The sequence below is a fragment of the Eulemur rufifrons genome, chromosome 9 (assembly GCF_041146395.1).
Source record: "Eulemur rufifrons isolate Redbay chromosome 9, OSU_ERuf_1, whole genome shotgun sequence".
Taxonomy (NCBI): domain Eukaryota; kingdom Metazoa; phylum Chordata; class Mammalia; order Primates; family Lemuridae; genus Eulemur; species Eulemur rufifrons.
Window position 1 is genome coordinate 3804850 of NC_090991.1, and position 72089 is coordinate 3876938.

General features: G+C 42.2%; 1 protein-coding gene across 1 annotated transcript; it reads right to left on the bottom strand.

The window, feature by feature from the left end:
- Positions 1–6880: 6880 nt before the first annotated feature.
- Positions 6881–33600, bottom strand: TEKT3 (tektin 3). Its single transcript, XM_069483202.1, has 7 exons — positions 33022–33600; positions 30747–30830; positions 24555–24625; positions 20674–20817; positions 18501–18723; positions 15226–15380; positions 6881–7097 (listed from the first exon to the last, which is right to left on the bottom strand). The coding sequence occupies exons 1-7, from the start codon at positions 33598–33600 to the stop codon at positions 6881–6883; spliced, it is 1473 nt and encodes a 490-aa protein (XP_069339303.1).
- Between the last annotated feature and the right edge of the window lie 38489 nt (positions 33601–72089).

The following is a 72089-nucleotide window of genomic DNA, read 5'->3' on the forward strand; positions in this document are numbered from 1 at the left end:
TTTGGGCTTTCTGTTGACTCTTCACTTCTGTGTTTCATCATTAGCCTCTTTTCTGCACATCCTAACATGGCCACTCCATGGTGCTCGGGACTCATTCTGTTCATGTGTTGCTGTGTTTCCTGGTCTCAGTACGAGCCAAGACATATGCTGGGAGCTGAGGATTTTTAAATCCACATGATGAGATGAAGAAAATCCAAACCAAGGTAAGAAAGGGAAAGACCTGGTTCTGAATTATCCTTTCTCTCTAGAGGGAGTTAGCTATTAATATTTCTGTAGCTCTTACCCCAGCTCAGATGACAACTCAAGAGGCACACATACAGGAAAGAACCTATTTTAGTTAACTAGAGTCAAAATGCTGGTGTAAGTGGTTCCTACACACAATCACTTCCCATTTGAGACTGCCTGCTCTTTAGGAGAAATGTGCTGCCAAGAACTCGGGCACGGGGAGGGCAACCCTGCAGTCGCCTGCGTCAACCGGCATTGCCAGCAAGATGGTAGAAGTTGGGTGAGGTGCAATTATTTGACTTGCAGAATTGACAACCTTTTGTAAAATTGTCAGGGATTTTTTTGTTGTTGTTGTTCTATGTGAAAAAAAAAGAGAGTACATATATAATCAGCTATTATCCTCAAATTCTACTTAAAGATAGAATCAAATAAGTTTAGAGCTAAGACTTTGCAATACTATAATAAATTATACTGATGATATTATTTAACATATTACACCATCATGAATATCTGCTGGGAGAAATAATGCACATGTTTTAAAATAATTTTCTTTCAAAAAATGTAACTTTTGAGGATGTCTAACTCATTCTAAACAGCTGCGAAGGAGGCAATGTGGTAATGTAGCAATGACTTTTAGAAACAAGCCTATCTGAGTTCAACTCCTGACTCTGAAACCGGCTAGTGGTTTGACTTCGGTTATTTTCCTTCTTTTTAGGGTTTTTTTCCTTCTTTAAGTATCAATTTTCTTATTTTTAGAATATAAATAATTACGTTTATGTATCTTAACTGTGTTGATGAAATAATATAAGTACAGTTCTGCTCAGGAAAAGTTGGCTATCATTGTCATTTTATATATATATATATATATATATATATATATATCTCGATCTCAAGATAAAATCAATGACCCATTCATATTTTAATTTTATACACATTTGCCAAAATTAAAAGTTTCTTAAATGCCTCTGTCCTCAGTTCTAACTCTAGCAATACAGTTGTTTTGCACATTTTTTGTCATGGTTGCTGAGAAGGAAAACCCCTGTCTGAGCATACCCTCCTCTTGGAGACCCACTAACAGTACAGGATAGTAGCTGAGAGCTCGCATCCTAGTATCAGCCAGGGGGACTGAAATCCCCACCCACCATCATTCTACCTTAGTAGTTCTATGCTCATTGCTTAACCTCTCTGGGATTCCTTTACCTCTCTGAGCCAAAGTTTCCCCATTTGCAGAGTGGCAATAATTATCTCGTGAGATTGTTATGTTATATGATGGGAACATGATAACACTCAATAACCTTCCTCTCTGGGTATTTGATGTCTGAGATGCAGTGAAAATTGGTTTTGGTTTTCTATTGTTGCATAACAAATTGCCCCAAAACTTAGTAGTTCAAAATAATAATCTATTATTTCTAGTGACTCTGTGGGTTGATTGGGCAGTTCTTCTGCTCACAAGGCATCAGCTGAGGCACCAAGAAAGTGGGAAGATCCCAAGTGGTCTTACTCACATGGCTGCCAGTGGGTGCTGGCCCAGCCTGAGAGCTCATCTAGGGCTGTTGGCTGGGAACTCAGTTCTGCTCCACATGAGTCTCTCCATGTGGCTGCCTGGGCTTCCTCCCAGCATGGTGGTCTCAGTGCAGTCAAACTTCATCTATGGCTCCTACCTTCCAAACCAGAAGCTGCCAGGCCTTCTTACGGCTTAGGCCTAGAATTGGCACAGTGTTGTTTCCACTGCGTTTTGTTGGTGCAAATGACCACAGAGTCAGCCTATATTCAAGGAGGGGAGACTTCAAAAGGACCTGAGTATTTGGAGGCATGGTTATTTTCACTCAAGTTCTTGACCACCATCTGTAATATCTACCTTAGGGAACTGGGAAAGTTAGTCACCCCATCCAGCACGATTATAAAACGTCAATGCTTTGATCTCTCAGACTGTGGTATGTGTGGTGTTCTTGGGTCTTTGCTGGGACCCTGGCCCATCACTGTCCTCTCAGGTTGCCTCGTCTCTCTTAAGGAGCCTCTGTCTTTGCTACACACATGGAGTGGGCTGGGCTTGGAGGATGAAGACACCCAGCTTGCTGCAAATAAGCGGATAGCCCCCAACATATATAGAGATTTGTATTATCAGAAAATGTGCAGGTTTCCCTACAGAGCAGGTTATCTGGCAAGAAGGGCACCATTTTTGTAGAAGTAATGTCCTTATGTCTGAGTGACTGCTGGGCTAAAATGCCAAAGATGAGACTTTGGAAACTTAGTCCAAAGATATTATGTCACCTTAAAGTTAACCTTGACCTTACAGGGAGGAAAGAAATGAATTGAGCAATAACAGCTATTTTTATGGTCCCACAGCCCTGCCCATACACAAGGGGACGTCATTTAGAATAGCAGTGAAAGACTCCCTGTCCCAGCAAGCCCCCTCATCACTCCACCACGATGCTCTCTGAGTTGCTTTGGGGTCATGGTGATGTCTTTAGAGGTCTTTCCTTGCTAAAAGGAAAACATGGGCCAAAGAAATGGTCTCCTCTTAGTTCTCAGCGAAAGTAGCAAATGCGAGGTCCTACAGAGAAGAGCTATGGATCACACAACAGAATCCCTGTGATGCTGAAAGCTAAGGCTCTACCTGAGCTGAACAAGAGTTCAGAAATGTGTAAAGTGCAGGATGACAATACGTGTGCAGACCCTTCTCCATCCTGGACTGCCCCCCTACCTGCCACCCGCCCTGTAGACGGCACTATTGAGCCTCTCAGGATCCTTCTCAGCTCATAGTTCAAACCAATAATAAGCACACCCAGTGGTCCAGTGCTGGCCCCCAAGGAGAAACTGATTTTCCATCCCAGATGATGAGATCAAGGATGGTCTCTTTTCCCCATGAATGCGTGAATACTTACGTAGGGCCCAGACACACCACCAGAGCACTCTGTGTAGAAGGCTGGTCTTAGCAGTCAGTGCCAATCATGAATCCAGCCCTGCTGGGGACAGTCCGGGCCAGGACTAGAAGGGGGAGACTGACAGGGAAGACCTGGGGCACAATGATGAGTGGCAGCACCACCTTCTCCTATGTGTTCGGGTCAGCCCTGAAAACAAAGGCAAGGAATCCGTCCCTGCTTTGGGTGCAAAACAAAAATTATAACCCAAAACCAGATCCCACGCTTCAGCTATTTACAGCATGCACTCAGGACTCGAAAGTGCCAGGGGAGGTGTTTATGACAACACTCTCCAGAGACATAAATGAAATTACTAAAATTATAGGCGACTCGGCTATTTAGGGGCAATTACACACATTTCTAAATCTGAATGATGCTTGGGTAAGAGGAAGCCTTGGACATTCCAGCAGCCCTTCTTAAAGCCACATGATATTAAAGATAGTTTGGGCCTAAGTAAATACAGCCAGGTCATGTGCCGGTATTTGCAGTCTTGAGATCCTCAAGCAGGATCCACTCTCCGAGGCTGCTCGCCGGGCCTCAGGATATTTGCCCTCTGGGAGTAGCGGCAACGTTTTAGACGAGAAACCAAATGTTTATTTGTGGAATTTAGCCTTGCCCACAGTTTACCAAAATAACAAGAAAACTAGCCTTTTTCTATATCTGAACTACATTTTCTTCCCATCACAGTCTCATAATGCCAGGAATACATGTGTAAGTAAAAGGAACACATAGCATATATTCCTAAAAAAAAATTGAAACTCATGGAAAAAGTCAGAAAGATTTTCCCCCAAACACATCATAAATAAGAGATAAGTAAAACTTATGTTTATTCTTAATATTGTTTAAAAATTATCACTACCAACATTTGATTACTCTAATTGCTAAATATTTTAGCAGCATTTATATATCTTTTTCTTTATTAGAAGCAAAGGGAAGATGACAAACCTACAATTTGATTTCTAAATTGATATACGGAGACCACAGAAATAACCCTAGTACAAGCGTATTGTCTGTACATCCACCCTTCTGGCATGTGAGATGATTTGTGAAACTGACTAACCAAGGTCTTAAAATACTTTTAAGAAAGAGAGAGAGAGAGAGAGAGAGATAAGTGGAGCTTGGGGTTAATAGACTGGTTAAGGCAGAGCAAGCAGTGAGGAGTGTGAGAGAAAAGACAGAAAATCTTTCCCTGAGAACTCTCATCTTCCCATTTCAGAGCTTCCAGACCAAAAGGATTCAAAGCTAGCATACTGTCTACACCATCTCGCAATAATTCCAGATGGTTCAATGTAGTTTAATAAATTATGAAAGACTTAAAAGAAATTACAGATAAATAATCTTGGGGTGAGGAAGTACTTAACAAGCATAACTCCAAAGGCATAAATCACACAGAAAACTTCTACACGTTGCTGCTTCTGTACTTTAAAACAACATAGCCAAAATGTAAAGGCAAGAATGATATGTAAAGAATGATATGTTCAGTATATATGGCCAAAGCATCATATGATTAATATACAGGGAACGCTTAAAAAATGAATTTTTTAAAGAAGTGAATAGTCAGGGTGGTGGGAAAGGCATGTAACAGGAACAGGCAATTCACAGAAGAAGAAATACAAATGCCTAACGGAAATTGTTCTCCATCACTAGTCACCAAAGAAGCAATAAGATGTTAAAACAGTAACACATACGTTTTATATTATCAGTGGTAAAAAAGATAACACAGGTTATCAAGGATGCAGACAGGCCCTCTCAGACGCCGATGGTGGGAGCAGAGAGTGACGCAGCCTCTCGAGAGGGTGGCTCGACAGCACATTGCAAAAGCCTTTGTAAAAATGTGCGTAACTTTAATCTGACAATTTCATATCGAGGAATTTATCCTAAGGAAAGTATTAAAGGTGTTTGCCAACATTCGGCTAGTAAGATTCAACCATGGCTACATTGTTTATGACAGAGAAGAGTCAGGTACAATGTAAATATCCAATAATGGGAAATCGGTTATAGAAAATTCTGAAACCTCAATATCATGAAATATTAAAAGGCCATTAAAATGAAGTTGTGACGTTTCATGACATGGAAAGACTATATAATCATCAGGTGGAAAGAGCAACATTGAGTTGAAGCACTGAGACCTTTATCTGACACATAGTAAGTACCTTAGAAGCACTGGCTACTATATTCAGTGTGATTCCATTTTTTGAGAGGAAAACGTGTATAAATACAGAAATAAAAATCTATGATATCAAAATATCTAATTTAGAAATATGGAAGATTTTAATTTTCTTCTTTTGCTTGTCTATATTGTCAACCACAAGCAACATTGATTTGTCTTTGGAGATAGAAAAGGAGAGTTTTAAAAAATGATGCTGTAGATAAATAATGACATGGAGATCCATGTATAATATTTGAATAGGAGAAAGAAGGTTATAAATCAGCAGTATGATCTCAAATATGTTATTAATTATGTATTTAAATATAAACACTATTTGTTTATCTTTGTAATATAAACATTACATGTTACCTATCTATGTAAATAAATATTATATATAGTCATGGCAAAAAGGACTAGAATATATGAGGAAATGTTGACAAACTTCAGTGATTATTTCTGGGTGTTGTGCTAATGAATGATTTTGAGATTTTTTTCGGGAGTTTGTGTGTATGTTTTCTCTATTTCCCAAAATTTATGTCGTGCAAATGTTTTTCATTTGTAATACAAAAAAAAACAGTTCTTTAAAAAAAATACTGATCTTTGAGATGCCATAGGACCCCCTGGAATTTGAGCAGTGCCCTGCTTTTCAGCACATCCAGCATCCACGCCTCTGTCCGCTGGGACCCTTGCGCCACATGTAAAGAGCTCCCCAGTCCTGCTGACTTGTCATAAGTTCTCACATCTCCTTTCTTTGTCTCCACTGCCATGTCTCCAGCTCAGACTGTCATTGCTCAAGCATTGCTTTCATCAAGCCACTTCCCTGCTCAGTGACCCCAGTGCCCCTGCCCCACCTCTTCAGGCAGCTCACCCGCTACATTTCCTCAGACACACCTGCCTTATGAGTTGCAGTCAAACGGATCGGCCTACTATTGCTTCAAGTGCACTCTGTATTTCTCTACCTCTGTTTTTTCTCAAACTACCCCAACCACCTCAAACCCAAGGGCTTTTCCCCATCCCACTGTGGATCCTTTAAGGCAGGGGTCCCTAACTTATGGTGAGTTGTATAATTATTTCATTGTGTATTACAATGCAATAATAATAGAAAGGAAGTGCACAATAAATGTAATGCGCTTGAATCATCCCGAAACCATCCCCCCTCCTTCCGTGGAAAAATTGTCTTCCATGGAAACAGTCCTTGGTACCAAAAAGGTTGGGGACCACTGCTAAGGCATAGCCGGGAAACTACCTTGTTTGTGATTCCCCACCGTCTAAGAGAAAATGCAGTCCCCCTGTCCAGCCCATTCATACCCACACAAAATACCAAGAATCACACCCACCATCTTGTTTGCTTTCTCTATTAGACTGATTACATTTCTTTATATCCTTCCCATAACCCCGATGCCTAGTAAATAGCAAAAAACTAAGGTTCAGGCACAAACAAATGGCAAACAAAGACAGGAATTTGGTACATTCCTATCAAGACAATCCTTTAATAAGTGAAAATACCAGCATTCAGTTCCAATGCTCAGACGTCGCCCTGGTTCAACTCTGACAGGAGTGTCAAAGTCACTCTCAGCGGGGTCCCTTAGCAGAAGCCCACCAGCCGGAGAGTGGTGGGGAAGCTCTTGCGCATGCTCATGCACTTCTCCTGGTCGATGTACAGGGTGTTGGCTTTGACGGCCAGGTCATGCTCCAGGGTGGCCTTGGTGTGAACCAGCGACTGCAAAGTGTCCTCTGCATCCCTCAGGCGCTGCTGCAGAGTCTGGATGGTGTCATCGACCTCATAGACCTCGTTAACAAGGCTGTGTGAAGGCATAAGCAAGAACAGTTAGCAGAGGTCACACTCCTGCAGCGTGGGACTAGCTGAAGCAAGGGCACATGTGGCTGCTGAGCTCCCACTGGAGATGTGGCTGCCGTGCTTGGTGGCACGTGGAGCCCCGGCAGCAGACGGGTTACATACACCTTTATATAGCAAAGGGAGCGATACTTGTGTATGATTCTAGTGTCATGCCAGGGCCACGTCCCTTAGCTACACCTCATAATCCAAAGGGCAAACGAAGCATATTCTTGGGACACCAGCAAATTTTCATACACACACGTATATTTATGTGTATGCCCATGTATATTAAATATAATATCTTAAGAGAAGGAGGAAAAACATTCAAACGTTTGCTATTTTTTAAATAGTAAAAATGAAAAAAAAATCAAAACAAAACTTAGCTGGATATTTTTTCATGTATATATCATTGAAAATTATTTTTACAGTTGGGAAGAGAGGGACACCAACTTTTTTCCAGCAGCTAGAATTCAGCCCAACCTGTTAACACATCCTGGTGGGGGCTCTCCCCAAAGTCCAGTGTCCTTCCTCCCAGCAGTGCCCCAGGGTAGTGCCTCCAGGTCCCAGAGTCAACATATTTGTTGTTGTCAAAAACTTAATACAACTTTAAAATGATAACATGAGAAATCAGCTACGTAAACCATGAAAGAAGTCGCCGTTCTAATTGTGTTGTGATGATGAAAAACATGACGCATATTTTTCGTTAAGACAGAAAGGAATAAAAGGTATCATTTCATGGCAAAATCCGGCATCTCCTTTTCAAATCATTTTAATGGATGTTGTTTTAATTTTCATGTCTTTCACTATTAGTGGGCCTTTCCTAAATGTCTGTTGGCCATTTGGCATTTCTTCCGTGAGCTGCTGCTCCCTGTCCTTGCTCATTTTTCTGCTGGGGTATTACCAATTATTTTCATTTTCTGCCTAGTGCTCTTTCAATGTTGGGCATATTGATTTTTTTTTTTTTTTTTTTTTTTGGTCTGTTATGCTTGTGGCAAACGTTTTCCCTAATTTGTTGTTTGCCTTTTAATTTTGTTTATGATATAAGATTTCAATGTTTATTAAAGTAAATCTTTCTTTTCCTTTGCAATTTCTTCCATTGTGTTTATATTTAGAACGTCTTTCTCTTCCCAAAGAGCACTTAAGCGAGGGCTCCTTTTACCCACTGATTTGGCCAGTAACATCCAATGGATGTGACCATGTGGCACTCAAGAGAAACAATAGGAAGCAGGTTATGAAAAGATAATAGTGATGATAATAATAATAGCATCTCATTTATTGACTACTTTACCATACATATATGTGTACGTACTATTCTAAGTGCCTCACATTATCAATTTCAAAACAACACTATGAAGTAGATATATGATTATCCCCATGCAACAGAAGAGGCACCAGGAGCTTAAGTAACTCTCCTTACAGTTCACGGGGAGCTCCCCACCAGCTGCTTTGAACTACCCTGCTGCGCCCCTGACTCTGCTCGCTGGAAAACACAACTCCAAGCACGTCAGGTTTTAACCAGTGATGCGAAGCTAAAGTTTTCTTTACTTTGGGGTTCATTTATCAGCAGATAGTGGGTACATGAAATTAATTAAAATATACAGACATACAAAGAGAGCAGTAACAATGAACAAATGGGGACACAGATATTCTTGGAGATAAAAAGGATTTCGTGATTATAGGAAAATATCCAGACCATGTTAAAATCATTATACCACAGCACTGTCATCGCTTCACAGAACTGTGCAACTGGAAGATGGATGCGGGAGAGGGCGCCACGCCCAGCTTCCCTGCTTACAGACCAGGAAACCGAGCCCTGCGGGTTGATGAGCTGCCCTGTCCACCGGCACAGGCCCGCATGTGCTTGTGAGCCCTGCCTGGTTGTCCAGGAAGCTCAGAAGGAAGTTCGGAGCCTCCGTGCCCATAGTGAGGAGCTGGGTCCCATTTCCTGCCCCCATCCTCTCAGGTCCTTGTGACAAAAGGACAGAAGCACAGACGCGGGAGTCAGCATCAGCACACGGGACTCCCCATCTCATCAGCTCATTTCTGTCTGTCATCCCCGACGATGCACAGGACGCTCAATACAATCTGAATTTCAGATGAACAAGTAATTTTTAGTGTAGGCATTTTTTAATGGTGGTAATAGACACTATCATAAAATGTAGCATGTTAACCACTTATGTGGACAGTCCAGGGGCGTTAAGTGCATTCCCATGGCTGTGCAACCACCACCAGCCGCCCCCCACAAAACTCCTTTCATGTTGCAAAACTGAAACTCCGAACCCATTAAACAATATCGCCCCATTTCCCCCACACCTGGCCCCTGGCAACCATCGCTCTGCTCTCTGTCCCTATGAACTTAACTACTCTAGGAACCTCATGTAAGTGGAACCCTATAGCTTTTGTCCTTTGTGACTGGCTTCTGTCACTTAGCCTAATGTCCTCAAGGTTCATCCCTGTTGTGGCACATGTCAGAATTTCCTTCCGTTTTGATCACTGAATGATATTCAGTATGCGTATTTTTACTCAGTCAGCATAGGTATTTTTAGTGTAAGTATTCCATGCAATACTTGGGATATACTTATGCAAAAACATTATTCATCGATTATCTGAAATTCAGATTTAGCTGCTGTCCGGTGTTTTAATTTGCCAAATCTGGCAGCCCTACTGCAGACGCCAGCGTTGTGTCAGGCACAAAGTGGGCTCTTGCAGAATGTCAGGATGGCGTATGTTGTAAGAATTCTACTCAAAACCCCTCGTGCTCTCCATTCCCCAAAGGACAAAGCGTAAGTGTTTTTAAGGAGAGGCACCAAACGTCGCTGTTGTTTGGTTGCGTGGGGGGAGGAGACAGCAGGAAAACAGACTCTCTTTTTGTACTCCATATAGATCTGTATTATTGGAATATATTTTATAATCAGAATGTATCCCTATCTTCTTATGAAATTAAACAAACAAAAAAAAACTTTCAGGAAAAAAAATAAACAAGATGAAAAATATGACCTAAAGATAAAAAGGAATGTTCTTACTGAGTAGTGTTATGGGAGAACAAAAGGAAAAATTACTAATGTCTAATGATAATGTATACTATGCAAGCAATAGTTTTTAAAAAGAATTTATAACTGGCCATGGGAAAAGAAATTCACAATATAAAGTTGGTTGAAAAAGTCAGGATCTAAAACTCTCTATGCAGCACGATCACAATTTTGTTAATGTGCCTTGTGGCAAATATAATACAATGCTACCATCGGTTATTCCTGGATGGCAGAGAGAATCCAAGTCTTTAATTTTTGTTTCATTTTCTAGATTTTCTAAATTTTCTACCATGAACAGATACTACTCTTAAGGCCAAAAAGAAAATAAATAAATATTTATCAAAAAGTAGACACAATTTTGACAGACTTAACTCTTTTTGACCTTTTACAGGGGTTACGTGAACAGTCCAACTGCTCAACACCATCACCACCAGGGCAAACGTCTCCACGTCTCGCTCGGAGAGCTCAGCGCTCAAATGGAGCCAGCTTGGAAACTCCTCAGGGCCCGTCCGCTGTGCCCGCCTCCTTGCTCACCCTTGCAAGTGGACACACTGGCCGGTGGCTGGCGCCGGGCTCTGAGGCTGGCAAGCACTGCCACCCCAGGCCACCTGCGCGTCCCATCTCAGGCGATGATGACATCACCCTGCAGATGTTGGATCAGAAACCTTCTGATCATCGTTGAGCCCGCCTCCTTCCTCTTGTCCCTACATCCCTAAATCATAAAATCCTGTCTTCCAAAGGGCTGCACCACACACCATTGAGTCCTCCCCTCTCTGCTCTGCAGACACATCCTTAGATGAGCTTGCACCTTCTCTGACCTCAAGGCTGTCACTCTTGTTGTCCCCTCAGCTCAGAATGTTCTTAGCCTGCATTTCATCCCTCTGATTTATGCCATCCTCAAATCCCAGGTGAACTGACACTTCTGTGGGAGTCCCTCCCTTAACTCTGGGCTGGCTGCTGCCCGATGTTGTGTGTTCAAAGAGGACCGAGCCCTCTGTAGCACTCAGGTGCTTACGACTGCCTGCTCACGGCGTCTGCCCTGCAGACTGCCAACCCCACGGAAGCAGCGTCCACCGGAGGCGGCCTTGCTCAGGGTTGTGTCCGCAGTCCTTCCTACAAAAAATACAGGTGTGAAAACAAGCTTATTGCGTGAAGACCAACTTCCATGCCCTGGGTGAAGGAGGTGGTCTTGGGAGGCGGGGAGCTGCCAAGGTCTGAGTCCACAGGACCCACCCGGAGTAAGAATCAGACCCAAGCGGGTATAAAGGAAGCAAAGGCGGGAAGGAGCCCAGCGCAATCCTCTCCTAAGCCACCTGCAGACGGCCTGAGAGGAGGAAAGTGCCAGCAAAGGCCCCACGCAGGCTCAGTGGAGCAACCCCAGGCAGCCGGAACACATCCCACCGTGCTCTCCTTTCATCTTACAAACTGTACGGCTTTCTCCCTTCCAGTGGGGAGGGAAGGAATTAAAACTTAGGTGCTGAAGTTTCACTTGGTCTGGGGGTAGCAAACACAAAATCTGAGAACTCACCTGAAAGCATATTTTTTGGTTGTTGTTTAGATCAAGTTGGATTATAACGAAAGCCCTTTTTAAAGATCCCAGGGTATAAAATATCCCTAGCCGAGAAACAGATCTCCGGCGAGGCTGCTGCAGATGTCTGGTAATGGGTTTTCTGACAGCAGGTTGTTTATAATCACGCCGGGCCTGCCTCTCGTCTCCCGCCCTCCCTGGCTTTAGAAGAAACCCTGAACCCCAACGTAGGAAACAGAGCAGGATGATGTATGAGTCTTTTTGCCTTGCAGCCAAATACTAGTCTGGTGGAAAAGTGATCTGGGAAGGAGTGCTTGAAAATATACACGTTAAAATATCAATGTTTGAAAATAAGAATTCAAGGTACACAGAATGCAGGCGGTGAGATTTAGGGATTTCAATGTTTGAAAATAAGAATTCAAGGTACACAGAATGCAGGGCTAAGGAACACTACGCTCCCTCGGCTTTAGCTGCTGGAGATAGATTTCCACCACCCCCAAGGCCACATTTCACTCCTAGTTTCCCTGCTCTCGGCTGACTGCAGAGAGCTATTCTGCTGAAGCTGCTCATTTCTTTTTGGAATTACAGAACTGAAAACCATTTTACATTCAAATACAAATAAAGCTACCACAGTTATTTCTTTTTTTTTAAGTATCAAGATTATTTAAGTAAAGCAGAGGCTGGTCTGGCCTGCCACCAAAGATGCCAAGAACGTTTAGAATCACTTTTGAAAGAACCCATTTAGAACATTTTAAATGAAAATAAAAGTCTTGAAAGGAAAACAGCAATTTTTCTCAGTTCTCACTCCCCTGAGTTTATGATCTTTATTTTTTCTTAATCTAGGCATCCAAAGGGTTGCACTCAGAATGATCCATTTAAGAAGGAAAATAATCCCCTCCCCCAATAATAATCCTAAATATTTTTGGCCAGGATATTTTAATAAGAAATCTTGACAGTAACAAAAGTAGGTTTTGTCCTAAAGTCAATAAAGGAGCAGAGGAAATAGACATAGTATGAAGTCGACAGGAAGTACAAGAAAAGCAAACTGTGTTTAGCCAGGAAAGGGGAAAAAAAGAGTAAAAGTCATTCAGCTTCTCAGAAGCGGCTGTGAATGCCTCATTGTTTGATAACTCCAAAGTCATGTCAGACCACTACTCAAAACCCTTTTAAAAAGCAACATTGTGTTTGTTTAATGGCAGTCTGAACGATGTATGTGTTTCTCTCTCTACTTTCGATGACGCTGCAGAAATTTTTGGAGAATGAAAATGTCAACTCAGCTTCTCCTAATAATATTTGCATAAAATCACAATTCATCATCTAATCCTAAGGGGCCAAATTGCTGTGCTCCCACTGCTGGCTGCTTCTGAAGCAGAGCGGCACCCCGGGCTGGCTGCCCAGGGGGCTGTCTGGCCTCAGGAGTAGAGCACAGCCCAACCCTGAACAGTGAGCTGTTCTCCAGAGGGGTTCTATGGATCCCACTTTGAGAAACGTGCAGCCTGGATGACCTCCTACATAACTAAGGCCTAGACGACAGCTGCACTAGGAGAAGTGCAGCTAACCCAGGAAAGGAAGGCCACTTTTAAACATTCTAAAGCAGGCTTCCCAGCACCCAACACAGACATGCAGGGTGTTTTGCAATGATGATCTCCTCTGTGAACCTCGGTTTCATGCTCCATGTGAGAGAGATGAGAGTGCAGCCCTTGCTCTGCCAACTCACCTCACAGGGGCCCCGAGGAGCCAAGTGGGATCGGGAACATGGCGGGCAGTGGTAAAGCGTCATGCGACATAAGACGGGCAGAAGTGGATAGCTGGCTCAGTGGAAGAGAGCTCTGCGGTGACACAGCTAGGATGCAAACCGTGGTTCTCTTACCACCAGGTGCGACCCGGGCCGAGCCACTCAACCCACTCCTGCCTCAGTTTCCTCATTTATATTTATGAGATACTATAAAGTGCTTAGGATAGAGCCCAGCACAGAGTAACATCAAGAAATGGCCAGGTGCAGTGGCTTATGCCTGTTATTTCAGCACTTTGGGAGGCCAAGGTAGGAGGACTGCTTATATGGCCAAGACTTTTGAGATCAGCCTGGGAAACATAGAAAGACCCCATCTCTACAGAAAAAATAATTTTTTAAAAATTAGCCAGTCACAATGGTGGTATGCACCTGTAGTCCCAGCTACTAGGGAGGCTGAGGCAGGAAGATCGCTTGAGCCCAGGACTTTGAGGCTGTAGTGAGCTATCATCACACCACTGCACTCCAGTCTGGGCAACAGAGCGAGACCCTGTGTCTCAGGGAAAAAAAAAAAAAAAAAAAATAAGACATGGTAGCAGCTATTATTGCCCCTGCTTTTATTATCAACATCACTGTCATTGTCTTTATTATTATCATAATTGTTGGCCTCACAAGGAACCCCCTCCTTCTGCTCCAGGAAATCCACAGTTTCAAACCCCCACTTGTTTCTTTGATGGAACCCAAAGAAGTCTTATCCTTAGGATAAATCCTTCCAGATGCTCAGGGAATTCTACCACGAAGCCAGGTAGAAGACAAGGCGAGCAGTGTCTCCCCTGCCACAGGAGAAAGGACGCGGAGTTCACACACTGCCCCTTGGTTCCTCCAGCTGCTGTCAGCTGGATTCGCTTCTGCACGGAGCATTTCATGACCTAAGAATAGCACTGATGAAAGCCAGAAAGAAAAGGCAGACCGGCAGGTATTGGGAAATTGGAAATGAGGCCAGAATGTGCCAGGGGTTGGCGGGGGAGATCTTGGCCAGTTCCTTAGGAGCCCATCCTAAAAGAAATCTTCAAAGTTATAATAGCAATATCATGTAGTGCTTAGTAGATAAACTGTGGCGTTGATTCCCCCTGTGAGTGTATGTGGGAGCTGTACTTGATGAAAACCATCTGGTTTTGATTTCTACTGAGAACAAAACATGCTGAAATGAGCTTAAATGAGGCCCTCGGGGGTCTCAGGGGGTCATGGGGATGGCCTCAATGACAAGAGCAGATAACCAACTGCCAGGAGAGGCCACAGAGAGCAAACGAGCGTGGGGGGCAGTGGAGTTGGGCGGAAAGGCCCTTTCCCATCGAATGCCCCACCCGGAGAAACACACGGACGCCACAAACTGCCGCTTACAGAGAGGTGGTCTGGAAACCAGAGGCGCCAAGGAAGGGCGCGGGAACCCGAACACCACCTTGGCCTCACCGAAGGAGCCAAATGTTTAGTAACGCTGTTATTGTATGGTGTCGATATCCTTTCCTTTCTTCAAGATTTATGGTAAAATATATGTAACATAAAGTTCACACTTGAACCTCTGCTAAGTGTGCAGGTCAGTGGCGTTAACTACTAACACGTTCACGCCGCTGTGCAGCCATCGCCACCATCCCTTCCCAGGACCTTTCCGTCATCCCAAACCGAATCCCATACCCATCGCTAGCACTTTCAAAGAAGGCTCCCACACGACGTGCGCTGGCACAAAGCATCTCTAGGGGAGCCCGGAGCCACAGTCGGGCACGCGCGTCCCCCAGCCGCCCCGCCTCACCGCAGCTGAGCCGTGTCCCGGCAGAGCTCTATGTTCGGCCTCCTCGTACGCTCGTCCAGTCTGGTCTGAGCCACCTTCAGGAAGGCAGTCTTGTCCCTGATGGCCTTCTTGATGGACTCTATGGTCATTTCAGTCTGGAAAATCTCCTGCAGGGTCTGTGACAAAGAGAAGCAATTGCCTGAGGCTTTGGTGCTGTCCCTTTGGTAACTCGCATCCCGCCTCTTGCCTGCCCATCGGGTGCCAGCACAGGCCTCGCCCTCCCGGATGAGGACGGCACTCACTGAGAGCCTTGCTCCTTGCCAGCCCTGCCCCAGGGCACCTGCAGTGTCGCGAGGCAGCTGGCACAGCCCCGCTCTGGAGAGATGACGGCAGCCTCTCTCCCCAGCTCTAGGTTCGGTGGCCTCGGTAGCTTGAAATCGGCCAGGGTGGGAGAATTTACACCACAGAAATTGGCAGATGCTACAAATCAGGGCTCCCCCACCGCACCCCAGATCACTCGTTGTTAATTATGTACCAGCACACATCGCTGTGTGACTCTGACAGAAGCGGCCACGAGGTCTGAGCGCGCCGACCTCTCTCCTCACCTCGGCGTGTCCTTGTGTCTCGGTCTCGGGCTCTCTCCCTACCAGCTTAAGAGAGTCGTCTTCCCCTGGGGGGGATCTTCCCTGAAGCTCAGCAGGTTCCAGCTTCAGGGGGCCTCACTTACAAGGGAGGAGCACCAGCAGTTTTGTGTTCCTGGGTTTGTATTCTTTTTTTGTAAAAGAGGCTCCCCCCAAATTGCATAAATGTGGATCCCACCCTGGTTCCTCCTCCTCTTCCTCCTCTGCAGAGAGAGTCCCTGTCCCATGCTGTGAAACCCTCCTTCTCCCAGGGCCTTGTTCTCTGCACTCCCATTGCCACGTCCTCCCGTTACTGCCCCTCTTCCTCAGTTCCTGTCCCGGGGCCTGGAGACACACCCAAGGATCACCACATTTTTTAAAAACCTCATGCTTTTACTACCACTCACTCACCCAGTCCCAGCTGGGTCCTCTCCAATCCCTCTCCCACGTCAACTGCCAGATGTACTTGCCATGGCTGTGCCCCTCCGTCCACTCCCGGTGGCCCCGTATTCTGTCTCGGGCCCTAGTTGTTCTCATGCAACTGCACTCTCAAAGCCCAGGCAGAGGCCTCTCTGACACCTCTCTCTCCTTGAAACCCTCAACTTGCTTGTTTCCTCTGGCCACCTGCCGTCCTGGCTCCTTGCCTTCCTAACTACTCCTCATTCACCTCCAGTGTAAGGTTTTGTCCTCGGGCAACTTCTCTGCCACATCCTTTCTCCGCTCCAGAGACCTCACGTAACCACACAGACTTAGCACCCACTTGTGTAATCCAGGCACTCTTAAATCTGTCACGTAGGCTTTGACCTCTCTCTCAAGCTTTCAACAACCCACTGAAAATTATTACACTGATCCTACCCCCAAGGCCTTCTTCAGATGCTAGCCAACCCGGGACTGCATCCCTGTCTCTTGCTCATGGAAACAACTGCTCCTTCTATGGGAGGATGTTAACGTTATATCTGTGCTTCCAAAGGGTTCTTTCTGCACCTTTCTGATTGCAACTTGCCTTTTCCTATGTGCAAGTCCTGTCTCATTTTAAGACACGTGAAGGCAGGATCAGTGTGACATTCACGTGTTTACACCCCCAAGTGCCTAGCACAGAGCCCAGAATGTACTTGTTATGGGCTAAATCATGCTCCCTCCTCCAATAATTCATATGTTGAAGTTCTAACCCCTACTACCTCAGAATGTGACCACATTTGGAGCTAGGGTCTCTGCAGACATGATTAAGTTAAAATGAGGTCATTAGGGTGGGTCCTGACCCAATATAACTGGTGTCTTTACGAGCTGAGGAAATTTGGACAGACGTACACAAGGGAAGACAATACGAAAACACAGGGAGGAGAGGAGGCGGCAGAGGAAACCAACCCTGCCAACGCCTTGATCCCAGACTTTCGGCCTCCAGAACTGTGAATTAATTTTGTGGCACTTTGTGTTCTGACAGCCCTAGAAAACTAACACAGTAGTAAATAAAAAATTGTTGAGAAAGGAACTTTATCACATCAGCCTCCTAAAAGGCCTTTAGAATGGCTTCCTGCTGCCCAAAGGATGACATCTAACCCCAGTAACCTGCCCATCAATGGCTTCTACACCTGTGTCCAACCCACCTGTCCAAATTTCTCTCCCAGGACATAAACCATCCACACCAGCCCCACGTCCTTCTGTGTGCAGACCTGAACACAGCCTCTGGTTTGCTACCTTCAAGGCTTTGTGTTCAAGATGCGGCCCCACCTGGAATGTTCATTTCTCCCACCAAACCCTAAAAACACTTCCAGTATTTGTTATTTGGCGATCATGATTTGCAGTTTTCTATTGGTATGAATTGTTCGTGAGCTTTTCACATGCAAGCAACGCTTCTCCACAAATACAAGCTTCCTGGGAACAAAAACTACATTTTACATTTCTCTCGGCCCTTTACAGCATGTAGTGCACTGTCTGGCTTAACTAATATTTGCTGCCTAAAGAAGACACCATGAAAAGGAAAGGTGCATCCCTGCGCCCTGGGAAACACAGGGCCCTCGACAGGGCACCAGCACCTTAGAGCAGACGGCTGATGGCGTGAGGTTCTCCAGAATAAGAAACAACACACTACAGGCAGCAGAATCCACAGAAATAGTAAGAGCTACGAGACCGATACTACGTAAAGGCAGAGTCCCTCATTTATCTTGAAACATATAGTTTCTGCCTGAATCCTTCATTTCGCTGTCATTGTAAAACTCTTATGTGTAGAGCACTCAAAAAATTTCAATATCAGAAACACTTTGAACTACCTAATAGTTTCCTGTATTTGGTTTTGTATTCCAGGAAAAGGGTCTGAAATAATTTAACAGAAAACATTCCTACCATATGTTCTAATAATAAATTTACTTCCTAGTTATATACAGTGATTCATTAAACTTTAATAATGATATTTTTGTTTCTATTAAAGACTAAGAACCTTTCATTACATAGTGCCTTCTTTGTGTTCCAAACACTAGTGGATTCCAATTTCATTTTGACACCTGGCTACCTGGCTGAAATAAATGGCATGCTTTGTACTGTTTTTAATTTTTCTTGCTCTGTGTGGCCAGGAGGTCACGTGCCTTACGGTGTCTCTCCAGGAGTGGTGAGAGATTTGTGGTCCCAGAGCTGCCTGCTCTGTCCAGGTCAGCTAAGAGGTACCACCCGTGGTTGATTTACCTTGGCTAAGTGAATCTGAATCTTATTCTTAGCATCTGCAGTCTCAGCAATGCGATTGGTGAAAGCCAAGTTCACTTTGTTGAACTGATTCCACATCTCATTGGCAGTCACAACCAAGAGGTTTTCAGTGTCGTCTCTTAACTTTGCAGAGGCAGCCCGCTCACTCTGGGAGCGGAGAATATTATCATCTGTAAACTTGGCCCACGACTCGGGCACTGAGATCCTGAAAAAGAGAAGTAGAGCCAGACAGCGGTGACAATGATGAATCACCCTGAACAGTCACTAGGCAACAGTTTATCCTGGGAAAGAGAAACCCCCAAGTCACTGATCCTAGTTTCAGTGCATAAAATGTAAATATCAGAGCAAAGCTTATTTTAAGCTTAATTGTTTCTTATTTTACTGCTAATCAATTTCCTATAAATCCACAGCATAAACTAAGTCTTCTGCCAGTTTGGGGGGCGGGTACGTGGGAAGGACTAATGAAAAGTATGGTTGTGTTCATTGCAAATGTGTCACACCAGCGCAGACAATAAGCATATGAAGAAATATTCAACCTTAGGAGTAATCAAAGAAGTACTAACGAAAACAACAACATACTAAGAACCTTTTATCAGAACAGCAAAGAGCAAAGAGAATGATAATTTGCAGTGCAGACAAGCATGTTCAGGAAAAGATTCTCTCATACCCCACAGGTGAGAACGTGGAATTGGTACAACCTTGCTGGAGGGTAAAAAGGCAACAGAACCCAGAAATGCCACTTCTAGAAGTTTATTCTAAAGAAATAATGTTCCCAAAGATGTATTACATATGTAAGGATATTGACTTCAGCAATATTTATGCCAGTCTCTGAAAAATTAGAAACAAATGTTCAAAAGTAAAAAGTTAATTATGCTACATTCAAAAAAAATCCATGTAATGCATGCAAACTTATAGAAGAATATTTCACAGTGTTAGTGAAAACTAGACAGGCTATACAAACAATGTGTGTATAATACTATTATTTAAAAGTACAAGTCTGTATCTGTGTTGTAGAAAAATGCTGGAAGGAGTAGTGGCAAACTGCTAATTAACTTTGGGTGTTTCTAGGTGGTAGGCTTACAAGGGAGAGCTGCTTGCTTGTTGGTAGACGATATTAACTAAGACTCTTACTGTTGACTACAGGTGTTAACTGATGACCAAAACACCATCGTAGATGCTCTGTACCCTGACAGTCCATAGGAGACGGTTAAGAATTCACACTGGAAACAGACGAGGCCTTTTAAAGGGCTAAGTGGTCCGAGTATGTGGTTTGATCCCAGCCCACCTCCTATCCTCCAAGGAGGAGAAGAAAACGCTTCCAGTTCACCTCAAGCCAAGTAATAGGCATTTCATGGGAACCACCTAGGACAGAGGGCCTGAATGAGATTCACACCTAAAGAATCTAACAGTCCAAGCTGGTGGCCGGCACTGTGCTTCTCACAGGAGAGCCACGGGAGGGGGCTGCCTTGCGGGTAAGCAGCCCTGCAGGAGAGAATCCACTTGGAAGTCGCCTTAAAAGTAGGCGGGGACATGAGTGTCAGAAGGAGGACAGAGAACTTTTCGATAAAAATACTCTATATCTCAACTGTGCTTGTGATTACATAGGCATACGCATTTGTCAAACCCCGAAGAAATGTACATTTAAACTGGGCCCATTTTATTGTATGTGAATTCCACCTCAATCAAGTTGTCTTTTTTAAAGGGATTGGCTGGAAAAGACCGTGGACCCTGCCAAGACTGTATCCAGGGGGCTGGCAAAGAAACCACTGATGGGTTTCTTCGAGCAAGTAGAGGTGACAATGGCATTAGGCTGCTTCCGCCTGCCTCTCACAGAGCGCACGGCATCCTGTACAATGGCAACATGTGATTTTCTTTGTGCTTGTCTGTGTCTCTCTACATTTACTGCATCAACTAGGGTCATTTTCATAGTTAGCAAAATAAACAGCAAATATTGTTTTACAAAAGACTGTAGGATGCAATTGTCAAGGCCTGACCACAGAACTTATTTATTGAAGCTGTGTCCAAACCTGGGTGCCCCTCACCTTGTGACGTCATACCACACTTCCTGTTTTAACCTGTAAGCTGTGTCCTTTTGAAAGGAGAGAGAAAGAATTAGATACCATCAAAATCACAGACGTCGCGGGTGCTGACTTACGTGGCATCAACCCTCTCCACTCCGCGGAAGAAGCTGACGCCTTCCGAGGTGTTGCGCAGGTGCTGGCATTTGTCGTCGATCCGGTAAGCCGTCTGTTTATCACTCAGGTCTTTCTCCAGCTCGTGCTGGGCAGCTCTGTCAGATCTGCAACAACACAGAGTGGGGACGGGGAGCTTCACACGCTGGTAACAATTTCCTACAAGGATGTGCGATCCCCCTTTTATGGCGGGACCCTTTCTCATCGCTCTCGGAACCTCTAAGCCTTCACACAACGCTCAACTTCTCAGTCAAAAGGAGCAACATCTGCAGGTGTCCACACATTTGAGTCCTCAGAGCCCTGCTGCTGCCCTGTGCACACCTCCCCTTCCGTGGGCTGCGGTGCGAGTGGGGAGGGGAGATGTAGACAAACAGCAGTTGGGGATCTGGAGCGCCGGCTTGGGCCCATCTTCCTAACACACAGACTCTTCCAGAAAGGATGCTCGTTCAAAGTAATCTGTCCATTCTTTCAGTTCAATTCCCCGAGAAATTTTGAGCCGAGCCTTCCTCTATCCATTGGTGACCTCAGTTTGTGGTCATGCTAGGGCTGAGAAGTTTGCCAGGAGATATAAACCAAGGGTCAAAATTTACCTCCAGGCCAGGAGTGCGAGAGTGCCTGGCAAGAGATAGGGAATCGGTGGCCCACCCAGGCCCATGCCCTCTCGCAGCCGCCCTGCCGGAAGGAAGAAGGCTTGCTGAGCTCTGAGATGCATGGTCTTGCCTGCCCTGCCAGGCAGAGAGGAAACCTGAAGCTCGCTACCAAAGAGGCATGCCCCGGGGAACGCCTGGGTGACAGGTGAGCCACATCTTCACCCACAGAATAGTTCATCTGACAAGCAATCATTGAATGCCTCCTGCGTGCCAGGCACTGTTCTGCGAGCCTGGGATGTGTCAATGGACAAAACAAATATCTCTTCTCTAAGAAGCTGGCATTCCACTGGGAGGAGACAGATAGACAGCACTTACAATGAACAGGCAATTTGTGTAATCAGAAGAAAAGGATCCAGGAGTGTGAGTGATGATTTTAAATAGGATGACCAAGGCTAGGTCTCCCCAGGTGACACTGAGCAAAGAAAGGCTTGAGAAGCAGGGATTGGGTTATGCAGGGCTCCGTTGGACACTGGAAGGAGTCAGATTTTCCTCCAAGTAAAACTGGAGACCATTGACGTACAATTTAAAAGAATCATTCTGTGCTGGGCCGAGAACAGGCTGCAGGGGGCAGGGAGGCCCGTTGGAGGCCACTGTGGTCACTCGGGTGAGAGACGATGGCAGCTTGGACCAGGGGTAATCAAGGAGGTAGGAAGTGTGCAGATTCTGGATGTGGTTTAGAGATAGACCCAGAGACTCCCCTATGAGATGGGAGGAAAAAGAGCTTCAGTGGAGCCATTGGAGTATCGGGATTCCACCCACCAAGGGGGAGGCTGCGGGAGGGGAGGCAGTTAGCACTGAGTGCTCACTGACCATTCACATGGAGGTGCCAAGGAGGTTGCCGGAACTGGGGAGAGAGTTCTAGGCTAGAAGTAAAGTTGAGAGTCATTAGCATAAAAATAGTATTTGGCAAAGCAGGATAACTGAATAACCTTAATCATTTCTGTCTTCTTGGCACCTAAAAATGGTCTTGGCAGACTGGAGCCACTCGGGAAAGATGGCATTGAACTGCATGAGCTAATTCTCGCTGCAGGTTCCCTTCAACTCAGCCTGTGCCTTCCAGCAAATCTCTTGATCTGTCAGAGCTAAATTTTTTTATTTGTAAAGCAGAAAGCAGGCTAGCCACATGCAAGTGGTCTGCATTTCGTGAATTCTTGAACAGTATACATGTGCACAGGACGGGAAATGGAAAAGCTGCCTCCCTGGCTCCTTTCGTGTTCAGTCTCTTGCCTTAGGTGATTATGTTGAAACTCTGGGACTAGAAAATCCTTCCCCTTTGTGGTCTGGAACCAAGATGCCCCACAAGCTTCCCCTGTTGGGCTGACACCCCCTGACCTGGCCTCAGGCTCCTGGGGGAAGGCGTGTGAGGCAGCGCCCCCAGCCTGTCTTACAGCCCAAGACTGGAAGAACCTTGGCTGCCATGTTGGTGCCTAATAAGACTCTCTTTTCAGATGGGAGCCAAACTGAAACCTTCATTGTTCCTTCTAAAACAAGTGGAGTTGAAAAACTCTCTCTCCGTCACCTTCGCTGGACAGAGCACAGTGGCTCCCCATGAATCCTGGAGAAGCCATCTCAGGAAACAAAGTATTTTTGCCCACTGTGTATTAAAGGAAAGCCAAGCTCCTTAAAGGAGCCCACAAAGAGCACACGCGAGAGTACACACACAGTGAGAGTGCACACACACAGTGAGAGTACACACACAGTGTGAGTACACACACACAGTGCGAGAGCACACACAGAGACAGAGTACATGCATAGTGCAAAGAGCACACACAGTGAGTACACACACACAGTGTGAGTACATGCACACAGTGTGAGAGCACACACAGAGACAGAGTATACACACAGTGCAAAGAACACACACAGTGCAAGTACACACACACAGTGCGAGCGCGCACACAGAGACAGTAAGAGCACACACACAGTGAGAGTGCACACACACAGTGCGAGAGCACGAACACAGATAGAACTTCCTGCAGAAGCCTGCAGTACAGCCAGGAATGAGGCCATTTGCAGTGGGGACTAATATGAGGATGTGGCTGTTCCAGGACGGAACAATCCAGGCCAAGAAGAGCCAAGGACATGAAAGATGGGCAGCAGATTTAGATTATGAAATAAAATGAGGATTAGGAACTGGACCAGAGAAAACAGAACAGAAACAATTCTCTGAACCACCCTAAACTGTGTTTCTGCAGTTTCTATGGAGCAGAAGCCAGAAGTTACTATCAGAACTGCATTGCCTTGTATAACTGTACAATCAACCAACCACACAGTCATCCACAGCTGATCTTCTGCCTGTCCTCGCCGACGTCTGAGTTAACCCTTCTAACCACAGCTCAGAGCAGCCCAGCATATGAACCTCACTAGCCTTCGCAGTGTTGACCTTGATGCTCAGGGCAGGCAAACTAAGTGGGCAGTGCTGACACTCTGTGATCCTCATTCCTTTGGGGGCATCACAGCTGTCTCTGACAACATTAGTGTAAGTATAAACATCTTTTCCTTGGGGTGGCATGTTTGATATTCCTTCGTTCTAGACCATAATCAAACACACATTGGTCTTTCTATTCATGTTAGGCTACAGGCTTAGCCAGTAATTTTTTTTTATGGTGACAGCTGTTGTGATTGCTTAAGACCTTCCTTTACTTATTAATCTTCCTCTCCCCACCCCTACCCTCCCCCACTGCCATAAATATTAGGTCCCTACTGCTGCAAGGAAAGAGAGCCAGTGCTCTGGAGGAACGTGCGTTCTGGAGGGGGATGGGATGGGCAGTCACAGAGCAGTGGGACGTGGTGACTGCTGCAACGTGCAGCCAGGGGCGGCTGCTCTCCAGGAAGGTAGAGAAATAAGCACATGAGTCAGCTGCAACTCGTCACTTTCCAGCTGTGAGCGCTGAACATACCGGAGTTGATCTCTTTTCAAGGGATAAAAGTCTTCTGAGTTAAAAGAAATCTTATCCACACCCCACCTGAGGGCAGAAATCCTTTCCACAGCATCTCAGAATTATTTCTTTAAATTACAATTTAAAGCAAATCCTCCAAGGCCTCATCTTAACCTTTGGATAAAAATATGTATGTGTGCCCAGGTGTGTGTACATGTGTGTGCATCCTTATAAAAAGCTAAGTGAAATCTGAACAGAAGGCATGAAAGTATTGTTCAATGATAGATTTTAGATCACATAGACAGGTAAAGCTCTTACGCAAGTTGGGCAATAGCCTTATCCAAATGTAGCCTCATTCTTTCTTGACAACACAGAATAGCATCAACTTCCTATTCAATTGGAAAAAAAAACACGTTAATGTTTTCGTTTTTGAGTATAACATCCAAAGTTAGCAATGTAACAAAACACCAACGAAGGAAAACTTTTGTTTCTTAAAAGCCATGAATTTAAATAAGAAAATAATTTTACATCCATTATTTATCTGTATGTCCCATGATATTACAATCTAAACATTAGACTGAGATGCTATAGGGAAATTATTAATATATTATGGAATAAGTTTGGACATGTTTAAAATTTTACGGGTTTTCTCTCTCTTTTTTTTTTAATCTTTTCCTTAAAACAGTAAAAAAAAAAAAAAAAGAAAGGATCAAAATTCTGGTAATGTGCAAAGTCGAATTTAAATGCATGGATTCTTCTACAATAGGTATCCTTCCAAGACTAAGTAAATTAGGGAGAAAAAGAGCAGCCAAAGGAGTTTGTCTCTGGCAGGGCATGTACCCTCCAGTAGACAGCTCGCCGGTCCAACATGGAGGCTGACTTCCACCATGGGAGGTCAGCACCATCCCCCACCACCCCCATCCTGTTGTGTCCCGCAGCCCGAGCCCATCCACATACAAACACCTGTGCTAGCCAGGCCTCTCCACTGGACCACACATGTGGCCTTTTGATGCTGCTAGGATGCGTGCACTATTACATAGCATGTGTTGTATCAGAAATTTTTAAATCAGCATTTATTTCTCTTTGAAATTCCTATTCCCATTAGAAAGTTTAGGAACTCAAGATAGCACCAAGAAGATATTTAAAAAGTGCACATAATCATCGTTATCATTTTCTTAGGCAAAAAGTGATCATACTATACATACTGCTTTGTGGCATTTTAAATGTGAACATCTTCCCATGACATTAAACGATACTGTCATGAACAACTTCAAGTCGATATTTAGGCACCACCACAGAGTGTACCTTTTTCCAAAGTTTTGACAAGTACAGCCCTGAATGGTGGCTATAAAATGATTACTTGGATGTCACTGTTGAACCCAGATGCTGCTCCCAGCAGGTTAAGGCTTTGGAGGGGGTTCTATTTATCCATGTTAACAGAGTCTTTTTGTTTGAGGAAAGTGGGTAAACTGCCATGATCCAACAGGTGGAAGAGACTACTCACATCAGACTTTGCAAATCAAACTGTGAGTCTGGATTGAATCTAAGGAAAGGTGAATATCAGGGTTGGGCACAGGCACTCCACCTCTCTATACAATGCTTTTTAATGACGCAGTCATCATCAAGTATTCTCGTATTCACACTTATTCCTGATTTGGTGAGCGGAAGCGTTTGCTCTCGTTAGAGATGTGCATTCCCAGCATTTGTTCCTGAGTCTGTGAGAGATGGTCGGTCAGCTGCCCTTTCCGACGCGGCTGGTCGTAAGAAGCCTCGGTCCCACCACCTGCTTAGAGGCAGAAACCTAGTGGGGACGGCAGGGCCCACCCAAACGCTCCTTCTGTGCTGGTAGCAGGTTTCATTCAGTCCTGGCTCAGAGCAGAACCCTCCTGGGCTGCACTGGGCTGAAATGCTGCAATGTCTCTCTAGCAGCAGGTCTGACATCGCCGGAACCCATCGCGTGCACATTCTCAATAAACCTCTGAAACGGTTTTCTGCTTCTGCTACATGAAGGAAGGAAAAGCCCCTTGTGGGAAGAAAACTGGCCAGCTGGGGCCAAGCCCAAAGCCTCAGCCTGAGTTCTGAGCAGCAATCCCAGCCTGCATCGCGGCGAAAGGCCAGGCCAGGCTGCATGTGAGATGACGCTGCAGGTTCATTTGGCCCCGAAGTCCAAGGAGTTAGCGTGGTCTGGGAGTGCTAAGAGCATGGTACCATGACTCATTCCCCAGCAGAAGCTGTTCTGTAAGAATTTGTTGAATATCACTGATTGACTGTAGTGGTCAAAGAATTCATGAAAACGTATTTCACTGCACCCATGTTTCTCAAAAGTAAACCTTTTAAAGCTACTTCTTTTCTTTGCTAATGCACATTTAGTTATTCTAAAACGTGGGTAAAAAAGTAAAACATATGCTAATATCACTACCTTGAGTAAGCTACAGGATACATTCACTACTTGAATAAATTGGCAAGGAAAGCACCCCCCGTCACCCCCCTAATTCAGGAACCATTACTCTAATTGCACATTCCATTTCTGAGATAAAGTGACCTCTGCTACTGACCTAAAAAGTATAAACCTCTAATGCAGAGGTTCTTGTTTTTAAAAAAACAGCTTTATTGACATATAATTCACATACTACTTAATTCACCTACTTAAAGCGTACAGTTCTATGATTTTTAATATATTCACAGTTACATAACCATCATCAGAACCAAATTTAGGACATTTCATTACCTTCCTAAGAAATCATGCACCCCTTAGCTGTCACCCCCAATTTCCACTCCCCCAAGCCTCCCTTTCGTAGGCAACCACTAATCTACTTTTAGTCTCTATAGATTTCCCTATTATGGAAATTTCATATAAATGGAATCATACGATACATGGTCCTTTGTGACTGGCTTCTGTCACTTAGCATAATGTTTTCAAGGTTCATTCATGATGTAGCATGTACCAGCACTTCATTTCTTTTCATGGCTAGATAATCTTCTATCATATGGCTATACTACATTTTCTTTATGCATTCACCAATTGATAGATGTTTGGTTGTTTCTACTTTTTGGCTGTTAGGAATAATGTTGCAATAAATATTCATGTACACCTTTTTGTTTGCGTATGTTCTCTTTTCTCTTGGGTAGATAAGTAGGAGAGGAATTACCATATGATATAGTAACTATGTTTAACCATTTCCAAAGCAGCTGCACCATTTTACCTTCCCACCAGCAGTGTATAAGGGTTCTAATTCCTCCACATTTTCACCAACACTTGTTATTTTTTGTATTTTGCATTGTGGCTATCCCAGTTGATGTGAAGTCATGTTTCATTGTGATTCTTATTTACATTTCGATGATTATTGATATTGAGCATTTTTCATCTGCCTATTGGCCATTTGTATGTTCACCTTGGATAACTGTCTAAGATCCTTTGCCCATTATTTAATTCACTTATTTATCTTTTGAAAAAAAAATAAGTTATTTATATATACTAGATATAAGCCCCTTATCAGATATGACTTGTAAAGATTTTCCACTTTCTTGATAATGTTCTTTGAAGTACTAAGTTTTTAATTTTGATGATGTCCAATTTATCTGTTTTTTCTTTTGTTGTTTGTACTTTTGATGTCACATGTAAGAAACTATTGCCTACTCCAATGTCACAAATATTTATGCCTTTTAAAAAGAGTTTTACCAGTTTTAGCTCTTACATTTAGGTCTTTGATCCATTTTCACTTAATTTTTTTATATGTTGTGATGTAGGGATCCACTTTCATTCTTTCACACGTGGATATCCAACTGTTCAAGCACCACTTGTTGAAGAGACCATTCTTTTCCCGTTGAATTATCTTGGCACTCTTGTTGAAGATCAATTGATGGCAAATGTGAGGATTTATTTCTCAACTCTCAAATTATGTCTATCTCTACATGAGTACTACACTGTCAAACCTATTGTAGCTATGCAGTAAGTTTTGAAATCAGGAAGTGTGAGACCTCCAACTTTCTTCTTTTTTAATACTAGTTTGGCTATTTTGCATCTCTTGAATTTCCTTACAGATTTTAGGATCAGTCTGTCAATTTCTATGAGAAGTCAGCCAGGATTGTGATAGGAATCGTGTTGACTCTTTGACTCAAGTTGGGAAGTGCTTCCGTCTTCACACAATGAAGTCTTCCCATCCACAGACATGGTATGTACGTTTATTTAGATCATCTTTCATTTCTTTCAATAATATTTTATATTTTTGAGGCACTGGTTCTTAACTCTGCCTATTCATTAAGGTTATCTGGGGCATGTTTTTAAAATATGAATGCCTAGTCCCCACTCCAGATTTGAATTAGAATCTCTGGATGTCGGGCCCAGTCATTGAGATTTTTAAAACCCTCACCAGGTGATTCCAATGTGCAGTCACTACTAAAATAACGGACACACCAAAGGTAGTCAAGTTTCAAGCAAATCTCTTGGAAATACTACACTGTGCTTGTAGGCAAACTGATGAAGTTAAGGTGTTAGAACTGGCTTGTAATTTACTTCATACAGAACGTCTCAGGGTCAGTGAGAACAAAAGGCCAAGGGACAGATAATGGTAAATTCCTACCTATTTAGGATGACAAAGTAGATGACAGATTATTTTTTTAAGACTTGTGAGAGTCATCAGAGGCTGGGAAAGAAGCAACAGATGAGCAGGGACCCATCGTTGCAAAACTATTTCACGCAGCCTTAGGGGACGGTGGCTTTTACAGAGTAGATTGCATCAGCTCTCTGCAGGGCCAAAGCCTCCCTGAGTGTATTATTTCAACCTGGATTCCTCTCAGTAGAGGAAAGGAAAGAGCAAAGAAAAAACTGCTTATCTTCCTTAATGTGACGGGCCACTGAGCAAATGCAAAGGGATGTTGTAGGGGACGATGATGGGGGGTGAGGCCCCGCGGCTGCGTCAGCAGGTGTAGTTTCTCACCAAGGACCAATCAAACAAAGGCAAAGAGGGGGACCCTGCCAAGCTGGTACCGGGAGGGAGAATGGATTCGCTACAGCAGAAGTTCTGATTCAGACAGGGAAATAAGGCTGAGAAGTGAGGAGGAAGCCAGAGAGCAGAAGGCTGAAGTGGATCATCTCCTGTAGGAATTAGGGAGCCCAGGGAGGGTTTTCGGCGGAAGGAAGAAACTGGTGACAATGTATAGCATAGATGCAAAGGAAACTCAGCGAAGGGAAAGTGTTGGGAATTTCACATTAACAAGCCATAAAGAAGAGCTGGGAACTGACTAAAGGGTCCAGGAGGCCATGCCCAGCAAGCCCAGCCATGGAGCTGAGAGACCGTCGGTACCATCCATAGAAAGGGGTGGATGATAGAGCAGGCAGGCACCGAGGCAGAAGAAAAGTTCACCTTTAGGCCTCATGAAGGTGAACCAAAAAAAAAAACAGTTACCAAACTAAAAAATGTTTGGTAAGCACTTAGGGATGCAGAACTAATGCTTCATAAAGTGTCTGGGCAGAAGAAAGAAATTGGGAAGGGCCTCAACTACATGACAGCTGAAATCTTAAGAAATAGCAGAAATCTGTGGTAACAAGTCTAGGAAGTGAAGGTCAGAGAAATTAGCACCAAACCGAACTGACTTGGTGGGAGGGGACCAGTGAGAGCACCAGTAGCGGAGTGTGGACACAACCGGACGTTTCTGGATGGCAGCTTGGCTGTGCATGGAAAGCTTTCCACATGCATAGACCCTTTGTTCCATCAGTTACATTTCCGGAAATATATTCTAAGGAAATAATCAGAAGTACCTACAATTATCAATAATAATATTTTTGTACACTGAAGTACAAACTAAAGAAGAAAAAAGAAAGAGGGGTGAAAGAGAGAAACAACCTAACTATACAGCAAGAGAAGACTGACTTAAAAAATTATAGCACCTTTACATTGAATTACATTGTAAAAACTCATGTCATAAAAAAATCTAATGATATGGAAAATTACCTCAATATAACTTTAAATGAGTAAAGCACTTTTCAAATTCACAAATACAGTATGATTCTAATCTTGAAGACATGTCTATGTGTCATTGTGTGAGTTGGGTGGTATCTAAGCATGATTAATAAATACTGAAATACTCCAAAATTAATTAGTGATTAGTGATTAGAAATTAGTGATTTCTGTCTAATAGAGCTTCGAGTGATTTTTATCTTTCTTCTTTTTTTTACATTTTTGAAATCCAATGAAAATGTTACTTTTACAACTAATAAAAATGTATCTTTGCTAAATGTTATAAATATCTGATATGTTAACTCTTTACTTATACGGTTTTTTTTTTCTCTTTTTTTTAGAGATGAGGGTCTCACTCTTGTCCAGGCTGGTCTCAAACTCCTAAGCTCCCACGATCCTCCCACCTCAGCCTCCCAGAGTGCTGGCATTACATGCATGAGCCATCAGGCCCCGCCTGTAAGTGGTTTTATATAACATCATTTTTTATTTCTACATATTAAACACATGTTAACAACTAAGCTTCTTATCACTGAAGCATTTCCCCCATAGTTACCGTCAGCAGTTCTTTTTCAGCTTCATCATGAACTAAATCGATTCCCATTCTCTTCTCTCGGTGAAACAGACATTCTCGGGCTACCTACAGATACAGAAATGATCGAAAGCACTAATATAACTGACTATACTCAGTGACTAGCAGTTCTAACAACTGGTTTCAAAAATAAGTCAATCAATATTCCCAACACCAACTTCTCAAACCATTCTGTAGAAATCTAGCCTGAAACAGACTGTGACAACTAAGTAGATATGTGCTATTAATACTAGTTAAAAGGTAAAGAGTTAGCTCTTCAAAACAGTTTGAAAATATTCCTAATTTGGAAAGTTGACAAAATGAAGCGGATGGCATCTACTTGATCCCCACAAATTAGCATTTGAGAACACTACTTCGGCACTAGTTTCCTCAAGAGAAATAGTTTGGTAATGTGAAACACCGTTTTCAAGATGTTATTTCTAAATATTTTCTACTGAGAAGAGCAAGGAAGAAATGAATGATTATCTTTAAGGACATGGAAATATTTGTGCAGCCAAAAATCCAAGTGATTATTTTTAAAGTGCCATTTATTGCTTTCCCAATTATAAAAATAATGTCTTTATTTACAAAAGAGGAAAAAATATAGAAAAGTATAAAATACAATTTATTCTCCTGTTACTGTTTTGTTTGTTTTAACAAAATGGAGGTTATAATGTCCCTACAATTTTGTATTATGCTTTTTAGGATTGACATTAAATAGTAAACTCAAGTCATGAAATATTCTTTGAGACAAAGTATGTTAATGACTCCAATGGAAAACAGCTTAGATTGCTAATAATAAATTATGTATGAAAGAACACTATGTAGCAGTTAAAATGCTTTTTTCAAAGACTATTTCATGACATAGGACTACTGTAGAATGTTAAATTTTTTAAAAGCATATAATATCATGAAAAAAATCTTTGAGTGAATCTCTAATTTTTAATGGCATAATTTACATTTACTAGAAGAAGAATTAATGAGTTGAGGGGAGCTCTGATTATTTTAATATATATTACTAAAATGCTTTCCCAAGAAATTTCCAGTAATGCACACTCCCACTAGTAATATAGAAAAGTACCCATTTTCTTCTCTTTTGCCAACCCTATATGCTTTAAGTTTTCATTATTGCAAGTTTGATAGGCCAAAGATGGTGACCTCATTGATTTAATTTGTGTTTTATTATTAATCAGCTTCAACATTTTCCCCTTATATCCATTTATCAAATGTATTTTCTCGTTTGAGGCTTGTCTGTTTATGTGACTAAACTCTAATTTTAATCAGGACCTTCTGATACTGTATTGACAGTAAATGTCAAACACACAAGAACACACGTCTGGACAGAAACTGCAGAAAAAAATTCAAATTAGAACCATCTCGCTGAAAGTAGTCATCACTGAAAGGGGTACTAAGAGAAGAAATTGAGTCCCCTCTGGAAAGGGGGGTCGATGGCTATCATTTTAAGGATATTTTCAATCTTTGAAGACCTGAGGGCAGGGGGCGGGGTGGGCTGTGGAAGAAACCAATAATCCTGAGAATGAGCCACTCAGAGACTCAGGGAGGCACAGAAGACCTTCTGATTCTAAACCACAGTTCATGACAGACTAATTCAAAAAGACATCATTAGCACCCTATCAACCTTTCTCTCAGAACTTCTGGGAGCTGTGTGTATCTGTATGTGCCTGTGCTTAGTGGCGGCGGGGCGGGGGGGTGAACGACAGGGAGTGAGAGTGTGCAGGGACCCCCAACCAACTCCATGGTAACATGGCTACTGGCCTGACCTCGGTCTCATTCCTCTGTTTAATCAAATGCATTCCATCTCCTAAGATGACCTCATGCGATCATTTCACTATGCCTCGAGATGGAATCATAACATATACACAGGAGGCATTTCATGACACAGACTAAAAGAATACAGTTTTTTCTCAAATATTTCTTATCTTAATCTAGGGACAGCAGTGATCAAGCAGCCTACTTAAGAGATAAGAAGATGGCATTTTCACTGTAAAAACTGTGTGTCCTACTGATGTCTCTTTAATTAGCCATCTTTGCTTCGCATTTAGAATTCTTCCTGAAAGTGGTTGTTCTGTATAGTGTGTAAAAATGGCAGTGGTTTTACCATTACTGAAACCAGTTCCTGATTCATTGATAGCGGCTGGGCTTCTACAGACGAAGCAAAACATAATTCAGCATATAAATAGCCTCAGTGGGGTATCATAATAATGACACAGTGCTTTTCATCATAAGGTCTTATATTTACCTGAAGAGGGGCTTCCATCTCCACCAGAGCCCTCTCTAATCTTTTCTTCACATCAGTAAGTGCATTTGTCTCTCCAATCATTTCATCCAACTCATGGATGATTTCAGATTTCCAAAACCCTATGTCATTGACACGTTCTCCCAGATTTTGCGTGCTGTCTGTCTGGGTTTTTCTTGTTTGTTGATATTTGTCTTGAATCAGGCGAGATGTATCCACTCTTAGTCTCTCTGAATTATGTCGGGAAGTGTTGGATTCTTGATAGTTGGTTAAATTGGACCTGTACCAGTCATCAGGGGTGTATCTTGTGAAGAGAGTCGTTCTGTTGGAGACAAAGGGAGGTATGGTGCTCTCGGACACCCTCTGTGATCTGGTGCAGTACGGGGCCAAGGTCGGCAAGTTGGAGGCTACTTTGTAGTATGTGCTCGGTCTCCACGGAAGGCTCAAGCTATGGGTGAAATTGGAGTGGGGAAAGCGGTTCCTATAGCTTGACGTTATGGTACTGATGGCTGGTAGAAAGTTGGTTGGCGTTGGTCTAGGGTGGGCATAAGTTGCCGTTAAAGTAGAGCCTAAACACTCCATGATACCCAAACGCTATTCATAAATCTCTCCTGTTTAAAAAATTAAAAAAAGTTAAAAAAGACAGTCACATAAATTAAACTCTGGTGAAACACACCAATAAAGGCCACATCTGACTTAGTATCAGTTGCAGTGGTCCTAAACACCTTAGTGGTTTGTTCTAATTTACATGTTATCCACATTTACCAGTGATAATATATTTCAAAAATATTTTTTCATTTGTTCCTCTAGATTGTATTAAGATCGCATTTTTTTTTAGATTGCCCATTTGAATTTTGAATGTTTTAGAAGGCAGTACTGGAAGAAATTTATAGCTATAAATGCTTACATTTAAAAAATGAGAAAGACTCTCTTCCATGCTATATAAAAGTAATATTGTCGAAACAAAATATTGTTGTAGCAAATTCAAATTAGGAGCCTGAACTATGCATTTTAACAAATAAGGATTCAAATCCTGGCCCTGCTATGACTCACTTTGTGACACGGGGAAAATTACTTATCCTCTCTATGCCTCAGTTGCCTCATCTATAAATAATAGGGACAATAATAGGACTTCCTTCTTTGGACTGTTAAGAGTAGTATTAGCAGCACTAGGGAATTGCTTGGCAGACCCCTTCCCGCTAAGTTATGCTAAATAAACACTCTAGGTAACAACGGTGTGGTTGGTATGCAAACACAGCTCAAGGCAAGCACCCGGGTCTCTTTTCCTGGCAACTTGCCACCTCTAAGCACCTCCCATATAGAAATTCTAGGGCAGCAACAGGTTATGAGGATTAAGACAATGCTAAGTATTTGGAACGCTTAGCACAGTGTTGGGCACATAGTGAGTGCTCAATATATGTTAGCCTTTTTAATCAGCGGTCCCCAACCTTTTTGACACCAGGGACCGGTTTCATGGAAGAAAATTTTTCCACGGACCAGGCAGGAGCGTGGAGCTCAGGTGGTGATACCAGCAGAGAGACGGGGAGTGGCTGCAAATACAGATGAAGCTCACTCATCCATCGCTCACCTCCAGCTGGGCAGCCCTCCAGGTTCCTAAGTTTCATGGAAGACATATTTTCCACCGATGGCTGGGGTCAGTGGCAGCAGGTAGGGGGAGCTCAGGCAGTGACTCAAGGCCCAGTTCCTAACAGTCCACAGACCCCTGTACCAGGCCACTGTGGTTTTAAATTACTAATACAGAGGAATATATAAAGTAAAAGGTAAATATCCTTTCTGCCCCCAAAAGTAAGCTCCTCAGAAGCAGCCACTGTGAATAGTTCATTAAAACTTGGACCTTTCCAGATTTTTCCTATTCAGGTACTAACATATGAATTCTTTATATACTATATACCTCTACCTATATGCCATTTATATATACACACACACACAGAGCTTTATAATATAAAACTGAATTATTCTAATCATTGTACATGTCACTCTAGATCATGCTTTTTTTTACTTAAATATTTTTTTTGGACGCCTCCTCCTGTTAGAACATATAAACCCACTTCATTCTTTTTACCAGTTCCACTGTCTGGAACTTTTGGTCATTATTATTCCAGAAAGCCAAGAATGCCACAAACTATGCCATATTTTTCAGCATTTAAATATAATTCTGTTTTGGGCTTAATGTCTATGGCCCTGCTTGCTAAAAATGAAAAATAAAATTAGATCCTATTCTATGCACTGCTCAGGAAAAAAAAAAAAAGTCCTTCAATGATTATTTAAATAGCTATGCCTTGAGGCCTTTGATACCCAAACCACAGAATAATATGTTTGTAGAATTGTGTTCAAGTCAAAATCCACTCAGGCCACATGATGAAATACCTGCTCATGACCCTGTGGGCCGGTATGACCCCCCAGCTCTCTACCTGTTTCCCAAATTCTTCCCTCTTACAGGCCCCAAACACCTTATACTGGCCAACTTAAAGAGTGATGGTGAAAAAGAAAGCCTTAGTTACCACTTGCAGTTCTTCACTTCAGTTTAAAACTTAAACTATTTCAAACAGCAAAGCGAAGTACTTGAGGCCTTAGGGTCCTTATAATTGCCTTTAGTTCAAACCCCTTCCCCATGTCAGATCTATAAATAATCTAGTTTTCTTCTAGCAAGAAGTTCAAGTGGGGATGGACCACTCCTACGTGGCTTTGCTTAATTCTTGACAATAAGAGATCCGGTGGCTCATGTGGTCCTTCCACCATAGAATTCCAAGTTCAGAATGCCAAGTGAGGTTTCCCAACACCTGTTATGTTGGCATCATGAAACATTTCAACCCCTGTTTGCCAAATATTGAACTATGAGTCATCTGCTTCGAGGGGTGATAAGTAAAGATGCAGAGGTTGATAAGCCAGATGAGATATGTGGGCTGAGATAAATCAACACAGTTTATAAAGGTACATAGTGATTTGTTTTTTAATTAGGGATGGGATATAGCTTTGAATCTGGAATCGGAAGCGTAAAGCTCAGTTGTTTAGACATACTCAAACAGAGATCCTCATGTACGGCAGTAAGTTCATATGGTGACACAACATTTTACAGCCACAACTAAAGTTTTAGCTCCAGCCAGCCATCTTGTAAGTTATCCAGGCAGACTGAACAAAAGCCATCACATGGGGATATTTCACCAAAGTATTCCACTGTCATGTACTTTTGGTCATTATTGGTCAAGAAAACCAGGAGTGTCATGGCCTAATAAATACTTAAAACCTCAAAATACATTTCTGCCTCCAATCATCATAGACTAATAATAACTAGACATAGCCCCTTACTTTTAAAGATCTAGACAAAATATCTAAAAGAACTGTTTTCAGCCATTGGCAAACAGACAGCACATGACTCTGGTCCCTGAGAGAAGACAATGGAGTAAGGTGAGCTCTCAGATTGGAGTGGCATTGTACCTGGAGGCAATTTCCAGACCAGGGGAAAAACAGATGAAAACCAAATAGAGCCTGGCAGCCTTTGTGAGTTGAGAAAGTGGTCAGAATTTGGCGAGGCTGAGATAGCTAGATGTGAGGAAGGACTCTGGAATAAAGTGAATCTGTGTAGGGATCCTTGTGAGTCTTTGCTGAGTGGTAGGCTGCACCCACATCTAGGGATACTCCACAAACCTTGGCAAAACGTGGTGGTACAGTTGTTGGCTGAACAATTTCTAGAACTCACAGAGGGTAGAGATACATTATGAATTCAGACTAACCATATTGGAGAGTCATTGGTGATCACCTAGAGCATTCAAGGGAGACCCCCGAGAAGCCACACATTAGAAGTAGGGCCCAACTATCCCTGGAGTAAAGGCAATGAAGACTCACCCTAGCAAAGCTTGGAAACAACCCTCAAAGAGATCAAACCAATTCACACATAACTGTGTGACATCCTCAAGACACTCAAATATGTAACATCACAATTGTCTAGCACCCAGTCAAAAACTACCAGACATACCAAGAAGCAGGAAAATGGGACCATAAAGAAAAATCAGTGAATGGAAGCAAGCGTAGAAATGGCAGAGATGATGGAACTAGTGGACTATGTACAAGCATTTAATACAAGAATATAATGAAGAGAGAAATGGAAGATTAAAAAAGAACCAAATGGAACTTTAGAGACAAAACATACAATATATGCTTACACAATTTCACCATATGGGATTAACAGTGTATTAGAAATTGGATAAGTAAAGATTAGTGAGCTCAAATCTAACTGAATTGAAAACACAGAGATTTTCTTTAACTAAAAAAAGAAACGAAAAGCACCTGAGTAATCTATGGTCTAACATCATGTATTTGCAGTGTAATAAACAGAAGGCAAGGGACAAAAATATTTGAAGAAATAATGGCTGAGTATTTTGCAAATTTGATGAAAACTATAAATCCCTAGGTCCAAGAAACTCCACAAACTCCAAGAAGATAAACACACACAGACACACACACACACCACTGCCATCACCAACCATCCTAAAGCTCATCATGATCAAAATTTCTGAAATCAATAATGAAGAGAAAAACTTAAAATCAGAGAAAAAAAGCATACATTAAGTAGAATGGAACAAAGATAAAAATTAGTACTGAATAATTGTCAGAAACTATCCAGGCCAGAAGACAAACATTTTTGGAAGAAAGTATAATTCTAAAATTCTGTATCTATTGGAAAAATCCTTCAAAAGTGAAGATAAAATATTTTATAAAAATACAAACCAAAAGAACTCAGCTGCAGCAGACCTGCAATACAAGAATTGTTAAAGGAAATTCCTCAGGCAAAAGGAAATTATACCAGATGGAAACTTGGATCTATACAAAGAAATGAAGAATGTTAGAAATGGTAAGCATGTGTGCTAATATGAAAAAAAAAAAAAAACTTTTCTAACTTTCAAATTTCTTTAAAAGATGATTGCTAAAAGTAAAAATAATTTTAAAAATTATGGAGTTTATAAAATAGAAGTAAATTATATAGTAACAATAGCACAAATAATTGGAGGGCTTAGATGGAAATACAGTACCATAAGGATCTTGTAACTGAAATGGAATAATGTTATTTAAACATATACCGTGATAAGTTAAAAATTATGTTGCAAACTTTACAGTTTACAGCTCTCAAAATGTAAACTAAAGACCCATGGGCATGCCTAAGACATCTTCAGGGGTGAAGAGGCCAAAATTATTTTCATAGTAAATACTCAGATGCTATTTGCCTTTTTCACCCTCATTCTCTCAAATTTACATTTATTGTAAATTTACAAATTTACAATAGAGTTTTCCTGAGGTGACATAATAGGTGATATCACAACAGACTAAATGAAGAAGATATGAGAACCCAATTACCAACCTACAAATTAAATAACTTTGGCAAAAATATAATTCTTCTTACTAAATTTTTTTTTGTTTCAGAAAATAGTTTTTTAAAAAAAAATGTTACTTTTCTTAATATATATGGTTTATCATAGCTATTTTAAATAAAGAATTCATATTTTTTAATTTCTCAGTTTTAATTTCTAATATAATAAATTTTAATAGGTACAATCCACATAAATAAAAGATCTTTGAGGTCCTTAATACTTTGTCAGAGTATAAAGGGGTCCCAAGACCAAAATGTTTTCAAACTGCTGACCCGGAGCAATCTCTAAAAATATTAAAAAAAAATTTTTAACTAACAAGCCAATAGTGAAGAAAATGATGGAAGACAAAAAAGACACATAATTAATCCAAGAGAAAAGAGGGCCAAAAATAAGACAAAGAAAAAACAAATATTGATAATTACACTTATAATAAATGGTCTAAACAATCCAATTAGAAGGAATAGATTGTTAGAATGATTTTCAAATAGCAATATTGAACTAAAAGCTGTCTAGAAAAAAAATCTCATTTTAAATATAAAACATAGATAAGTTAAAAAAATAAAACTATGGAGAAAGACATACCATGTAAACACTAATCAAAAGAACACTAAAGTGGCTAAATTCTAATATCAAATCAAGTAGATTCAGAACAAGAAATATTATCAGAGATAAAGAGAGAAATAAAAATAAACAGATCAATCAAAGTGACATAATCCTAAATGTCTATGTAATCCTTAACATGACTTAAACACCTAAAGCAAAAACTGGAAAAACTAAAATGAAAAATAGACAGATGCACATTATAGTCGGATATTTCAACACTCTTCTGTCAGTAATTCACAAAACAAGTAAACAGAAAATTGGTTAATACATAGAATATTTGAACAACATTACAACTAAGTGGACCTAATTTACATCGATAGAACACTCCATCCAAAACAGCAGATTACACACTGTCCTTAACTGCACAGAAAACATTCACCAATGTAGACCATATTATGAACCGTAAAACACATCTTGATACATTTAAAATATTGAAATCATACAATATACGTTCACTGATCGTACCAAAATTAAATTAGAAGTCAATAATAGACAGATATTTGGAAAATCCCAGATAGAAAATTAAACAACTCCTTTCTAAATAACTCATGAGTCAATGAAGAAATCACATGGGAAATTAGAAAATATTTTTCATGGAATGGGAATAAAAACACAGCATATCAAACTTTATGAGATGCAGCTAAAATAGTGATTAGAGGGAAGTTTAAGTGCTCATCTTAGAAAATAAAAATGAGGTAAAATCAGTGATCTGTACTTTCCTCTTAAAAGGCTAGGGAAGAAAAGCAAAGTAAACCCAAAGTAGAAGGGAGAAAATAATAAAGAGAGAAATATCAATGAAATAGAAAATAAATAGAAAAAAATCAATAAAATCCTATCAGTAAAATTGATAAACCACTTGCTGGACTCATCAAAATAAGAGAAGACAAATTACTAACATCCGGAATGAAAGAGGGAATGTTACTGCATATCATGCAAACATTAGAAAGTTAATAAAGCAATATTGTTAACAACTTTATGCCAAGAAATTTCACAACATAGATGAAATAGAGAACATTTTTGAAAGATATAAATAACCAAAACTGACTAAAGAGACAGATATCCCAAGTAGCCCTATCATAATTAAAGAAATTGAATCTATAGTTTAAAATCTTTCCTCAAAGAAAAGTTTTTGCCTAGATGGGTTCACTGGTTAATTCTACCAAACTTCTAAGGGGAAAAAAAAAGCTGATTCTGGCTTACTTTGGTGGTGTGCCTTTCACAATGTTTAAATTATTCTCTAAATTCTAACTCAGTCACTTCCTAAGAGGGTATGTGTACGACATACTAAGATCATTAACTGTTGCTATAAATATCTCATATTTGCAAAAATAAAAAAAACTGAACAAATTCTTTGGAAAAATGACTGAAAATAGCTATGGAAAATCTCCTAAATCATGCAATTTTTTTATTATTATACTTTTAGTCATAATGCTATGGTTTGAATGTCCCCTCCAAAACTCATGTTGAAATTTGATTGCCACTGTGACTATATTAAGAGGTGGGACCTTTAAGAAGTGATTAGGTTCTTGAGGGCTCTGCTCTCATGAATAGATTAATGCCATTATCGCAGGAGTAGGCTCCTAATAAAAGAATCAGTTCCACCCTCATTTTTTTGTATCTCTCACACACTTGCCCTTCCACCATGTTAGGACATAAGAAGCATCCCCCCCCCCCCAGATGTGGCCCCTCTATTTTGGACTTCCCATCCTCTAGAACTCTAAGCCAAATAAACCTCTGTTCTTTATAAATTACCCAGCCTGTGGTATTCTATTATAGCAGCAGAAAACTGACTAAGGCACATGACAAAAAGCATTTTAAGAAGTGAGACAAGTGCTACAAAGCCAAATACAGTGTTTGACTAGGTTCATTTAGTGTGTGGTCAATGGTTGTTTACATACAGAAAAAAATGCTTTAAGAGTCTCTATAAATATCAGCATGCTAAATACAGAATCAATCACACAGAGATTTTAAGAACTGGAAAGCTCCATTTACAGTCTAAAAGGTGGCCTCAAATTATATAAACATATTTTATTAGAACATTTAGGCAAGACTTTAAGATCATAAATATTTTAAAGTACAAAAACCAATAGATCATTTGCTGCAGAAGACACAGGTAAAGAAAGTTTACATGACTTGCTCCACACCCTGCCCCAGATCAGGAACCAGCATAGGCCTGAATGTCTCACAAGCCCCTTTAGTTCCTTTGATCATATCTACTTAATTATAGCTTCAAATTGGAGCAGACATAAAACACTACTGCCAATACATTAACAAATTCCAGAGTTAGAAGAAATTATATCGGATTTCTTGTTTAAGGAATTTCTCTTTATGTATATATTAAATAAGAATGCACGAAAAATTGATCTCTCTCTTCCAAAAGAAAAAAAAAAGTTTGGTAAGGAGCTCTATTCATTGATGTATACATTACTACACATTGGAGCGCTATGTCATAGTATCTACTAGTAAAGTTGAAACCACACATTGCCTGTGGGACTTTTTTGAGACAGAGTCTTGCTCTGTCGCCTGGATTAGAGTGCAGTGGCATCCATCATAGTTCACTGCAACCTCAAACTTCTGTGCTCAAGCAATTCTCCTGCCTCAGCCTCCCGAGTAGCTGGGACTACAGGTGCGCCACTCTACCTGGCTCATTTTTCTATTTTTTATAGAGACAGGGTCTCCCTCTTGCTCAGGATGGTCTTGAACTCCTGGTCTCAAGCAATCACACACACACACACACACACACACACACACCCTGCCATGCCTGGCCACTTTCTAATATTTTTGAAGGGAGTGAGCTAAAAGTCCATTAACAGAAGGAGGCATCCATAATTTGTGGTAAATTCATACAAGAATTACCATGTAACAGTTACAATTAATGACCTAGAGCATGTATAGCCTAATACTATTATATCAACTTAAAAAATAACACTACATATTGGCTTTTGGAAAAATAAATTAGTAATAAAAGTATGAAAATGTGCAGAGTATAAGTAAACACTAAAATCTGGTAGGTTAGTACCCACAGGGAAGGAGTGAGGGAAATGGGAATTCCAAGGACTACATAGGAGGCCTCAATTGTGCCTGTAATAGGTTTTTTTAGTTAGGTTGGTTGGTTTGTTTGTTTGTTTGTTTGTTTTTAAGATAGGACTGGGTACATGAATGCTTGTTCACTCTACTTATTGTGTGAGGTATTTCATCTTAAAAAAGAAAAAAGAGTAGAATATTCTATCAGATACCTTAAGACACCACCTATAAAACTATTTTCTTGCTTTTTTCACAGTGACCAAACTAATTATTTTATCCACTTCTAAGATGTTTATTTCTCTAAAACACCGTACTCATCTAGGAGAAAACAAAGGGGCTTGGTCTAACTAAACTGCCAAAACACGAGTGCAAGCTGCACAACCAGAGCTAAACAGCAATGGCCTTGGGCAGTGAGAAAACGGAAGCTTTGATCTGAATTTCAGGAACGCTTGTCTGAGTGGCCAGGTGCTTGTACTGTATCCCCTTGGCTGCAGATCAGAAGACCCGGCTAATGAAGCAGAAGGAACAAGAAACAGTGTTTGGGGCGCCCAGCACCACACTGGAAAGCACAGCACAGCCGACAGGTGTAAGAAAGTAAACGTTAGTGTGGAGGGTTCCGACGCCCCTTTTCTGGGTCCGCATTTAGAAATGATTTCTCAGTCCCCGAAACGCATCAGAAAGGTAAATTACGAGAGAATGGGGGACTGGGTAGAAGATGCCTGCGGGTTTGTCTTGTTTGGGGGGGAAGGGAGGGTGAGATGGAGAAGCGGAGTTGGGGGCAGGTATTTCAGGGTCTCCGCGACCTCCCCGCGGATCCTAGGCCAGATGCTGGAGCCCTGATTGGTCCCAGGGGCAGGCAGGAGTCGACGAGGCCACTCACCTGTCAGCAGATGCCTGGCGAAGGGCGGGGAAGGGAGCGGTGGGAGGGAAGGGTCGCAGCCCTGCCACCTACCGCCCTCTGAGGCTCGGACCCCTACCCGGCGGCCCTGGACCCGCCTCGCCCACCTGTGACGTCAGCGCCAGCGGACCACTCAATGACCGCCCCGGCCGGCTCGCCGGGAGCCGATTGGCTGGTCAGAGGAGAGGCGGGAGGCGGAAGCCGCCAGGCAGGAGGGAAGCCCGGCGAGCGGGGTTGCCATGGACGCTCTCGCGCTTAGTAACCGTGGCCCCGGGAGACCTGCTCAGTCCCGTAGGTGAAAGGCGAGAAGAGCGACCCCAGGGAGAGGCCGCGGTGATTCCCCCGCCCCTCCTGTGGCACCTGATTAGGAATTCTTCCAGCTCCGGAGAATCTGGCGCATCCTAAGGCGCACCAGAGCTGTCGGGGACGTGAACACCTGTCCTGGGTTGTGCCAAAGCCCCCACCCTTACGCCTGTCCTCTCTCCAGCGAAGTTCTTCCCATGACGGGATCATCTAGTGATCTTCCCCTCCTTCCTCACTCCAGGAAAAAGTTTTGGGGCTTTCTCTCTCTCTCTTCAGCAAATATTTCTGCAAACAGTAGCCCTTGCTATTTCATCCAGGCACTGGGCCACGTGTTTTACATAAATCGTCATTCCTCCGTGCAACCTCCTTCCAACCCTGTAATAAGAGTTTATATTTTACAGATGAGGAAACTGAAGCTTGGAGAAATTTATTGACTTAGACAAGGTCACCCAGTGGCAGAGCTAACACTAAACTCCAATCTGTCAAACTTCAAGACACTTGTTCCTTGAGGCAGCAGTCTGTGTGAGCAGCAAGAGAATTCACTGAATTGCTGTGGTACCTATTAATGCTAAAGAAAATAAAGCCCTCAGTTAATCACTTTTGTTTTTCTGGAAACCCCTGTGTGACACTCCATCAAAGGGTGAGGCTGGGAGACTTGCCAGAATAAGGCAGGCTGGCCGGGCCCTATGAAGCCTTAGTGAAGTGACTACCGGTTGGGGGCTTTGCCAATTCAGAAACTTGACGCCATCCATGTACCAGGTTTATTAGAGGCTAACTCAGGCCAGCTAAAGTAGAAAAATTAGAATGCTGCCACAAGTGCTTACACTCAGCAACATGGCCCCTCTAAGGATGACAGGCCCAGAATATTTTCCCCAAGCAGGAAAACTACAGAAAACATCCAATGCTCAGAGGCTACCCATTAGGCTGAACAAGGCTCCCATACCCCACACCAGCGCACTGCAAACTTCTTCCTTTTTTCCCCCTACGTTCCTCATCAGCAACTCTTTCTATATCTGGCCTAAGAAACATTTCACTCTGGGCTATCTTTCTTATTACTTCTTCTCATGCATAATGCTCTGCATTTTGCATTAATTCTCAGAATTCAAGATCGGCCTTGCTGATGCCTATAAGCTGTAGACAACACAGTAAATGCTACCATGTTGGGTCTTTCAGCCAAAATGTTGGCAGCCATTTTAAAATACATTTAATTGCCTGAAAACGCTTTAAAGATAATGCACAGTCTTTGTGCTTTACACACATCAAAATGCCCAATGTCATTGCTAACTGAATGTCAAATTTATTCAATGAATACTTTAAAAATAAACAGGTGAAACTACAGCCGAGTTTGGACTTTTGAAGGATATATTGTGTTAGTGAATTTTAAAAACTTCAGGTTTTTAAATTTTCAGGTTAATTTTGGACCCCCACAGAATGAACTGAATGATTTTTCAAAAAAATAATTTAGATAACCTCTCAAAAAATTGTGCCATGATTATCATGTCTTTGCCAGAATTAAGAGGTTAATTCTCACCCTTCAGCTTTGTTTTACAATGGAGACGTCCTGCAGTACTTATTTGTCTCTGTTTATAAAGAGAATAAAGCCAAACTACCTGCTTTCAGCTATGCAGCCTCCCCTTTCTCAGCAGCTCCATAAGTTCAGGACCCAGTCCTTATCTGTCCATCACCGTATGCCCAGTGTGTGACTTCCCACCTGCCACAAAGGAGGTGCTCAGTCAATGTTTGTTGAATGAAAGCATGAATGTGTGAAAATTTTGCCTATTTTGTAACTCTGCCTAAGGGGCACCCTGCCTGAGCCATCATTATAACTTCCTTACCTGGGACATTTTCACCCCTGTGCCCTCTAGTTACCTCATCTCCTCTCTGGTCTCTCTGGGGCTTGCTATCATTCAGCCCATCACCCTTCATCAAGATGCCATCAGCCCTTTCTCAGCCATACGTCCTCCTCAGAAACCGAGGGTGGGCCTTCCGTCTTCAGCCCTGGACGCCCACCCACTGTCTCCGTCCTCATGGCTGGCTCAGCCACAGCCTGCTTCCTCCTTGTCTCCTCCTGCACTGACGCTAATAATCACAGCCTTCCTGTTCCCCTGAGCGCATCCCCTGCCTCCTTCCTCCTCACTCACTGCGTGCTGCCGCACTGGCCTTCGTTCAGGGCTTTCAATGCTCTGAGCTGTTTCCCACCTCAGGGCCTTTGCACATGTGGTCCCCTCTGCCTGGACCCCTCTTTCCCCCCAAATGTCATTACCTCCCAGAGGTCATGCCTAGTCACTCACACTCAACTGGGCTACCCGCCCTACTATACTCCCCCAACTCCTTTCTTTTGTGGCATTTGTCACTGTACCCAGGGTTTTTTTTAATTATTATTTATTTGTGTGATTATTTAATTAACATCTGAGTTGCCTTCCAGAACACAAGTGTCAGAGGAGCGAGTAGGAACCAGGGCTGTTTGCCCACCACTGGCTACTCAGCAGTGCACCTGGTGTGACACTGAGGAGGGTGCGATCTGTGAGGACGTACATGCCACCTCTGCCCACTGCAAAGGGGTAAAAAAAATAAAAAATAAAAAACCTGCCCCACAACTGAGCTCAAAGTTCTACAGAGGGAAGGGGTTAGAATCCATACTGTTTCTGGTTCCAAACTGTGACATGAGTGGTGAGAAGGAACCCCTGGCTTTGGCACAGCTGCTCCAACAGCCGTAGGACCCAGTGTCCTGACAGGAGTTCCATATACATTTATTTGATGTCCTTGCTACATGTCCGGTCCTTTGCCAAGTGCTATAACAGAAACAAAGTAGAAGTCATGGCCCCAGTGGCAGAACAAGAAGATCCTCCAAAGTACTGGAGGCCAAAGAGAGTGCAGATCTGAATGCATTCAGGGGTAAATCTTATCATATTATTATCCTGCTCAAAACCCTTTGCTAATTCCTCGGAGTTTAAAAAAGGAGGTCTGAACTCCTCAGATCAGCATCCAAAGCCCTCCACAGTCTAGTCCCAGCCTGGCTTTGCAGCCCCTAGTCCCCACGCCATGACCCAAACATGGGTGAACGCTTGACCCTGCTCCAGCCTCTCCACGAATGTCCTGGGATCTTTCTGCATCCATGACTTGCTCATACTCTTCCCTCTCCCTAGAGTTCTCTTCCTCCTCAACTTTGCCCCAATTTTGTAGAGTTTACTCATTTTTACATGTCAAGGTCAAATACTACCTGCAAAACATTGTTTGTTTTACTTACCAAAATTAATGTATTCTTCCGTGTGTTTGTTTTCATGGCATGTATAATCCATTTGATGTCAGACTCGTTTACTGATGTTTCTGTGTCTGTAGACTGAGCGCTCCTTGCCTCTGTGCACACCCTCCCCCACTATCGCACTGCACTAATACAAATCCTAGTTGATATTTATTGAACCCTCACTCTGTGCCATATATCATGCATTATGGTAGGGGTTTACATGCAGCATCCCATTTATTGCTCCTAATAACACTATGGGACAGGCTATTATCATTTCAATTTTCTAGACGGAGGCCTGGAGAGGTGAGGTAGCTTGACCAATGCCACACGGATGGCAAGAGGAAGAGCTGTGCTTTGAATCCAGATCTGTCTGTCTTTTAAGGTCTGTGTTCTTTACCTCTATAAGTAAACAAACCAACTTGAACTAGATGGTAAATTAAAAACACAGGAACAACCATGAAGAAGTAGCTTTGAGTGATTACACCGTGCCAGGTACCACCCTTTACGTCCACGAATTCCTTTGACTCTCCCAACACCTAAGAGGGAGGCATCACTGCTCCGGCGCACGTCAATACGTGCTCATGGCCTGTAGAATTGCCTAGTCTGAGACTGACGACAGCAGATACAGCCAGCTATGGGATGGAGGTCCTCTGTTAGGAGGTTTTAAAGTCAATTTTTGTAGGGGTAAACGCCTTTAATAAGGCAGTCACAAAGAATACCACCCTCCCAGATGGAAGAGTGAGTAGCCCACAGAGCAGGTTACAATGGCCAGTCCAGGAGAGTTTAAGCAAAACCTCCTGCAAGCTCTAGGATTGGGGTCATTATGGGCAATGTTTGCTGTTAGCACTGTAGTCTGATGCGACCAGGACAGCATGGGCTGAGATACCTGAAGGGGCCCCACAGCTACTCTGTGAGATTCTTGAAAGTTCACAAGATCGTAATAGAATGGTGGGCAAACTTCTGCTCCTCCTGGATGGCAGTGCTGAGACAATGAGGGAGCTGCTTGGCGAACGTGCAGGTGGACAAGACAGCAAGCCCAGAGCCTGCCGCAGCTGCGTCCAGCAGGACAGGGCGGCCCTGGGAGGCTGAGGTGGAGCCAGTGAGTTTCCTCTGCTCTTTAGCATGGGAAAAAGAAAATCCTTATTGCATTAGCTCGGTGTTTCCCAAAGTTAGTTCCCTAGACCATTCAGTCAATTAATCAATTAATAATAGTTCTATCATCAAATAGATTTGTGAATTTCTGGCACAAAGAGAGTGAAATGGGTTTTTGTAACACAGGAATTCTCAGTCTGTAATATGCCAATTTGTATTTTCCCACAGGCTTCTAATCACAGAGTTTTTTAAACTCAGTAGCATCTCCAAGGACACTGATGTTCCACAGAACACAGTTTGAGAAACCTGCTTTGAGCATTAATGCAGCAGTTCCAAAGGTTAGAATTAAATGTGTCCTAAAAATATGTTTCAGTGAGAAAAAGGAAAATTTATGTCTATGTCTAGCTAACTGCAGACATTCTCCAAAGCAATAACTGATTTATCTATGTACTCAATAAGAGAAACTCCATTGTGATTTGACGACAGTTCTCCTATTAAGTATCTAGTCTTGGAGAGTTTGTGTGCGGTTATGGAAAAGGGTGGCTCATAGAAAAGTAGAAGGAGAAAAAGAGTAAGAGAGATGAAAGAGGTACAGTCGTCCCTGGGTATCCTGGGGGAGGGGGCAGTGGTTCCAGGACCCACAGGGACACCAAAACCCTCAGATGTCCAAGTTCCTTATATAAAATGGTACGGTATTTGCACATAACTTACACACATCCTCCTGTGTACTTTAAATCATCCCCAAATTACTTATAATACCTCATACAATGTAAATACTGTGTAAATAGTTGTTATACTATATTTTTTGTATTTTTTTTATTATTGACTAGGTTTTGTGTTTTTTTAATATCTTCCATTCACAGTTGGTTGAATCCAAGGATGGGTACCCTGCAGAGACGGAGGGCTGACTGTGGGGGAGCGTAAGTGTCTCAGAGGTGACAGGGAATCTTTAGGAAAAGGAAAAAGGAAATATTGCCTTTATAGCCAACTGTGTCTAATCTGCTTATTCCTTCTAAACCCTTTTAATTCCATAATTACATTCTATAGCTATTTATACAAGGAAATTGGAAATATTTGCAAAGTGGGAGAGGTAATAGAAATGCTTGCCACCTAAATTTTAGAATAATGTATGGTCTAGAAATGTATTCTTTATCATTGTTCTTGGAAATTACTTAGGAAAAAAGTTGTGACATTTTATTCAAATTCACACCAATATATTGATTTGCATAAAGATCAGTGGTGTTATTTTCCTTGAGTTCCACGTTAGGAGTCAGAGCTTTTAGAAAACAGCAATGTCAATCTGTGAACCGGATGTGGGATCCAAATGGATTTAACATACAGAATATAATACTAATATTTACAGAAAAGGGGTTCACAGAGGACTGGTTAGGAAACTCGATTGGGTGTATGATGCATTCATTGAGAAATTTTATCTTTGACAACGGTAACGTGATATCAGTTGTCACTGTTATGTTTTGTTTATGTTACTAAGCGATTTGTAGGGGTGTGTATTGCAGTCAGCTTCTTTAATTGAACAAACGTTTCCATAGCATGAAATTGCAGGGCACGCCTTCTTGGGAGTACCTCCAGAGAGCCAAGGTGTGTAGACTCAGTCAAGGTTAGAAATTACTACCTAGGCGCCTTGTTTAGCAGATGGAAGAGCTGTGGTTTAAGAGGTTACATGACATGCCCAAGATCACATTTTCAGCTGTGATCCGTCTCCTGACACAGCAGAAAGTGGTGGGCTTCCACGGGGCTCTCTCCCTGTTTCCATGAGAGCCATCGTGTTATTGTCATGTTTTCACATGTTGTCTCCCTGTTAGGCCATGAGGATAAAGTCAGTGCTGTTCCAGCCTTAGTCACAGGAACTGTGTTTAAAGTGCCTGCTCTGTGCCAGCTTCATGCAGATCATTGATACCTTTCACATAGCCCCACAAGACTGATAATAGTATTTTCCTTTTACAGGGACTTAGAGGTTAAATGATTTGACCACATTAGCTAGAAGGTGATAGAGCTGGAGTCCAACCTAGGACTGTGTGACCCCCAAGCCTGTGATCTTTCCCCTACATCAAATGGCTGTACCCTCTTCTTTTTATCCTTAACAACTACCGTCTACCATCAAGCTTGGCCTGTGGTGCACTCGGTACCTGCTGAATTCGCAAATGAATGATTGAATGAGCGCCATACTCAGAGAAAGAGGGGCCAGCTTTCCTCCCCCACTGGTGATACGTTATTGGGCAAATCCCCAAATCACCCCAGGTCAGTTGGCCTTCTCCATCAAATGGGGATATAATATTAATAATGCCTCATGGATCTGAAGGGAGGAGAATTAATCCGATGTTCTGTTGAAGTCCTTTCCAGAAAATAGAGTGAAGTTTGGTGCTCACTTGAGAACAGTTCTAGGGGAGCCCCTCAGGAATGGCACCAACTTCTATAGGAGTTTTCTGCTTCTCTTTTTCCCCCGGGAGAAGCAGGACGCACGGGGAAGAGCGCCAGCCTAGGGGTGCCAGGTGAGGCGCATTACGTGCAATCAGCAACCGCCCAGCCGCGGAGACGGCCTGACAATGAATTGATCTCCACGCCTGATGGCTCTTCTGATATAATGTGGGATTGCCCTGGAATTTAATCTCAGAATTCCATTTAGAAGCTCCTGGTGTTATCTATTGATAGTCCTATGTCATAAATTAATCACTAACAGCAACAAGGATGACTCATATTAAGCACTGTAGGGAGATTCTTATAATCTAAAGAAGGAGATAGAGACACAAACAGGATACTTACAGGGGGAGCATTTGGTTTAATGTTGCTGGGAGTCATTAAATGGTAAATGTTGAGTTATGAATGGTATTGGGTTATGGATTGTATTTTTTTACTATGTATTAAAAAAACAGGGAACTATATCAAAGCTACTGAAATTTTGTAATAGGTAAGATTCTATAGAAACTGTGTGTTATTAAAAGAACATGGCTGTTACTAGCAGAAGGACACTAACTGAGCTGAAAGGCTGATTTTTATCAGAGCTACACTGTATTTCATCCAGATAAGCCAATAGGAAAATTAGTTTTAAAAAGTAACTTCTGAGCTCAGCTACCACTGGGAGGATGTTAGAATTGTCTTAAGGAGACAGAGCATGTCAAACAGAATTAGAGAGTCAACATCTCTAATTTACCATCATTTATCAATCACTGAGCAAGTTTTAGCCGTCAGGAGCATGCAAGGCAATGAATTCTGAGAGGCAACTGGCAGTGGTGTGCTGGAACTGGCTCACACTGGCTTGCAAGAGCCTATTGGTAAATTTTCAGGAATTTCGCAAGCTAGTTAACTACAACCATTATAAAAACCCGAATTATATAGATTTACAATGTAATAAATGACATTAAAACAATGGCAATAAGTACTCAAAACTCATCACTTTCTAATTGTTTCACAATATTTTACTATTTTATATCCTTGAGCTTATTTTCATCTGTAGTATTTTTATGATGGAAATACTTTATAATGATGCAGTACAGAGCACCTCTTTGCAACTCTGAGTTCAGCAACATTACATTGGTAGCTTGAAATTGACTATGGTGGAAGTATTTATACCATGGAAATCATTAAAAGCTACAAATCAAAGTTTGATTTATTGTTTTGTTGACTGTCTAGATTCAAGAAAGTGATAGAAAAATGCTATAATGCACATTAAACTTAAAAGTGTCTCACGTCTGTTGCCATTAAATTGTGACAAGTACAAGAAAACATTGAAGCTATAGTCTCCCATTATTTGAAAACAATTATCTGATCCACTGAAGAAGTCATTCAAGCCATCGAGTGAAGTTCCAACATATGTCTTTGTTTTTGTCTTACTTGTTAACATGAATGAAAATATCACCCAACATTCATGCTGGAACTCCTCTTGTTCCCCAATTGCAACTATAGGTTGGCTAGAGATACAGGAGTTTAGCAAAAGCCAGTAAAAGAATTCTGTATAAAATCCATTGGCTATGTGGAATTTATAATTGAGTATCTGTATATTTTATTATTATTTATAAAACATACGCTATTCATCTGTTAATATCATTAAAATGTGTAATAGCTTTATGTGTATACATATGCCTACTTTTTTTCCCCGGAGAGCCAGCTGTTGAATGTTAGCAGCACTATGACTGGGCCCCGTTCCTGTCCTTAGGAGATTACTGCCTGGAGAGATGGTGCAGGCTCCGGCGTGGTCAAAGCCATCAGCAAGAAGCCCAGTCTCTTGGGAGATGGGAAGAGGAAAAAGCGTTGTCAGCCAGGGAAGCCGGAAGCGTTAGTTTACAGGCTATACAGAAAATCCTATAGGTCTCTAAACTGACAAGAGTTTGTGGAAATAAAAGTGGAGTTAGAGATAAGTAATATGCTGTATTTTTATAAAATATTTGAAATGACATTTCTCATTGGAAAGTTTATTTTTGTTGACATTGTTGAAAATAGTTTATCTTTTGTTTATAGACTGGAAACAGCCAGAGCCTGGCTCATGCTCACTAGAGTCTGATTTGCGTCGATCTTTATCTGATTTATGTCGCTGCATCCAGCCGTTTCTGCGAGGCCGGACGGAGGAGAGGAAACTGGCAGAGAGCAGACTGCGGCTCCCACACCCTGCGCGTGAGCATCCAGTGCGGTTTGTGGTTGTCACAGCCGGGCTGTCTAGGAAAGAATGTGTTCAGCACCAGCCTTGACCATGGCCCCTCAGTGGAGGAAGCTCCTCTGGCTAATTCCTTAGGTGGCCGTGGCAGATGCTGTCAGTGCTCCAACACAAGTCCCCTCAGATCCTTTGGTCTTTTTTTTTTTTTTTTTTTTTTTGAGCACAGACTCGCCATGTGTTATTCCTACATCTCCTTGAAGAAGGATTTTCCTCAGGCTGCCAGAATCTACTTTGCTTAAACAAGAAAACCCGGAAGTGCCTGGAAATGTGTGCCCCAGGCCAATCCACAACCAAGAACTAATGAGTTCAGGTGTACAAACACCCCAGTTCCTTTACTCCCCATGAGCACCTCTCTGACGTGTGACCTGTCCTGTCTCCAGAGCGCTGCCGAGAGGACTGAACCAAAGTTGCCCTCCTGGGACTTCGCTTGACGTCACACTCCCACTTCCCCACATCTCTCCCAGTTTTCCCCAGTAGAATATTTCCTGATAAATCACTTTCACACTTATCCTAGGGCCTACTTCTGGGGAGCCCAGCCTAAGACAGTGGCCGTGTTTTGTACGACGTGATCCCCACCCCTGTCCTGCACTCATTGGCCACAACTGTTTGGACCACACATGGGCACCCAGCACAAAGGTGGCCCCTCTCTAGGCTGGTCAGCAGACTGAGGTGGCCTAGCGTGCAAGCCAATCCAGGCAGAGCCTCTCTCTTGGAAAGCTGATCTTGAGTCACACAGAGTGGCTGAGGCATCACGTGTGGTGGTGCAGAACCCTAGCCGAGATTCATCCACTTGGTCTCCAGGGAGCAATGGGATAACCCTGCCATTGGAGCTGTGGACTAAAAACCTTAAGGCTTTCCCTCTCCCTCCAGCTGACTGAATGGACCCTCCTGGGCAAGGGGATACCCTAAAACTGAGTTACTAGCCATGAGAAGGGCCGTCAGAGAGGCCCATCATGCCCCCCTCCCTTCTTGGAGATACCCTTTGAAACTCACTAACAGGCCCAACAAACCTGCAGGCCCTCAATTTACACAACAAACATATGGGTGGTAGATTGTCTCTGATTAACAGACTTCCTTATCTTAACTTAAAACATTCCAAGCCTGTAGACAAAGCTTCATTTCTTTAACCAATTACAAGTCAAAGAGTCTTTAACCTTCGACATAACCTTACATAACCCACCTATAACTTGTAACACCTCACCCCACCCACCCACCCCCATTTGAGATGTCCCACCTTTTCAGGCCAAACCAATGTATGCCTTCCATGTACGGATTTATGACTTTATCTATAATTCCTGTCTCCCTGAAATGTATAAAAACAAACTGTAACACAGCCACAGCAAGTCCACTTGCTCAAAGCTTCTTGAGCGTGGCTCCAGGCCATGGTCCTCAAATTTGGCTCAGAATAAACCTTTTAAATTATTTTACAGAATTTGGCTTCTTTTCTGTTGACAGAGCCCTATTGCTTTCTGAATGACATTCTGGTTTCCAAGCATTCTCCCGTTTCCATGGGATTTCTTGATTCTATAATCCTTCCTATAATCCTCATTACTTAAGGGAATTGGATGTCTCTGGTTCTCAAAAAGCCTAAAATACATGCTGGGGATCACCTCATTGATAGACCCAATTTTCCGACCTCTCATTCTCAGATTCTTTAGGGAAAGGGCCCTGAAAATTATCAAAGGGGCCATAATGATTTTAGTAGAAGCAACATGGAGCCAAGTCAGTAATCAAATAAGTCAGAGAGAAGAGATGGAAGGAAATCTGTTCAAGATATTAAAAGCTGAAAGGAAGCAGACTAGTGCTTTTGCTTGCAGTACAAAAAGCAACTGAACCCCTTTTGTCTTCCACATCCCCTTCTCTACTTGCAGCAGCCAAGATGAGGCCATCAAGTTGGGGAAGAGACAGCAGAAACAGTGAGTGAAGAGGCTATAAACCAGGAGTGTTGAAGAAACTACATAAATGACAGATGTTGACCCCTTTGGCTTAGAGTTGCCTTTGGAGCCTTTGTATGCCTTTTGCTCAAGAAAGCACTTTAGTTCTCGTGATGAAAGGACCAGGCTAGAACAGAACCCGAAACACGCTGTCCCAGCTCTAGTCTCTACCTAGATTCAAAAGGAGCTTCTGACCCAGCCCAGCTCACAAAAGTGAGTCAAAAAAGAGACAGGAGCTCCGGGCAGACATCTTTGTGCAGAAATGCAAGTTGAACAGTCTTTGGGGTATCAGGCGAGGTCGGGTATGGAGATGACAGTTCCCAGCACTACAACCCTCCGTATGGAAAATGGAAGGCCAACATTTCACAGATATGAGCAAATGCAATTCATGTTTGCCTGAAATCAACATCCTCTCCCCCACCCCCACCCCACATTTCTCTGAAAGGCCCATAGAACTCCTAATGCTCCTCAAAGGCCAATAACTAGCTCATCAGAGCCACAGCACATAAGCATTTCTGCTCTGCCAGAGTATTCCCAAGTGCAGGGCATGACACATCAGAACTGCCCAGAGAGCTTTTAAAATGTAGATTTCAGGGTCTCATCCCTCCAAGAGGATCTGATTCAGGAAGCCAAGGGTGGGGCCTGGGAAGCCACACAGATTTTATTACAAATGAGAAGTTGACTTGGATTTGAGCAATGAAACCAGATCTCACATTTTATTCATTTTATTTACAATCATCATGAGGACTTTTAAAGACAAGGAAGCCACCCTGCTTACTGATTTCCTTTGCTTGAGATGGATACCATTATATGTACGCAACCTATATTATATAAACAGTTGCCAATACTTTTGCTTGTGAAATTTTAAAAATGGTTATTTATAGGTATAATTTAAGTTTAAATGTTTTAAAGTCTCTAGGAGGAAGCTTCACATCTCTGCTGTTTCTCTCTCATCTGCCCCACGAAGCATATGCTGTCTTAGGAAAGAGGTTTCAGGTAACTGAATTCAAGTCACTCAGATCATACAGAGTGAAATCTAGAAGGATCTTAGTAGCTCCCCAGCCAAGGCCTCTTTATTAGATGAGGAAACTGAGGCCAGCAACCTAATGGACTCCACGCGGCTTGGCACAACTATCTCCCACACCCTGCGGTCTCTCCCTTCTACCCAGGAGGCCTGGCATGAGTATTCTCATTGGAGTTTTATTTCTGGTGTGTTCTGCAAACAGCACTCCTGGCCAAATGGAGCAGAGGTGGGCAGACTATCCCCGAAATCACCCACCTAGGCAGCTCCACCTCCCATCTACTTGATCAGACCCTGCTACAAAGGATCTACCCACCACTGCCTAGAGTTTCCCCTAGGAAAGAGCCATCAAGATTAAAAATAAAAACAAAAAGCCAAGACGCAAATTTCATCATGTCTTCAAATACCCAAATGTCTACCCATTTACCTAAGTCTCTGGGGCTTACACGTGGCTGCTGAGCATATATGTACCTACATAGTCTCTTTGTATATACATATATACATACTTGTATCCACATACATACACACACACATACACGTATATAAGTCTCCACTTCTCTACAAGTTATCTGTCTGAGTCCAAAGTGAGAGTCATAAACTCCACACTGCATTACTTCTTATCTCTTTCAGTACAACCTTTGGATTGTCATCCAGTTTAGAAAGAAATGGAAAACACAGTGAGCAATGTGATGATCTGTAGGTAATCTTAGGCCATCTCTCCACTTCCAGGGACGAGAGTGTTACTCATAGCTGCCCACGAGCCAAGTGTCATTCCACTTGCTTCCACCCCACCCTTTGAAGTCGCCAGTACTCTGAGGACACTGGGCATATCACTGCTGTGAATTCAAAGAGAGATGATCTGTTGCTTACCCCCTGAAGGGACCCAGCCCTGTAGAGACCCCAATAGAACAGTGGCTGCTTCCGTAGACAATGCTTGACGTGCGTGCGCACACTGCCGTGTGTCGGGGCGCCAGCACCCATGCTTTGGACAGGTTACTGGTGTGTTCGTGTGTGGATCCTTCAGCCCTTCAGCCGCTGGGTCGGGTCAGCCCTTTCCCCCCAGCTTTGGATAGCTGCGTCTGTTTGACCCAAACTGCCGAATAAACGCTTCCTTTCCTCTCTTAGCTGCGGTGTGGAAAGGGTTGGGAAGTGCTGCCCTGGAGAGACATCAGCATTTCTGAAGACACAGCCCCCTGCTGTAGCAGCTTCCCTAGCCGCCATCGGGGCTCCCTAACCACAGCCAGGGAGCCGCATGCTCCAGCAGGAGAGCCACAGGAGACAGTTTTCCATCTAAGGTGGCCCCTGTGGCACGTGGGAAAGAACACGGGTTCAGGAAGGAAACAGACCTGAACTGGTAGTCTTGGTTCTGCCCCCGACTGGCACAAGACATTGAACAAGTCATTTTAACCTCTCTAAGTCTCAGTTTCCTTTTCTATAAAATTGGGCTAATACTTCCAACTTCACAAGTTGCTATGCAAATCAAATAAGAACACAGGTGAAATAGCATCTCCCTTTCCCTCTGTAGAGCACACTGTTGTTCCTATGGAGCAAGACAGGGATAATTGGGGGAAAGTGTGAACCTACACGGCCGCACACAGCAGCTATTTTCTCCTGGTCTCCTCCTCCCACTCAGTGCGGCGGGAAGGGAAGCGCTGTGTCATCTTGCTGCAGAGCCCGGCAAGACAATTTAATTATACGTGGCTGCAGTGTGGCCGCAACATTGAATGAGCTCATCAGTTCTTACAGAAAATGACCCAGGGCTTCTTAAAAGGTGACAACTATTTTTAAATAACTAGACTTTTTAAAAATATGTTTTCTTCTCTCTCCTCTCAGCTTAAAGCAGATTGGCCCAAGGAGTAATTTAGATCAGGGTCTACTGTGGGTCCTGTAGCTGCTCTTTCTTCCCTGAGTCTCACATGCAGTTCCAAGCAATAGCAGAAACGTACTCCCTGGCTCCTGACATGCACACACAGGAAACTTAAATAATTTATCTACTACCGCACTCTTTCTTTGGAGTATCCAAGAAAAGACTGCCAAGGTCAGCGGCATGAGGAGTCTACCTTGCTGTGAGAGTTGTTGCTGGGAGCCACAGAGCAGTGAGGAGAGGAGGAGATCGTCTCGGCCGGGTCTGGGCCACCATGTGGGATGCAACACAGCCTCTGCCTCTAGCCCAGTGGAAACGGCCGGACGAGACGACAGGAGGTACCGCAGCACTTGCCAAGGGGCACACGGCACTCAGACGGCTTTGAGGCGTCAGTGTCCAGACCCCGACTTCAGTATGCCTGCATTCCTATGACCAGCTACCTGGGAGAAGCAGGGTCAGGGAGGGGCAGGAACTTCCTGGTTCTGTCTCTTCCACAAAAACTCTTTTCCCCACCAATGGTCGCAAGTTGCCCTCAGATGTAACAAAGATTTTTTATGTCATTGTGGCTGCCTTCATGATTAGACAGAGCTTTGTTCACAGTAATTCAGTAACCAAAGTATCAGAAAATTCAGAAATGACAAAGGGTCAATTCAAAAACTTGGTACTGGGTTCAGAACGTGTACCACCCTGATGACTCGCTCGTGAATTCGTTTGCCAGTCAAGTGGTTTTCAGTTTGCTTTCTACAAAATAGAAGGAAGATCTACACAGTTTTCCACTCATCCAATAATTTTTGACCAGAGATGGTCTTGTTATTTTTGGCATATAACTCAGAAGGAGTTGTATTTTAAAGTAACATTGATATAAGAATACAACTTCCTAGCTACTAATCTCTTGAACAGTTTCTTAGCACCAACATCTGAAAAAACAAGACGTTGAGATAGAATTGATACTGACACCCATCTCCGAGTAGCAGTGATAGTTTACAGATGTGTGTAATAATAATATGGTAAATAAATTCATTAATGTCTCATCCACCTGATTGAGAGACAAATAATCAAATTTTGCTTTGGGAGTTTAATAATAAAATAATTGCATATTTTTAGATCAATAGTATCTTAAAAATAAAAAAATTATTACACCTAGAGCCTTATTTACGGGGTCTATTTAAAAGGCTCTTATTTAAAATTCTTTATGAAAAATTTTAAAATTTTGAATTTCATTTATATACATATTTTTGCAGCAGAGAAATAGGATGTTCCATGGGAGATTTTCAAGCCTAAATACATAAAATGAAATTCTGTGGAAGAAGTAGAATAGGAAAATGAGTTCAAAGAATGATGTAAAATTCTGACCATTAAGTTTTCTTAATTTGTCCATTTATTTTTAAATGGGTGACAGGAGATGTGATCCACTATGCGATTTCACTGGACACATTGAAAAGAATGATATAACGGCTTTACTTTTAAATATCCATATTTTCAGTACATAGAAAATAATTTCTTTGCAACTACTTACACTTATAATAATTTTTTTTTTACATGTCAACTTTAAAAAACAAAAGGGAATATGAAGTTTTTCAAAATTCTTTTAAGTTTACTCCAAAACATTGAAGACGGAGGCTCTCGGCTCCCCCCATCCCTGTGGACTTAGTTACACTTTCTAGCTTTCTACCTCCAGGTAGCTGGTGACAATTCTGTGACCCTGGCATAGCCCAGCAGCACTTTGTTGAATGAAGAAGATATGTTCTTACATTATACCTTTTGGTCAATATCTTTCTACAAAAGGTAGAAATAAGAGCCATTGTGGGACTTTTTCAGGGCATAATTTTGAGATAAGGGAGGTGACAAAAAATGTTATCCTGATACTAGATAAAATAAGAGCAGTGTTCAGGAAACACGAGCTACACCTAGGGTAGAAGAAAAGATGACTCTGGGGCAGGGAGCAGGTGGGTGGCCCCCACCTGAGCTTGGGCAGGACTTGGAGGGAGAGAGAAAGGATGCGGAGAGCCAGCGGCTGTGGCAGGACAGAGGGGGATCCCAGGCCCATGTGCCCCTCCCCCACCTGTACTCGGGATCCCCAGCACCTGCAGCCAAACCTGCCCCCTCCCTGATGTCCCCAGGGGTCAGGACCCCCTTTTGACCTGTAAGGATGGCTACAAAGCCATCACTGAAAGAGGCTTCTCTGACTTGCAGGGGAACAGAAACATGGGCTCGGGGTGAAACTGCGTGCCTGAAACTGAGCAAGCGCGTCCCACGAAGTTAGAACGAACCCCCGCCAAAATGTGGCCATTAGAGCTAACGCAGCTGGCTGGCAACAGACCCATCCCAGTGTTGAGAAAGGAGCAGGAAGCAGCAGGCAGGAGGCTCTGAGCCTCATGAGGTCAGGGAGGGGCCTCCATTTACCAAAATAGGTCACCAAAAGCAGAAGCTGGACATGCGGGAGGAAAACTTGGTCAGCGAGATTGCCAAGGCCTGGCCCTGCGTGCTTTCGGCTGGGTGGAAGCAAGGAGAAACTGTGCAGACTGGTGGCTTAGGTCATGTGCAGAGTCACCAGTGTACTGCATTACAAAATCTGTGCTCTTGTTACACAGCACACAGGCATACACGCATATTCATATTCCTTGCATGCCTGTGGAAGAGTTTCTGTTTTAACATGGCTGCCTTCATAATTAGAGAGCTTTGTTCACAGGTAATTCAGTAACCAAAGCATCAGAAAATTCAGAAATAATGCTGTTAATACAATTAATAGTACAGATATTCCCTAAATATAGTAGATACCCCTTGAGATACCTGCCTAGGCCCTGGTTTTTAGAACAATTCCCCTGCTCTGCCTTCTAAAATGGGCCCATGCCCAGCCCCATGGCCACATCCTTGCTACTCAAAGTGTGGTCCATGGACCAACAGCAATGGCATCCCCTGGGAGCTTGTAAGAATTGCAGAACCTGAGATTCTGCATTTATGACAGATCTATAGAGTCAGAGCTTTAACAACACCTTTAAGCGAGCTGTGTGCACACTAAGGTTTAAGGAACACCTGACAACATAGCACAATGCTCCAGATATAGCTCATTAGATGATGAGTGACCACTTAATGAAAATCATGTCAACCAGAATCTTCCTTGAGACTCTGAACTGAGACATAATAGTGACAAAGGATACTAGGTCACATTCACGGCACAGCTCTGGAGGAAAGGTTTAAACAGCCCTTGGTTGTCATCTTCCTGGAATGTTTTATAATAATATACTTATTTGGACAAATATTCTGTTTCAAGTGATTTGGAGCAGCTTGGATTTTTGGTAAACCATAAATGTATGTGACTATAGTGTGTACAAATGCATATAACATGTAAAATGTTAATCCAGAACACAAGAAATGAAAATTACAGATCAGTATCTTTTATGAACATAGGTGCAAAAATACTCAACAAATTCCTAGCAAACCAAATCCAACAACAGATTAAAAGGCTCATACACCACAATCAAGGGGGATTCATTCCAAGAAGTCAGGGATGGTTCAACATTTTTTAAAAGGCAGTAAATATAATACATCACATTAATAGAATGTGATGTATTATAGGGGGAAAATCATATGATCATTTCAATTGATATGTAAAAAGCATTTGACAAAATCCAACACTCTTTATCGATTTAAAAAAATACTCAGAAAACTAGGAATAGAGGGATAGGATCAGTAGGATAAAGGGTATTTATGAAATGCCCATAGCTAGCATCATATTTAGTGGCAAAAGACTGAGAGCTTTCCTCCTAATATCAGTACCAAGACAAGCATGCCGACTTTAACCACTGAGACTCAGCTTGTACTGGAAGTTCTCGCCAGAACAATTAGACAATAGAAAGAGATAAAAGGCATCCAGATAGGAAAGTAAATAGTAAAACTGCCTCTATCTACAGATGACATGATCCTATGTATAGAAAATCTCAAATCCCTATATGTAGAATCCAAATAAAACCTACTGTAGCAAATAAACAAATTCAGCAAAGTTGTAAGTGTAATCAACACACAAAAATATGTTGTGCCCCTCTACACCAGCAATGAACAAGCTGAAAGAAAATTAAGAAAACATTTCCATTTAAAATAGCATCCAAAAGAACAAAATAGCTAGGAATAATTTAACAAAAGAATTAAAAGACCTATACACTGGAAACTACAAAACATTGCTGAAAAAACTAAAGAAGACCTAAATAAATGAAAAGACAACCCGTGTTCATGGATTAGAAGACTTGATATTATTAGGATGGCAATACTACCCAAAGTAATCCACAGATTCAATGAAATCTCTATCAAAATTTCAAAAGCCCTTTTTGCAGAAATGGAAAGCCAGTCCTCAAATTCCGATGGAATTGCAAGGGGCCTTGAATAACCAAAATAGTCTTGAAAAATGTAGAACAAAGTTGGAGATGTAAATAAAGTCCTCAATTTCAAATTTACTACAAAGCAACAGTAATCAAGACGGTGTGGTACTGGCATAAGAATAGACGTATAGATCAATGGAACAGAATTGAGAGTTTAGAAATAAACCCACATATCCATGGTCAATTGATTGTCAATAAGGTGCCAAAACCATCCAATAGGAAAAGAATAGTCTCTTCAAAAAATGGTCCTGTGATAACAGAATTTCCACACGCAAAAGAATGAAGCTGAACCAACTCCTACCTCACACCATATATAAAAATTGACCAAAATGGACCAACAACTTAAATATAAGAGCTAAAATCATAAAACTCTTAGAAAAAAATATAGGAGCAAACCTTCATGTCCTTGGATTTGGCAATGAATTCTTAGATATGACACCAAAGGCATAAGTAACAGAAGAAAAAATTAAATTTCAATTTAATAATAATAATTTAATAATAAATATATTTATTTATATATAATTTAAATATAAATATATAATATATAATTATATAATATATAAATATATAATATATATAAATATATAATACATAATATATAAATATTTTATATATAATATATAAGATACAAATATAAATATATAAAATATAAAATATATAATTTAAAAATAAATAAATTCAATTTAATAATAAATAATTCAATTTATTTCAATTAAAATAAAATTAAAAACTTTTGTGCATGAAAGGATATTGTAAAGAATGTGAAAAGACAAACTGCAGAGTAAGAGTATAATAAATATTTGTAAATCGTATATATGGCAAAGCTCAATTTTTCAGAATATATAAATAACTCCTACAACTCAACAACAAATGACAAACAAAGTTATTTAAAAATGGACACAGGACTTGAATAGACAGTTCTCCAAAGAAGACATACAAATGCTCAACAACCATGTGAGAAGCTGTTCAACATCATTAGCCTTTAGAGAAATGCAAATTAAAACCACAGTGAGGGCCGGGCGCGGTGGCTCACGCCTGTAATCCTAGCACTCTGGGAGGCCGAGGTGGGCGGATCGTTTGAGCTCAGGAGTTCGAGACCAGCCTGAGCAAGAGCGAGACCCCATCTCTACTAAAAATAGAAAGAAATTATATGGACAGCTAAAAAATATATATAGAAAAAATTAGCCGGGCATGGTGGTGCATGCCTGTAGTCCCAGCTACTCGGGAGGCTGAGACAGGAGGATCGCTTGAGCTCAGGAGTTTGAGGTTGCTGTGAGCTAGGCTGACGCCACGGCACTCACTCTAGCCTGGGCAACAGAGTGAGACTCTGTCTCAAAAAAAAAAAAAAAAAAAAAAAAAAAAAAAAAAACAAAACCACAGTGAGGTATCACGTCACCCCTATTAGCATAGCTATAAGTAAAAAATAATAATGACAAGTGTTGGTGAAGATGTGGAATAACTGAAACTCTTGAAAATTGCTGGTGGGAATGTAAAATAATGCAGCCATTGTGGAAAATAGCATGGCAGTTCCTCAAACGTTAAGCATAGAGTTACCATATGACTCAGCAATTCTCCTCCTTAGTACATACCCCCCCAAAATTGAAAATAGGTCCTCAAAAAATACAAGTACACACACATTATAGCAGCACCATTCCAATAGCCAAGAAGTAGAAACAACCCAAACATCTGTGGAAGGATGAATGGATAAATATATTGCGGTATATACACCCACTGGAATATTATTCATCCATAAAAAGAAATGAAGTATGATACCTCCTGCAACATACATGAACCTTAGAAACATGCTAAGTGAAAGAAGCCAGACACAAAAGGCCACATATTGTATTATGACATTTATGTGAAATATCCAGAATAGGTAAATCCATAGAGACAGAAAGAAGATTGGTGGTTGCCAGGAGTTATGGATAGGAAGGAGTGGGGAAAAAACTGTTTAATGGGTATGCAGCTTCTTTTTGGGGTGAGGAAATAATTTGGAACTAGATAGAGGTGGTGGTTGCACAACATTGTGAATGTACTAAATGCCACTAAATGGTTCACTTTAAAAGGATTAATTCTAAAAAAAAAAAAAAACAAAACAGGAGGTTAATTCTTTGTTATGTGAATTTTGCCTCAATAAGAATTTTTTTAAACGTATGTGTATACAGAGATGAAGAGAAAGATAAAGAGACATATTACAAAGTACTTATGTTTGATTTTGTATAGTACTCTGAAATAACATCAAACTGATATCAAAAGTCCACATAGTATCACAAACAGAAGACTAAAAGCAAAAGGTCTTTTCTCTGCAGTATTTGCTGACTCATGGTTTTTGTCTAGGCACCAGATTACTTTGTATGTATATTGAAAATTTTTCCACACCTATAAAATTTTATTGAGCACTTTAGGAAATTTGCATTTGCTGAAGACCAGTACTGTATAACAGCAAGAGCATGTTGGTGGTCACTATGTCCCAGATAGCACAGTGTGCCTCACACGTACCATATTACTGAAACTCAATAACCCTGTTTATAGGGGTCCTATCATTAACCCCATTTTGCAGGTGAGAAAACTGAGATTTAAGAGTGACTTTAGTTTGCCCAGAGTTAAACAGTATATGATGGATGACGGTAGGATTTGAATCCACATCTCTCTGATACCTACGCCGTTTGTTTCCTCATAAAAACTTGATTTTCACTTAAAGCTAACTGACGGCTGAGACAACAGAACACATGCCACCGCTTGTCTAGAACCCAAAGTTGACAGCGCCGACTGATCGTTCTTTCCTACACAGGGCTCCACCTGGCAGTCCTGACCAACAGGGACTAGCACGTGTTACGAAGCATCACAGGCTCTGAGTTTGGGTATACTGAGGCAAAGAAGGTGTTGCCTGTTTTTTTCATGCAGGTATTTTTTTTGACTAAAAGTAATAAGATTTAAGAACATGTTTTTGAATTAAATATTAGCTAATTTAATGAGGAATATGTTTGGTAGAGATGCCTCAGCTGCTGCTGGCTCCACCTGCGGAGACACTGGACAGCACAGGATGGGCATTTCAGGACCTGAAAAAAAGATGATAACAAGTGCATTTTTCCTCATCTTAGTTCTGTTTCACAATAGCCACACATATAGACCATGCCATATTTAGCTTCAATAGTGACTCACACAACCGAAAAGATACTAGACTTTCAGAACTAGAAAGGATGCCAAGCGGGTTTTTTTTGTTGTTGTTTGTTTTTTTTTTTTTTAATTTCTGTCTTATTCTGGCATGGATATTTTGTTCCCCAGGAAGTGAAAAGTATACATGCTTGCACATTTTTTTTCTGGAAAAAAAAAAATCACTGGCCTCTTCCTCTTGCTCTACAAAGCATATTAGAAATCTGAGGAAATTAAAAATTGTCCAGTTCAGTCCCATTTCTGTACAAACAAGAAAACCAAAGTGAAGCCCAGAGAGGTTTAAGGAGTTGCCCAAAGTCAGTCACATGGTCGAAAGAATCTGGACCAGAGCCCAGGTACTCTGACCCCAGGGTGAAACATTTCCCAGCCCAGTTCAACTTGGCTTTCATAGGGCACACGTGAGCTTCGCTTGATAGCGCCACGACCATGTGGGAGTTCATTATCTTCATGCCTGGCAAATGCGTCTAGGCTTTGCTCTGAAGTTTCCGATTTAGCAATGTGTGTGAAAGCTCCATGCAGAAATCCTCCACAAAAGAGGTTCGCATGCAAACACTACAGCTAGATGAAAGTGGCGGGAGGATGAAGCATCACCTCACTTCACATAAACTTCAGGGCGTTGAGGAAATAGCGACTTCAGACTCAGGTCAAACAAAACAACACTGAATTGGACAAAATGTGTTTAAAGGACACTTAGAAGATGCCTCATTCCAAGCAACTTTGTTGTATGATTTTAATTGTTTTTAATTTAAGCTGGTGGAACATGACTATATCCTTCTTGTAGGGAGTCGAGCGATATATAAGCCTGGGAAAGAGGATTTAACAGACCCTTTTGCTACTCCCCCCCTCCCCCGCCCCGCCATTCTCACTCCCTTCCTCAAAGGTGAGCACTACTAACAGTTTGTTTCCTTGTTCTACATCATTGAAATGGACTTTTGAAAGTGATATTATAAATGTGCATAGTTCAAAATCCTTGTCTCCGTGTCTGCTCACCACCCAGTTTGACTGGAGGAAGCAGCCATTCCTATCAGTTCTTTGAATCCTTCCAGAGAAAGCCTGTGCACAGACAAGCATTCACTTATTCACGTGTCCGACACGAGTGTTAGCGCACTCGGTGTACTATCCTGCCCCTTCCTCCATTCCCACACAGCCTGGCTGTCTTTTCCTATCAGAGTGTATAGAACAGCTTCATTCTTTTATTGGCGGCATGATTGATTTAACCTGCACTGTTGAAAGATATTTGGATTGTTTTCAAACCATGGAATTACTTTACAACTCTACACGAATATCTGTAGAATAAGTTCTTAGAAATGGAATTTCTGAGTCAAAGAAGTGTGCATTCATAATTTTTGACATACATTCTAAATTTCCCTCCAAAGACATTGTTTCCATCTGAATTCCCTCTAGGATTTCCTGCTGCCCCCACAACTGCCTCTGCCTCTGTATCTGTGGATAATATTTTTGGGATGGAATTAAATGTCTGTTTTCCCACCCAGGATCAACATTGGGTGCTATCAGACTTTTGGGTTTTTGGCAAGATGGTAATTTTATTTCTCATGCTCTTATAATTAATGAGCTTGAGTGTACTTAAGAATATTTCTATTTTCTTTATAAATCGTTCATATCCTTAGCCTACTTTTCTACTGGGTTGCTGGTTTTTTCATGCTGTTGTTGTCTGTAGCAATTCTTTATACCAGGGTTTCCTAACCAGTGAGCCACAGGGTTGCATACAGGTCCTGACCTCCAGCCCACAGGTGACCAGCGGGGACAGGGGCAGCCTGAAGAGACCATTTCCTGTGGGTGCCACAACCTGGCAACAGTTGGCCCCACAGTCCGTGTGCTTAAGCACTCCGCACACTTCCTCTTACTCGTGATGTTGGCTTTTGGGGTTGCATTAATATATTTGATTATCAAGAGGAAGTATTCACCAACTCCCATTATTTTAAGAGTTTTTAACAAGTTTATATATTGACTATTTCAAATGTCTTTTCAGCATACACATCTGACTTTTAACTTTTAATCTGTTAAGAAGTTGAAATACATTAACCGGCATCCTTACATCAAATTATCCTTTTATATGTGTATAATAAGCTTAAAATTCAAAGTCTGTGAAGAGATTTATAACAATAAAGAGCAGTTCCTTGACACACCTCTTTGCAACTCCCAGTTCTACCTGGTACTTAATTTCTACGTTTTTGCTGTTATTTGTTGACTTCCTGTGATGGTAGATGACAATTTTGCATCTTTCATCACCAGTCTTACTTCCCTCCACGAATTCTCACAGTAAAATTTCATTACAAAAAATTTATTACATCATTAGTTAAATCATCAATGTTTTACATTATTGTGATTAAGCAAGTATGGTTCACGGCAAAGCCAAGTAGCAGGTGTTAACTATATTAAACAATTTTAACTCATACTTGCTTATTGTTTTCTTTGCATTATTTCTCTATATAATCACCTTTTACATTTTCATTCATATCTGCTGCACACCTGTCGACCGTGTGTTCCACGTGCTCAAAATATCAGATCACCTGTCACTTCTCTTTTTGTTCCCCTCCGTGTTCTCCAGACTGGCCATTCGTTAGGCCTCTACACAGCTGACATCGAGGAATTTCCATTTGCCATTTTTTTTTCCTACTAAATGTATTTCTTAGCTCCCTTGCCTTCTTCGTGTTTGTTTTCCTCTCCCATTTTAGTGGAATAAATGGTTATAGCTTCCGATGTAAATGTTCACAGTCAGTAAAATTTGTTATTTCCTCTACATCTATGCATTGCCTCCTTCTAGAAAACCTCCTGAAGGACCTGCCTGAGGCTCTTTTGGAGGAGCTGTCACTCTTTTCCTAAATATGTCCATCGTGCCTTGCTTGCGTGAGTGATTCATTGCACTACAACGTTCCAACGGCTGTGTTGTCACTAGGCAACAGGAATGTTTCAGCTCCGTCATAATTTTATGGGAGCGCCGTTGTATATGTGGCTCATGGTTGACTGAACCACATTGTTATGCAACATGACTGTGTATCTGAAAATGTCACTAGTCTTCACTTACATTTGATTAACAGTTTGTCTCACTATTAAATTCTAGTCTGAAAATAATTTTCCCTCATAGCTTTGTCATCTACCTTCTAGGGTAGTTTGAAACATTTTGATTCCTAATTCTTTCTTTGTGGGACCTGTTTCCCCTCTGTTAGCTATCAGGGCCTTTTCTTAGTCCCCATTGTTCTGAAATTCCATAAAGATAGGGTTGTCATGAGTTTGTCGTTGCTATTTTTGTTTGTTTTATTTGTCATAGTTCTAGATACTCAGTTGTCCCTTATTATCTGGACTGTCATAACCTTTTGTTCTAAACAGTTTTCTTGCACAATTTATTTGATTATTTCCTCTGGATCTCCTATTAGGTGGACTTTGTTTTTCTTGAATGGATTGTTTAATGTTCTTATCATTTCTCTCCTATTTTACATTTCTGTGTCATGTTATCTTTACATTTTGGAAGATTCCCTCAACTGTATTCCCCAGCCTTCCTCTTTTGTTTATTTTGCTGTGATACTGTAAATTTCCAAGATCTTTTTATTGTTATCTGATTTTTTCTCTGACAGCAATGTTCTTATTGTATGGCTGCATCATCATCGCTCACCCTTTCAGAGACATTAGCTGTGCAGTATTTTAAAGTTCTCTCCCTGCCCTGCACAGTTGCTTTCCTCTTCTCCTGTCCGCTCTGCACCCTACCTCAAATGTCTGGTGCCCCTTGACTGGCCGCTCGTGTGTCAGAGCGAGGCGCTGAGAAGGTAGCTGCAGACTCAGGTGCACAGAGAAGTCTTCTCAAGCGGTGGCCTCCACATCTGGTCTCCTCCAGGTTTCCCTGAGTGAGGCTATTTTCTCTGGGGAAGAATCTCCCAAGCATGCCCTTGCGCGAGGCGTGGAAATGCTGTACGCAGAGCCAGGGAAGAGAGCAGAGGGAGGCAGGCTTCCCTTCACCCCTACCCCCCTCCACATTGTGCCTGAAATGACCAAAACCAGAGATCTTTCTATTTAATCCACCCATAAAATAAACCAGCAGGTTTCTGTGTGAAGCAGGGGTAAGGGGTGAGGGATCCAGAAGACTGACAGTTGACTGTTTGCAGCCCCCCACTTGCCTCCAACTTCTGTGGGACCGGTTGCTTTTGAGTCTAGACTCTTCAAGGAATTTTGTGGAATGAAACTAGCTTGTTTTCCTCCAGTGTGCCGGGCTTAACGAACTTTAGACTGTAGTTTTTTCTTCTTTGCTGAGTTAATTCCCCTCTCCTGTCTGTTTTCCATCTTCCAGAAATCTGTTTCAATCTCTTGTTCATGGGCAGCTCCTCTCTTGTCTTCTAAGTCCTTCCGGGCTTGCAGCCTTTGCACTCCTGTGTCATTTTATAGCGGCCTTGGATGGGGAGGTGGGGATAGAGGAGAGATCACAGAGATGTTTAACCTGCCATGTTTTAACAGGTTTCAAAGTTATGCTATAGCATGAGCTGAGAAAGTTTGCATTTTATTTTCTATGCTCTGGGAGAGTTAATGTCCCATTTTCTTCGGCAGAATCTTTACAAAAAGGGATCGGGGCCTTCTATCCTTTTAAGGATTATGTTTTTGACTGTCTTTTCAATTTTTCTGTGATTACTAGTTTATTTAGATTTTCTACCTTTCTCAAACTGCCTCAAAATTTGGTATTTGGAGCTTCTGTATCTATACATATTTACCTTTTGTCTTATTCTTTCGGCTGTTTGTTCTAGCGCATAAAAATCAGGAACCTCACCAAAAGGCAGAAGCAGCCAAGAGTTCACCAAGGGGTGAATGGACAAACAAGATGTGGCCTGTCCATACAATGGAATCTTATTCATCCTTAGACAGAAAGGAAATCCTGACACACGCTATAACATGCCTGAACCTTGAGGGCACCGCGCTAAGTGTAATAAGCCAGTCACAAAAGGACAAACACGGAATATGAGCTACCCAGAGTAGTTAAGTTCACAGAGACAGGAAGTAGCAAGGTGGTTGCGAGGGCTGAGTTGAGTGAGGGCAGAGGGGACGGGGCGTGTAATGGGTACAGAGTTTCAATTTTGCCAGACGGAGGGAGTTCTGTGGATGAATGGTGGTGACGGTTGCACAGCAATGTAATGAACTCAGTGCCACTGAACTGCACCCTGACTGATGGTCAACCTTATGGGTATTTTACAGCAAATTAAAAAAATTTTAAATTTAAATGTAAGAAAAAATCAGGAAGAATTCCTTGGTTTGGTTATTCAGCTCATTGGTTTATTTTTCACATTTAGTTATTCATTCTTTAAATATTATCTTATTTTAAATTTATGAAATGTCTACATGGTTCTTGTTTTATACTAGCTATTTTTATTTTATGGTGATTCCCCCTAAGTAATCCATCTTAAGATGTTAATGATCTTTATTTTGAAGTATTTTTCCATTTTCACTATTTCTTTAGAGGATGATTTTTTTTCCCTCTTGTTAAGCCTAGTTGTTCTCTTTCTTGGTGTTTGTTAATTCTGGAATGTCTGATGGTTCCTGTGCTCCCTTTTGTCCTGGGGACTCCCTCTTGTCTGTGGATGTAGTTTATCTTCTCTGTATCTTGCTCTTAGGGGTCGTGGGGAGGGGTTTCCAGGAGTGGACCGGTGCCCATCCCTCCTGAGCATCTGTGCCCTCCAGGGGCACCTCCTTCCCTCCCGGCCCCAAGTGCCCTCCCCACTGTCTGTCGCAGCCATTGCCTCTTGCTCCGCAGAAGAAGTCGAGGTCGGAGGGGGCTGCCTAGCCCACCGGGCCTTGCAAATGCGGCTCAGCCTGGAGAAAGCCCAGGAGCCCCACCTGTGCCTGTTTCTATCTCAAGACTCTGGCCTGGGGCTTCCTCGCACCACTACATCTGCACAGCAGCCTCTTCCTGGGCATCCTCTGGGTTGCATTTTCTGCTCTTCTGGTGCGCCCCCACCTTCAAGAACTGCCCTCCATCCTTACTGAAGCGTGGTGCTCATCTTAGTTTTGAGTGCTGTTATGGGCTTACTATTACGAGGAACTATTATTTGGGTGTTCGGTCCGCCCCCTTGCCATGCCCTTCACTGGCTCTTCATAATGACTTAAAAAGCCTCTCTGGGGGCCCCATTGCTGCCTAGGTCGACACTGGGCTGGTGGATCTCACACTTCGGCACGGTGCTGAGTAGCTCTCCACACTCGAGCCAGACCCGGAGTCAGCCACGGCCACACGTGCCCAGACGGACAACAGGGGCCCTTGTGAACAGCAGAGGTGGTTTTCTCCACAAGCTGCTAGGTAAGTGGAGCCTGTCATTTCTTGCATACCACAGCTTCCCAGGCACTTCCCCAGGAGTGTGAGGAGCCCGGCGTGTTCTGCCGCTGCGAGAGGAAACACTGGCAGTTTTGATGCCAACGCCATAAAGAATCAATGCACAGCCCTGGCGTGGAGAGGGGCATAAGGAGTCCTTTTGTTCAGCTGCAATTTGTGCATTCCAGTAGAGCCAGTTCTGAGCAGGGGGAAGAGGGGTAGCCACAAAATGGCCTTTGTCCGAACTCCCATAAAAAATTCCAGCCAGTGGGAGTGAGCACAGACATAGTCCAGATAGTCGATTGTAGATGTCCCGGATCTTGGCTTCTACCGTGAAACTATTCCAGGAATTCATGGACCGTGGTGTGTGGAAGGAGGAAGAAAGCAAATACCTCCTTGAGAAAAGGTGCCACTTTCAGAAAGGTTGATTTTATGGTTGAGGATTGATTGCTTACCGAGGACTTGTCTCTAGAAAGTTGGGTGAGTTATTTTGTCAGCAGCTGGAGATACAACCAGAGAAAGACACCGCCCCTCCTTGTCTCAGCCCAGTTCCCGCATACACACAGGGAAAGAAATGTGTCTTTGGTCATTTTGATTCACAGCTAAATAGTCATAAAACTGTGTTACATTTTTGGAATCATAGACATACTTGTAAAACTTTCTCACTAAGCAGGTGTTATTATCCCCATTGAAGAACTGGGAAAACTGAAAGAATTACGAGTTTAAGTAACCGGCTGAAGGTCAATTTGGCAGAGCTGAAATTCTAACCCACATCTGTCTACCTGCCTTACCTGGATACCAAGTCTACCACACAGGAGCCCTTGCTGCTAAGAGGAAACGTCAGCGTCGCGGTGAGACTGGCTGGGTCCAGATCTCACCCACAAGCTATGAATCAGCAAGTCTCTGTGCTTTGCTTTCTGCAACTTTACAAGGGACCTGGTGATGGTGCCTCCATCGTAGAACTCCGGGGAGCATTAAATGAGGTGAGCTAGGGCATATCCAGAACAAACAGTACCTGGCACTTAGTGAATAGTAAATGGACCTACTTCAACTATATCAAGGGCACAGAGAAAGAATCTATCTAGGATCAGATACGCTTTGAAAGACTTTTCCAGCTTGGAAGGATTTACATGGATGTGTGCACTTTGAGTCTTACTTTGGGTTAATCACATACATTCAGAAGGTGGCTG

Excerpts from the sequence above, each read along its gene's own strand:
- TEKT3 (XM_069483202.1), bottom strand. The coding sequence starts at position 33,600 with ATGGAGTGTTTAGGCTCTACTTTAACGGCAACTTATGCCCACCCTAGA. Across the intron at positions 30,831-33,021 it reads AGATGGAAGCCCCTCTTCAG|GTAGCCCGAGAATGTCTGTT; the intron begins GTAAATATAAGA and ends CTGTATCTGTAG. Across the intron at positions 18,724-20,673 it reads GTGGAGAGGGTTGATGCCAC|GATCTCAGTGCCCGAGTCGT; the intron begins GTAAGTCAGCAC and ends TCTCTTTTTCAG.